This window comes from Rana temporaria, chromosome 3, assembly GCF_905171775.1.
Source record: "Rana temporaria chromosome 3, aRanTem1.1, whole genome shotgun sequence".
Classification (NCBI taxonomy): Eukaryota; Metazoa; Chordata; class Amphibia; order Anura; family Ranidae; genus Rana; species Rana temporaria.
In genome coordinates this window covers 446352748-446418101 of record NC_053491.1, presented here as the reverse complement: position 1 = coordinate 446418101, position 65354 = coordinate 446352748, and the positions used below count along the sequence as shown (strand labels likewise).

The window sequence follows — 65354 nt, the reverse complement described above, 5'->3', positions numbered from 1 at the left end:
GAAAGGGGAACAATTTTTTTCATTCTGCACTGACTGTCTTTAAAATTACCTCAGCCCCTGTTCAGATCCAGTCCGGGGACAGTGTCCTCAATCCGGGGACTGTCCCCTGAAAACGGGGATGTCTGGTCACCCTAAACTAAACACTACTTTCTGACAAGTCGCCTAATCCGATGAAACACCTGTGTTCTATCAGATAGCCACTACCCTGCTTACTGCACAGGCACAGCCGAAGTGAGGTTGCCTTGCAGCCATCTTGGTACACTATACAGTAGAAATATTTGCCAGCACACAATGGAACGTAAATAGCGTCCAAACGGAGGTTTTATTGCATGATCACAACACAAAGAGAGTGCAACGTTTCAGAGCCACAACCAGGCATTCCTGACGAAGGGGCCCCACGTGGCTCCGAAACGTTGCACTCTCTTTGTGTTGTAATCATGCAATAAAACATCCATTTAGACGCTATTTACGTTGTTCCATAGTGTGCTGGCAAATATTTCCACTGGTTGTTGCTACAAGCACCCAAACCCAAGAGCGTATCCAGGAAAGTGTGCGATGGGAATATGAAGGATGACGTCTTGGTACTCTCACACTCGTCTGCAGTAAGCCTGGAGTTAGAAGTATACAAGCGGACATTTTTATACACCCGCCGGAGTCTTGCTTTTCAGTTATTTTTAACAGTAAACTCAGCTCGGATTATATAGTGAAATGCAGTATTTAGAAGTCCGTAACACTGTTTTGATGTTGAATTTTAAAAGCAGCGGCAAGCCTGCTGATCTCACACGTTTGCTGGTGTGACAGAACACAGTTGATTGTATAATTCAACATCAAAACAGTGTTACGGACTTCTAAATACTGCATTTCACTATATAAGCAGTTTACTGTTAAAAATAACCGTGAAAAGCAAGACTCCGGTGGCTGCATAAAGATGTCCGCTTGCTGACTTCTAACTCCAGACGAGTGCGGGTGTACCAAGATGGACGCAAGGGAACGTCACTTCGGCTGCGCATCGCACATGCACAGTAGGCCGGGTAGCGGCTATCTGATAGAACACCTGTACAGATCAGAAAATGCAACTGAAGCCTACTGCACATGTGCAATACATTTCACAATGCGTTCCACACACTGTGTGTGATGGGTAGCTACGGCTTTCTGATTGAACATATTCACCAGTTTTTGAACACACAAGCGGGGCGGGCCGCAGCGGGATTACGATTGTAATACAGAACAGCAGATGACTATTAAAGCGGTTTATGGACGATTGCAATAGAGAACATCAGAATCCTGCTCCAATTATTTGTTACAGCACAGATGAGATTGCTCTCTATTGCAATCGTTCTGAAACATCTTTAATTGTCATCTGCTGTTCTGTATTACAATTGTAACCCCCACCGCAGTCCACGCGGCTTATGTGGTCAAAAGCTGCCGAATATGTTCAATCAGAAAGCCGATACCCATCACACATAATGTGTGGAATGCATCGCGCATGTGCAGTAGGCCACTACATCACTTTGGCTGCATTTCCTGATGGGTAGTGACTAAGGACGTGGATTACTGGAACCACGTCCTGTGGTCTGAGACCAAGATAAACTTATTTGGCTCAGATGGTGACAAGCGTGTGGCTGCAACCAGGTGAGGAGTACAAAGACAAGTGTGTCTTGTCTACAATCAAGCATGGTGGTGGGAGTGTCAATGTCTGGTGCTGCCGGCTCTGGGGAGCTACAGTTCATTGAGGGAACCATGAATGCCAACATGTACTGTGACATACTGAGGCAGAGCATAATCCCCTCCCTTCAGAGACTGGGCCGCAGGGCAGTATTCCAACATGATAACGACGCCAAACACACCTCCAAGACGACCACTGCCTTGCTAAAGAAGCTGAGGGTAAAGGTGATGGACTGGCCAAGCATGTCTCTAGACCTAAACCCTATTGAGCATCTCTAGGGCATCCTCAAATGGAAGGTGGAGGTGCGCAAGGTCTCTAACGTCCACCAGCTCTGTGATGTCATCATGGAGGAGGAGTCCAGTGACAACCTGTGAAGCTCTGGTGAACTCCATGCCCAAGAGGGTGAAAGTGGTTGTAAACCCTTACAGACCACTTTTACCTATAGGCAAGCCTAGATTAAAGCCCTGTACACACGATCAAATATCTGTTGGAATCTAATCCGATGGATTTTTTCGTCGGATTTCCGATAAAGCTGACTTTTATCAGTCTTGCCTACACACCATCAGTCAATATTTTTTACTTTTTGCTATAATAAATATCCCCAAAAATATATAAAAAAAAAAAAAAAATTCTCAGTTTAGGCCGATATGTATTCTACATTTTTTTTTAACAAAAAATATTGCAATAAGCGTTTATTGATTGGTTTGCGCAAAAAGTTATAGTGTCTACAAAATAGGGCATAGTTTTATGGCATTTTAACCACTTCCAGACCTTAGGTGTTTTTCAGATTCGGTGTTTGCAAGACTAAAACATTTTTTTCTGCTAGAAAATTACTTAAAACCCCCAAACATTATATATTTTTTTTTTTCTAACACCCTAGAGAATAAAATAGTGGTCATTCCAATACTTTTTGTCACACCGTATTTGCGCAGCGGTCTTACAAGCGCACTTTTTTTGGAAAAAATTCACTTTTTTGAATTAAAAAATAAGACAACAATAAATTTGGGCCAATTGTTTTATATATTTTGAAAGATAATGTTATGCCGAGTAAAATGATGCCCAACATGTCACGCTTAAAAATTGCACCCGCTCGTGGCATGGCGTCAAACTTTTACCCTTAAAAATCTTGATAGGCGACGTTTAAAAAATTCTACAGGTTGCATTTTTTGAGTTACAGAGTAGGCTCAAGGCTAAAATTATTGCTCTCGCTCTAACGATCGCGGCGATACCTCACTTGTGTGGTTTGAATACCGTTTTCATATGTCGGCGCTACTCGCGTATGCGTTCGCTTCTACGCGCGAGCTCGTCGGGACGGGGCGCTTTAAAAAATTTTTTTTTTGCTTTTCGCATTTATTTTTATTTATTTTAGAATTTTTAACACTGAAAAAAAAAAAAAAAAAAATTATCACTTTTATTCCTATTACAAGGAATGTAAACATCCCTTGTAATAGAAAAAAGCATGACAGGTCCTCTTAAATATGAGATCTGGGGTCAAAAAGACCTCAGATCTCATATTTGGGCTTAAATGCAAAAAATAGAAAAAAAATAAAAAGTCATTTTTTCAAATGACCAAAAAAAAAATTTGTCTCTTTAAGAGGCTGGGCGGGACTGACGTTTTGACGTCACTTCCGCCCAGCCGAGCTATGGGGACGGGCGAAGGAGATTTTTCCTTCAGTCCCGTCCCCGCTCACCAGCCGACAGCATCCGATCGCCTCCGCCGCTACCGACGGCTCCGGTAAGCGGCGGAGGGCACGGGAGAGCGGCGGGAGGGGGGGGGGGGCCCCTCTCCCGCCACCGATAACGGCGATCTCGCGGTGAATCCGCCGCGGAGACCGCCATTATCGGATTCCAGACCGCGCACACTAAAGATGGATACCTCGGTTGTGACAGCAGCTGCTGCCGTTACCGAGATATCCGTCTTTAAAAATAGGACGTACATCGTCGTGCGCAGGTCTGGAAGTGGTTAATTAATATTTTTTTTTTTACTAGTAATGGCGGCGATCAGCGATTTTTATCAGTACTGCAACCTTATGGCGGACACTTTTGACACATTTTTAGGACCATTGGCATTTTTATAGCGATCAGTGCTATAAAAATGCATTGGATTACTATAAAAATGGCAGGGAAGGGGTTAACACTAGGGAGCGGGAAGGGGTTAAGTATGTTCCCTGGGTGTGTTCTAACTGAAGGGAGGGGTGGGACTGACTTGGGGAAATGACTGATCGCTGTTCATACATTGTATGAACAGACAATCAGGCATTTCTCCCCCTGACAGGACCGGGAGCTTGCTCTGTAACGAGTGATCGCGGGTGCCCGGCGGTGATCGCGCACGCCGGACACACGCGTCAGGACCGGGAGCGAGCGCCCCTATTGGCCGATTCGCGAGATGACGTAATATGTGATCTCACGCAGCAGAGCCGACCTGCCGCCGTAAAACTGCGATTGCTGGTCAGCAAGCGGTTGAAAAAATAAAAAGCAAGTCCAACACCCTAATGTAACCTTGAACCCTGGCCAGGTTTGTGCTCAGCTCTCCATGAAGGCGGGGCCCCGAAATCTCCCCCAGTACTGGCAACACTGCACCACAAACCCCAATGACATACGATTGCGGTTTTCTCTATGAGCATTACACATCCTATAGTCCATCTTGAGAGCAAGCAGGAGAGGCCGATTACATTTCTACTGATCTACTTGGATTTTCACACACTACTATCTCTCGGGTTTACAGAGAATTGTCTGAAAAAATTGAAAATATCCAGCGAGGCAGTTGTGGGGAGGACAATGCCTTGTTGATGTCAGAGGAGAATGGGCAGACTAGTGGGAGATAATAGAAAGGGAACAGGAACTCAAATAACCACTCGTTACAGTCAAGGTACTTTAGAACACATCAAACCTGGAAGCGGATGGGCTAAAGCAGAAGACCACACCGGGTGCCGCTCCTGTCAGCCAAGAACAGGAAACAGACTATAATTCACACAGGCTCACCAAAATTGGACAATAGAAGATTGGAAAAAAAGTTGTCTGATGAGTCTGCATTTCAGCTGCAACATTCAGATGGCTGGATCAGAATTTGGTGTAACCAACATGAAAGCATGGATCAATCCTGCTTTGTATCACCGGTTTGGGCTTGTGGTGGTGTAAAGGTTGTGGGGGATATTTTCTTGGCACACTTTGGCCCCCTTAGTGCTAATTGAGCGTTGTTTAAATGCCACGGCCTACCTGAGTATTGTTGCTGGCCATGTACATCTCTTTATGACTACAGTATCCCCATCTTCTAATGACTCCTTCCAGCAGGATAATGCCCCATGTCACAAAGATCAAATCATCTCACCACTGAACAATGCGGTCACTGGATTCCAATGACCTCCACAGTCACCAGATCTCATCCAATAGAGCACCTTTGGGATGTGGTGGAATGGAAGATTCACATTATGGATGTGCAGCCAAAAAATCTGCAACTGCATGATGCCATCACATCACTATGGAACAAAATATCTGAGGAATGTTTCAAACACCTTGTTGAATTTATACCACCAGGAATTAAGGCAGTTCTAAAAGGCGAGAGAATGTGTGTGATATACAGATACATATTTCACACACACACACACACACACTCTTATTAAGGTAAACAAACATTTTAAAATGTATTAAACCATAGACAGCGTCAGTAGAGCAGGGGACAAGCAAGTCAGACCATGGATGTTCATGGTAGTCTCACAAAACGAGCAGGATTCAAGCCACATCGTTGTGCAGTACCACATTTGGCCAGACGTGTGGAGGCGCCAGAGTCAGTCAGAAATACACTGTCCCCAGTATTTCCAAAGCTGCTTAGGAACATCCCTAAGCAGTGTAAAAAAAAAAAACAAGGGGTGGGAAAACACAGCAAACAACTTCACCTCAAACAAACCAGAGCTCCTCAACGGAGGAACACAGCCGCCTGCAAAATCTTGCAACCGAAGGAAGCATCTGAAGATGCACTCACCTCCACCTTGTAAAACTCTGAGAAGGTGTGGACCAAGTCGCTGCCTTACACACCTGTAAAACAGACGCCTGATGGTGGAAAGCCCAAGAAGCACCAATTGCCCTGGTCGAATGAGCCGTAACCGGGAAGGGGGGCACCCGCCCCTTTAGAGCATAGGCCTGAAGCACGACCTGCCTGATCCACCTAGAAATGGTGGCCAACGAGACTGCCGGACCCTTCTTAGGACCAGTCACTGACACGAACAGTTAATTCCGACCTCCGAAACGGAGCCGTAGCAGACAGGTACACCCGTAGGACTCGAACCACGTCCAAGGAGTACAACACAGCCTCTTTTGGGTTCGCTGGCCAAGGACACAAGGATGGACGAACAATGTCCTCATTAATGTGAAAGACCGAAACAACCTTAGGAAGGAATGACGGCTGCGAACGCAGCAGGACCACCACCTTATGCCTGTGCATGACCAAGTAAGGAGCCTTGCAAGACAAGGCCGCTAATTCAGACACCCGTCTGACCGATGTAATTGCCACCAGAAAAAACACCTTCTGGGAAAAAAGTCAATAAAGGGATCTCCCTAATGCCCTCAAACGGAGGCTAGAGGACTAGATTCAAGTCCCACGGAGGCAGTGGAGGACGCACAGGAGGGGCCACATGCCAAACTTACGCACCAGCGAGTGCACCAAGGATCGCTGAAAGAAAGACGCCAATGCCAAAATCTGCCCCTCAATCGTACTTAGGGCGAGTGCCTGATCCACTCCACGCTGTAAGAACAACAAAATCCAGGACATCACATATGCACAGGGGTGCCAATTCATCTCCTTACACAGAGATGGAAGCATTACACGTACGATGGTAAATTTTTCAGGAAGTAGACTTCCACGCCCACAGCATGGTTGAGATCACAGAGTCCGACAGACCTCAGCACCTGGCTTTCAATAGCCACGCCATTAATGCCAACAACTGTAAAGCAGGATGAAAGATAGGACCCTGCGACAGAGGATCCTCTCGCAGTGGCAGGCACCACAGAACATCTGCCACCAGACGTACCAGGGACGGCGAGGCCAATCTGGAGCAATTAGGATTGTTAGTATCCCCACGGCTTCCACTCTGCGGAGCAGATGAGGAAGAAGCTTCAGAGGGAAGGCGTAGATTAGGCGATAGTGGCACCATCAACGCGTCCGCCCACGAGTCTTTTGACCCTGGCCACAAACCTCAACACCTTCCGATTGAGTCGTGATGCCAGGAAATCCACATCTGGAGTGCACAATTTTAGACAAACTCTGAAACACATCCGGGTGTAGCGACCATTCTCCTTGGTCTAGCGTCTTAGTCCGCCAGACAGTTCTGTATGCCCAGAATGTACACAGCCGGAACGTTCTGTTCAGCCCACCGGAGGATGTGAGCGACTTCCGCCGTTGCAGCCGAGCTCCTTGTGCCCCCTTGATGATTGACATACGCCACAGCCGTGGCGTTGTCCGACTGAATCCTGGACCAGGCGGCCCTGTAGTCTCAGGGAACACTTGGAGAGGCACAGCCTGATCACCCGGAGTTCCAGGACATTAAAATCATCAGGCGTAATTCTTCCCAATTCCAGCGCCCCTGGGATGACTGAACATCCCCACACTCCCCCACCAGCTGGTGAGACTGGCATCTGTCGTGACCACCGTCCAACGACACAGGAGGAACAACTTCCCGGCCCGAAGCACCGGAGACATCAGCCACCACACTAGGGAGAACCTGACCAGGCGACTCACCCAGATTTGGCAATCCAAGGACGCTTATCCAAACACAACAGAATTTCTCTCTGTAACACTTTTGTGAAATTGGGCACACGGAACCGCCTCGAAAGAGGCCACCTTGAGACCCAGAACTCGCATGCAAAAGCAAAGCGACGACCACTTTTGGGTCGCCGCCCGCAGTGTCTGTAGTTTCCCCGTGGGAAGAAAAACTCTCGCCTCCAAGGAATCCAGGACCAACCTCAGGTATTCCAGACGGTGCCAACACAGACTTCTGAACATTTAGCAGCCAACCAAATTCCCGGAGGGTCTGGCAGGTGATAAAACATATCTTCCTCTAACTCTGAGCTTGAAAAAGCTCTCAGAAGGTCGTCCAGGTATCATCCTACAATAGCGATCCCACGCTGCCTCAGCAGAGCCAGAATCGGAGCAAGCACCTTGGTGAAAACCCTTGGCGCCGAAGCCAGGCCGAAAGCGAGGGCCACAAATTGAAAATGGCCCTCCCCGACCGCAAAGCGCAGAAATCTCTGGTGCTTTGAGCATATGCAAGTACACGTCCTTGATCTCCCAAGGCCGCCAAGAAATCTCCTTGATACAGTGCGAACCGACTCAATCCTGAACTTTTGCAGGCCAGCTCACGGAACCCAAAAGGAACCGACCTCTGATGTCTCTGCCGAATCCTCTATTTTTTAAGTATCCCGCACCGCAGTGATAAGAGCTCCTACCAGCGCCCTATCGTGCGCCAACCCCCGATGCAGAGTCATTCTCACTCTCCGTGTGAACTGGGCCTGCATCCTCTGAACCAGGAACAGAAGCCGGGCCCGATTCTGTGTCGGAGGCATCCCCAGCAGAAGGCGAGGGGCGCTTTTTACCCCCCCCCCTCTGGCCACGCGCCGCTTCTATCCTGGCAACAAATGCCTCTAGGACTGCCATCACAGGATCCACAGAGGGTACAGGGGCGCTAAGGGTTAACTCCAGCATGTCTGGGGAGAAACATCCGGTTCGGACTCCATGCTAACCCACCCTTGGAATGCAAGGCAAGATCCACAGGCCACAGCAGAGAACAGGGGGACCCACAGAGGACTCACCACCCGGCCAGGCCAGGCCTGTACAGCCGCTGTCTGCCTCCCAGAGCCGTTCCTTCCATCAGGAAGTGTGCTGGAGCTGTTATTACAGCCACTAGAGGCAAAACACCTATCTAAAATGGCTGCTGACACCACAGACCATGCGGGCTACAAGAAAATGGCCAAACCCCATTAAAAGTGCCGGGCGCTGCCAAAATGGCAGCTACGAGTGATACCCAAAACAGCAAACACCTGGGACCCCCAGGCAGGCGGGCGCACACACACAGCAAACGACAGCCCCCAGCCCGACCCCCACCTCACGGCCGACCCAGAACACAGGAAGGGAGAGAGGCAAGCAGGACGGACCCTCAAATCGACCTCCCCAGGATTGCCCAGCCGTACCACCCAACTGCCCAAGCAAGGGGACTGCTACTTATCCGTCCTGCGATGACCGGCTGGAGGCATCCCAGACAGAACCACCGTCCGCGCGGCTACGGCATGGCTGTCGGCCTGACACTGACACGAACATTGAGCCTGGTCATATGTGTGCCCTGGAGCGTATAGCTCACCGGCCACCCCTGGAGCAACGGGGCATGTCGTGGACGGCCCAGCGAATAGCTAAAAGGCCGGCACACGCTCGACGGCCGAACTGGGGGGACTACAAGGATCCAGCCTGTCACCCAGTCGGCAGTCGATTGTAGATCTCAGGATCCAAAAATGCAGAAAAGGAAGAAAATTGAAAAAAAAAATCCCCAGGCCACATGGGCCCATAGGAGTCATGTCATTCTCCTGTGCTAGGCAGAAAAAACTGAGGATGCAGAGGGGGATGTACCCGGGGGAAGTGCGAACCCAGCCTAAAACCACACACACACACAACGATTGTTGGCAGGGGACTGTCTGTTGTCCTACAAATCTTACCGTTGGTACACTCCTTTTGACAATTGGTCAACAAATGTTGAATAACACGCTAGTAAATTTTCAGCGGACAACGGTTTGACGTCAGATTTTCTGATGGTCAGTACACAAATGTCAAAAGTACAAAACACGCATGCTCAGAATCAATGCTCACCAAACACAAAATTAGCAGAAGGGGCCTAAAAAGGTGGAAATTCCTTGTAGTACGTCGCTATGTTTTGTGGCACGATCAGCTTTTCATTGGACAATGTGTAGGAACTTGTATTGCATACAAACGGCAAAGAATTGTTGGCCAAAAAATAAAAAACGACATGGTTTTTCAGCTCTTTTGCACCACCCTTTGGGAAACGTCTGCTAATGTAGTGTTATGGTGAGTACCGTTCCTGAGCATGAGTGTTTATACTTTAGAGTTTTTGTCCGACGAACTTGTGTACACATAGAGGCACCTCCTGCCCCAGTGTGAAAGGGGCATTATCGCTTATCTCCACAATCTACAGGAGCAATGCTACAATTTTTGGGACCCTTGTATTCTCTTGTTGGGCATATCAGCAAACAAAAAACCCCCTCTTCTGTGATAAAAATAATGTCCAAGACTTTGAACCAAAAACCACAATAAAACATACTTCTCATCTGGACTGGCTGTATGACGTTACTTTAATTCCTTGAACAAACCGGAAGTGAAGGAAAATCTTAGACAGAAGTGAAAATATTTGTATTTTCTTAAAGCAGAGTTCCACCCTAAGGGCCGGTTTACACTACTGGGTCTCCAAAATGGGGCGATTGCTTGCAACCAAGTTCAGTGAAACTGAACTCAAGAGAATATTTTGAATTGCAAATTATTCATAAAGGGGTACTCTGAAAAAGTAAACCTTTTGTCTTTTTTTTTAAAATAGCAAACATTTTTATACTTGCCTGCTCTTTGCAGTGGTTTGTGCACAAAGTAGCCTCGACCCTCCTATTCCCGGGTCCCTCCCTGGCCCCACCCTCCTGCCGAGTGCCCCCAGAGCAAGCAGATTACTATAGTGGTAACCGAGCAGGCTCGCTTCCGAGCTTCTGCTCTGTATCCATACACACAGAGCGGAGGCTCTGCCCCACCCCCCTAATTGGCTGCAATTGACAACCAATGAGAAGGGAGAGTCCCCGGAGAGCCGAGGTTTTCATGCTCATCACTAGCTCGTGATGGGGCTCCTGCGCAGAAGTGTTTATTTTACCTTCATGCATAAAATGTATGAAGATAAAAAACCTTGAGCCTTTACAACCACTAAGTAAATGGATCACTAAAAGGAAGTCCATATGCACCCAACTTCAGGCTCAGATTAAAGGGGTTGTAGAAGGTAAAAAAAAATAAAAATTTCCTAATGAGCTTCCTTTACCTTAGTGCAGTCACCCTTTACTTGTCTCATCCTTCGATTTTGCTTTTAAATGTCCTTATTTCTTCTGAGAAATCCTCACTTCCTGTTCTTCTGTCTAACTCCACACAGTAATGCAAGGCTTTCTCCCTGGTGTGGAGTGTCGTGCTCGCCCCCTGCCTTGAGCAGGAGAGTCAGTACGCCCACTAACACGCAGCTCCTTTCTCTATCTGCAACTTAGAGAGCGTCCAGACTCTCCTGCTCGCCCCCCCTCAAGGGAGGGGGCGAGCACGACACTCCACACCAGGGAGAAAGCCTTGCATTACTGTGTGGAGTTACAGACAGAAGAACAGGAAGTGAGGATTTCTGAGAAGAAATAAGGACATTTAAAAGCAAAATGGAAGGATGAGGTAAGTGGATGAGGACTGCACTATGGTAAAGGAAGCTCTTTAGGAAAAAAAAAAAAAATTGACCACTACAACCCCTTTTAAGTTGTGGTGTATGTATGTATGTATGTATGTATGTATGTATGTATGTATGAATGTATGTATGTATGAATGTATGTATGTATTGTGACCTTTTAACTGTCACTACAGACCAATTTATTATAATCCCAAATAAAAACATGACACAGAACACAGACTCACAAAAAAACTGCATTTTAGTTAACAAAAAAAAAAAAATTGAAAAAAAAATATACATAAAATGAGAATATAATTCTCATCTGAGCAAAGGTGCAAGCAGACGGCTTTACACTAAATACACTGCAGTTTTACCATAGGAAACATTACATCACAAATACCAATATACAGTCCCAGAATTCAACTGGAGCCTAGTGGTGTGCCCTACTGTACAAAACAGGAAGTGAGGATGGTAATGAGTGGGCGCTATTGTCTTGGCCCAGGAGCTCACACTACACTGTCTGTAAACCATCTTATTTGCAAACCGTCATTATTTTCCCCCTTAAAACCAGTCCACATAAGCTCAAGGCCATGCCCATCCTAAACACATACTAAACCTAGAGCTGTTCCATGCTGCTGCCTCCTTCTGCTGAGTGCCCATACTATCCTAAGTCATCCAACATCATGCCTTCATCGTTACCTGTGCCCTGGAATTCTTACCAGTCCTAAAATATTTATAAATCGCTGCTAGGGGAACGAAAAGTGGAATGTTTTAGCATAGGCCTAGACCTCAAGATGGCAAAGTAGAACATGCCAAGTCCAACGGCTATTGTTAAATCAGAACTACATTTATATGTATTTTTATTTTTTTTCTTTGCAAACCTCATGAGTGATTTAATGGTTGCCGTGTTTATCAAAATTGACTCTGAGCAGGACCAAATGTTTCTAAAGTGACAGTGCTTAAGTGCAGCGCCTTAAAGCCTGCGCGTACCTGGGTCAAACCCCAATAACCGATAAATCTAGTGTAAAAAAAAAAAAAAAAAAAAATCCCCCCTCTAGCGTAGCTCCTTGCAGTTTTCTAGTAGGCCTGTGACCCTGTGGAGCCCCTTTTAATGGCAGGCTCACACTGTACATGGCAGCTTATTTGCCCCAGTGAAGATTAATCTCCACCCCTGTCATTCAACTGTTAAATGTCAGGGTCTCCACTGCCCACTGGAATTTAAAAGTAGTTAGCGTTAAAGTTTGTCATTGGAGGGAGGACTTCATTTTAACTTGGACAGAGATCAAAGCCCCATAAACCGCAGAGAATGCAGGTTGCTCCACGAGGATCAGTTTGGAGGCACGCAAAAGTTACAGAATTTCAGCACTGTTACCTTAGAAAGGTTATATGGTAGATCCGATACACTTCCAAGCAACTGTGCAGGACCTGGATGTAAAAACATACCCTATTTGGCTAAAAAGAAACCACAGGCATTTTTTTAAAGCTTAAACTAAATGTCTGTTTCAATTAGTTAACTAGAGTCCAGACGCATTCAAATCTGAAGTCTTTGTTTTGTTTAAAAATCAGCCACAGCTTGAGAAATAAAAGCCAGTCCCTTGCCAGCAAGCTGCAAAGTGTAACCCTGATCTTTGCAGAGGTTTGACATGCCTTCTGCTGAGTCAGAGACAAATCTTTGCAATCATTGGGAAACCTAAGCTTTGGCAATCGCAGAGTTAACAGGCCTGACTGAGTAGAGGCAATGTTTTTCTGCAAATGACTACCAAGCAAGGAAGAGTCCCATTTTACAGCTGCTGGAAGGGGATGGGCTTTTCTACTAAGGCTGTGGCAGCTTTAGAAAGAAACTGTAAGATACTGAACACCTATTTGGATGCACCACGAATGCATCTATTCTAGTATACCAGCATTGCAGTTGTACTTGCTGCTGTTCTGCTGAAAGGGGACAATGATTGCAGACAATTCTTGAACTGGACAGGCTGTCTGCTGAGATCGCAGGATCAGTCCCAGCGTGGTAATAAAGGAAAACAGATGGGAGGAGCAGGGGGCCAATTACATACAAATTCTGAAGACTGGCTGCATATAATCAGTGGCACACAATGCATTAAGCATTGCCACCGTCACAGAAAATTCATATTTTAAAGTTATGGAACAATCAGAGGACTGCATTTTAAAAACGATAAGATTTTTTAGCAAGAAGCACAAAAATGACTTGTGGTGCGGTTATATATTTATTTTTAACCATGCTTAAGGCTTTCCCTTTAAAGCATATATTTAGTAATCATCTCCAAAGTTCAGCCCAGAGCTTTTTAAAGGTTTGTTAAAAAACTACAGCCAGCTTTCCAATTAAGATCTGTAATCAGATCAACCAGGAAGGGAGCTGAAAAAGAGCTACCCATGTTCAGCAGGCATTTAATGAACATCTACAGGGCTCATCCCCAACTAAATGCCTGTTGAAATCTACAGCCAGTAGTAAAAAATAAAAAAAACAGCATTTACTACTCACAGATCTGAATTAAAGGCTGCACACAGAGAAGCTCAAGTTATTGTCTAAATGCTTTCCAACTGCATGCTGAATGTGATGCTTCAGCAACAGCCGTCTACACACCAAGGTTAGGGTGCTGGGGTGCACCTAGCCCTGGGGAGCCTTGAGGATCAGGCATGAATACAGCTTAACTATACCAACTAAACAGCAGCCATCTCTCCTGCTTTAAAGGAATGGGGTGTCACTGTTTCATAAAAAAAAAAAGTGCATAAAGCCATCAGAACAAAAAATGCTGTTTTTCTGCCTTGTCAATCTCCTAAAAGAGAGGATAATACCCTAAGGTCAATTGCTGCCGTGTCCGTCCATGAACGGAAGAGAAATGGCTGTTGCCTTTGGTAATCATAGTCTTGCAGGTGTGCCAATCCTCTGGACTTTTATACTTTTAGAGAGTTACTGGCCAGGAACATGTCAGTAACTACAAACTGCAGATGGGCACACTTGCTCAATGTCATAACGTATTAAAGCAGTCTCCATGACCGCCAGAAAACCAACCCTTTCAGCAAAAGGGATCAGCATTTACAGCCTGTGTAGATCAGCAAAGGTTTTAGTTTAATTGTACTTTAAGGAACATAAACCGCACACAGTTACTTCCCAGTGCAACATAGACCTGCTTTGTTTACACAGCAACCACTGCTCCCTCACGAGGTGAACCAAAGTATTACTGCCCTAAAAGCAAAAAATGGATGTGCTGTGGCGTCCAGCTCCATAGCCTTGAGGCCTTTGTACATGGAGCATTAACCATGCAGAAATATTACCCAACACAAATTCATTATTGATTTTCTCAAAATCGTCTAGTGCAATATGATTGCAATTTTCCAATGTGACCTCTACAGGATCCTTCACTAGCTCTGCTTTTCAGACCCCACTTACCTGGCGGCTGTTAGTAAAAGTGCAAGCAATAGCAATGGCTAAGCACAGCAGCAGCACAATTAAATTCTCACATTATTTTTTTATATTACTGACCCAATCTACTTGCGTATTGAAAACAAGGATGAAAAGTAGTCAGCTAATTAAACATTTGTGCAAACTGGCAAAGGAACGAGACTCTTCCTTTTTCACCCAAGCAGATCCGCCAAGTGTCTAGCACATAGCTTCACATTTCTTCCCTTTCCTCTGACTCTGGGCCTATAAAAGATGGCCGACCTTCTGTTCTGTGGCTGCAACCCTATTCTTCTGTGAATTTTTATTTTTTTATTTTTAAGGTTTGATTCTAACCTGCGCTGAATTGCAGGGGAACAATCAAATGTCTCTACCTGTAGATGCCCCTCCTCCCTCCCACTCTATTAGTCTAACCCTCCAACCCTCCTCTCCCTCTTACCCTCCCAATAACAGATCCTGACGTGGGACCAGCTCCGCCCCCCCGTACATCCCCTACCCCCACCCTACAAGGGTAACATTGTAAATCCTAAGACTCAACTCCCCTCCCATCATGCTCCACATATAAACTAAAAAGATCCCTGGGGGGGTGGGGGGGTGTGGCGGGAGGATGTTGATGATGTTCACGTCCTCCTGTGCTCCGCTGAGGTTCCTTGGAAGTCAGGTGGATGAAGTCTGGAGTGGAAGGATGTTATTGGCCCTGGATACTGATCCCTGAAACCCTGCTAAAGACTGATGTGTGGGGGCGTAGGACACCATTCTCTCCAATCACCTCATGGACCAAACAGGAACCTAAAAATCAAATCAATAAAAAAATTATATATAAACAGTTACAAGCAGACCTGCATCAATTTTAAAGTGTGGCAGACTAACATTATACATATAATATACATATTCGAACAAGCCATAATTCTTTACAAGCACACTGTCCTCTGTACTAGCTACAGCCATTGTGGAGTAGCACATCCTCCATTTACAGCCGCATGTACTTTGTTTCATTATAGCGGCTAAACCCCCCCCCCCCCCCCCCCCCCAAGTACAGCGGCTAAACTCCCCCCAAGTACAGCGGCTAAACTCTCCCCCCCCCCCCCCCAAGTACAGCGGCTAAACTCCTCCCCCCCCCCCCCCCCAAGTACAGCGGCTAAACTCCCCCCCCCCCCCCCCCCCCAAGTACAGCGGCTAAACTCCCCCCCTAGTACAGCGGCTAAACTCCCCCCCTAGTACAGCGGCTAAACTCCCCCCCTAGTACAGCGGCTAAACTCCCCCCCTAGTACAGCGGCTAAACTCCCCCCCCCCTAGTACAGCGGCTAAACTCCCCCCCTAGTACAGCGGCTAAACTCCCCCCTAGTACAGCGGCTAAACTCCCCCCCTAGTACAGCGGCTAAACTCCCCCCCTAGTACAGCGGCTAAACTCCCCCCCTAGTACAGCGGCTAAACTCCCCCCCTAGTACAGCGGCTAAACTCCCCCCCCTAGTACAGCGGCTAAACTCCCCCCCTAGTACAGCGGCTAAACTCCCCCCCCTAGTACAGCGGCTAAACTCCCCCCCCTAGTACAGCGGCTAAACTCCCCCCCCTAGTACAGCGGCTAAACTCCCCCCCTAGTACAGCAGCTAAACTCCCCCCCTAGTTCAGCAGCTAAACTCCCCATGTTCCCTCTCCTAGCAGTGATTTGGCATTGCAGCTCCCCTTCCTAAGTGACTGTGCATCTTAGCCCCACCCCCGGTTCTGCAGTTACTGTGCCTCTCAGCTCTCCTGTCCTGAAAACCGAGCATTCGCACAAAAGAGGAAAAAGGCAGAGAGAGAAGACCCGGCTTTAAGCCGGGTAACACACCATTCGTTTTTTATCCTCGTTCAACCTGGCGGGTTAGATCAGTGATCTCCTACGCTAAGCTTTTTTTGTTCTGTTTGTTGCCCCTCCGTCAGAACACTCCGAATCGCGCTGTGTCATTGGCTGAGAGTGCTGATCAGGAGACGGTCATGTTTTGATCGGACAGCCCGACATACACACGGGCCAAAGTTCTAACTTTTTTTTTATCTCTGTGGTCTTTTAACATTCTGCCCTTGTGTACAGATATGAAGTTTCTCTTTCATCAGAAGTCGAGGCCACATGTTCACATGCACCTAGGATCCAAGAGACTCCACAGAAGCTCAGGGAAGAATATGAACACTAATGCAAGTACACACTGCTATCACCTTAGAAACATTTTAGGCCAGGTCATGTTAACCAATCTGACTTCATCTTTACACAAAAAAACACTCTTACTGGCAGAACAAAGAACAACCACTCATATCCTCCTTCAAGGAACTGTTTTAGTATAATGGGTGCCGTTTAACCCCCTCTCATTCCATAACATTAGACATCTCACCTCCCACGCTGGGTGTGTGTAGATCTGCCCCAGTTAACATTACACGCCATAGAATGCAGCTAGACGTTCCTTCAGCAGAGGTGGAAATTGCTCAGAAAACTGGTTCCAATTTTCCTCTCCCACCTGCTCCTTAAAACCGTGCAAAATCTAAACAGGAAAAAAAAACAAGATTAAGTTGCAGGCTTGCATCACATAAAAGCGGCATTCAAAATTATTTTAGCTGGACAAGTTTCACTACACAATGCATGTCACCATGCATATTATAGGTTTAAGAACTGGCATCTGTTAACTAGCTTTACATGATTTCCCGGATTTTCTGGGTTTAGTTGTGGATTTGTATCATGCGACACTCTGTATATCCTGCTGACGGACTGTCCCTTTCACGACCCGCCTCACAAATAACAGCATTACTCAAGGAGGAAACACCTTCATACGCTAGCTGTGCTGCTAGGCAGGATTGAATGGATCACGATTAGTATTCAATCCTGCCCAATTAAATATGCCGATCAAACTGAACAGGGAGAGTCCCTGCCCTCTGAAGTGATTTACATATGAAGGAAACTCCTTCATAATAGCCTCCCATTGCAGTCGTGCAGTAAGCCATTATTCTTTGGCATGCTGCAAGACAGAAATGACACAGGAGGCAGTATGACACATTTAGACCTTTCACCATTTATATGAAGGTCCAAAAACACCAACAGTAACCCTAGGACCCACCAACACCAACTCCCAGTACTGGTACAAGAGACTCCCATGGCCCGCCCTTAGGCTACAGAGAGGCTCAAAGGATCATGGCACATCTAGTATGTAGGACTGTTAAACGAAGGAAACAGAAGTCATTGAACTTTGAGATTCAGCCAGGAGGAGTGACACAGAAACCTGCTGTATACAGCTAAAGGAGGCAAGTTACACACAAACTTACCATGGGGTTGTGATTCACTCCAATGCACAATGCATCCATTTTGGGGAGGAAAAGCTAGGAGTAGTTTAAGTATTAGAAGAAAAAAAATAGGATTGTTGTACTCCCTGTAAAATCCATTTCTCTGAGTTCATGGACGGACACAGCAGCATATTGACCTTAGGGTATTATCCTCCTTCTAAGAGATTGACTAGGCAGATAAACAGCATGTTAAGTGTTAAACACTCCACACAGTACAGTACCTCCCAGGGGGCGGTTCCCCCTGGGTACATCCCCCACTCTGTTCTGCAGCCTCAGTTCGTAAACAAGCAGTACAAAGGAGGGGTGGGTGCTGTGTCCGTCCATGAACTCGGAGAAATGGATTTTACGGTGAGTACAAAAATTCTATTTTCTCTTCCGTTCATGGACAGACACAGCAGCATATTGACCTTAGGGACGTCCCCAAGCAGTGTCAAAAAATCGAGGGGTGGGAAAACCCGGCAAACCAACTTCACCCCAAACAAACCAGAGCTTCTCAACGGAGGAACTTCAACCTTAAACAGCCGACTGTAAAACCTTGCGGCCGCAGGAGGCATCTGAAGATGCACTCACATCCACCTTGAAAAACTTTCAGACGGTGTGGACTGACGACCAGGTCGCTGCCTTACACACCTGTAAAACAGACGCCTAATGGCGGAAAGCCCAAGAGGCACCAATTGCCCTGGTCGAATGTGCAGTAACCGGGAAGGGGAGGCGCCCGCCCTTTTAGGGCATAGGCCTGAATCACGACTTGCCGGATCCACCTAGAAATGGTGGCTGACGAGACCGCCAGACCCTTCTTAGGACCAGTCACCGACACGAACCGTAAATCCGACCTCCGGAACGGAGCCCTGGAAGATAGGTACACCCGTAGAGCTCGAACCACGTCCAGGGAATGCAACGCAGCCTCTTTTGGGTTTGCCGGACGAGGACACGCAAGACAAGGCTGCCAATTCAGACACCCGTCTGACCGATGTAATTGCCACCAGAAAAAACACCCTGGGGAGGTACTGTGTCGAGTGTTTAACACTTAACATGCTGTTTTTCTGCCTAGTCAATCTCCTAGGAGGATAATACCCTAAAGGTCAATATGCTGCTGTGTCCGTCCATGAACGGAAGAGAAAAAAAAACGCACACACAAAATGTATTTTTTTATTATTAATTTCATTCCCTCAAAAGGCTAAGTGTATGTTGCACTTGGTCCCGTTTTTATAGGTTCTGAGACTGCTAAGCAGTGTGGTCAGATAGCGGGCCAACCCTCCCTTCATAATTTTTCGATCATTAAATGGTGTTGCACTAGGGGCTTGTGCACTCTGTCTCTCTCTTCATAGCTTTTCGATCACATTGGAGCAAGGAGGTGAATAGCCAACAGACAGCAATGCTCTCCACCTGGCATGTGCATGCTGGGGACCAGCAGAGGAAGGGGCCAGCACAAATCAAAACAGCTATGCAGATGAATGAATTAATGCCTTTAGTCATCTCTACAGGGACCTTTTTGTGCCTACACCCCAGAAAAAAAAGCTGAAATAAACAATGCTTGGCTGGTAGAGGAGCCCATGCTAGTGAGGGTAAAGAGCAGATACTCCCCTTGTAAGGGGGAGCTGAAGGGTGAGAGAAATCCTGTAAAATGTTAGCAGCTCAGCACATCTTGGCAGAAGCTGATGTGAAAAGGCTTTGTTGTCTGGGGGAGTCGATTTCCCAGCGGAAAGGGCAGCAAGAAAACAAAACAAATAAGCTGGGCATCTAGAAAAACATTAGATTGCCAGGACGGGCCTCCTGAAACTTCTGCCACAGTCAGCAAAGATTTACAAAGCGCTGTCTCTACACAGCTTCCCCAAGGAGGAAGTTATACAAACTGTTAGTGCTGTGTAAGGGGACAGCAGACTCGAACACTGCACATTGCTTTTAACAGGGAGAGGGCAAGGGTTTAGTGCAGTAAATTCCCCATGGGAACGCCCACAAACTGGGCTTTAGCCTGGGGATGAGCTACAGCTAGCAATAAACCAAAAAAAAAAAAACAAAAGTGTAATTTGAATGCACCCTAGGATAAGTAAACTTTTAGAACTACAGAAAACGTCCCCTCAATGTCTCCAAGACAAAGAGGGGTAAAGTATCCACAGAAAACAGGTCTCCTCACTTCCTACTCGCAACAGGAGACATTGAGATCAGCAGCAACCGTAGGGAGCAGAGCCTTGGCTTAGCGGTGCTGCGAGTGTCTATGGAGGCACAACAGACAGCCCACACTTCAAAACTAGCTACTTATTTATTAGCTCAATCCTTCCAAACAGAAGAAGCAGCTACTCTCAATAAGGACCCACAGGACTTGAAGCGGCAATACAGCCTCATCTCACCTTATAGAACATGTCTCTCAGATCATCTTTTGGACTGACCCAGGAGGCTACTGCATCACAGAAAAAGATGAAGTCCTGTCAAAAAGAGTAGAAAATCATTACTCCTAAATAATAAACATGTTAAAAAATAAATCTCTATAAATAAAAAAAATTTTTTTTTTATTAATGACAAAAAAGTCTACAAAAAAAAAATACTTGCCTGTACAACGCCACCAGGATTCACACCAATCATTATACAGATCCCTCTGAAAGCAGAGTCTTTTTCTTCATTGTCACGGATGTTCCGAAGCGAGGTACACCTGAAAAATAAAGATCATATGATGCAAAAAACGATTACAAAACAAAAAGAAAATGCAATTATAATACATCACAACAAAATTCCACTGACTCACCATGGCCTGATAAACTGCTGCAACATGGGAGCTACTTCTTGGGGACACACACAGCCAAGCCGTCCAATGGTAATTGCTACAATATTTACAGTATTACCCAGAAGAAGAAAAAAAAAAAAAAAGTGAAAAGTCAATGGAGGCACCAAAAAATTGCCAATACTTGAAAATGCAATACTAAAATTGACTAACCTGTGTTTTCAAGAAGCGTTTTGGGGGTGTTAGGCCGGTTAATAATTTCTACAAGATTATTCAAAACCATAGGGACATACGGTTGCATCTCTGCTCCTGTTTAGAAGAAAGACGCCATTGTTAGACTGAGCAGGTTACTGACGCACTAGAAATAAGATACCCCTGTATTTAAATGTCAATACCTTATACATATATATATATATAACCCATCATCAGGTACTTAGGAGGCGTGACCACATGTATGTTAACACATAAAATTCTGAATGAACCCTTTGCATACTGCTATACACTTTTTCTAGCAAAGTTGCACAAAAATCACAATGCATGTTTAAAGCGGTTGTATACCCAAGTCTCTACCTTTCCATGCAATTACGTCTCCTCATCTTCTCAATCTATTGCAATGTGTCCCCCCCCCCCCATTGCTTCCTTTCTCAGTTACCGCTATATTGCGGAGTGATGACATTGATACGCGCATGCGCCGTATCATCGTTAAATCCGGCAGCCCAAGACCCTGCCGGAACCATTCTTTGTTTGTCGGGGTATGCGTCATTTCCTGTTGTTGACGTCAGCTTTAACATCCCGCGATGGTTAGGCAGATATTTCCTCCCCAAGAACGAAGAGGCTTGACTAGTGAACTTGCTGCGCACGCGCGGGATAACACAGCAAAGAAGAAACTGTGGGCGGAAATAAAACTAACTGTGGAAGACCACAAGTATTGTGGCGCGGATATAACTCGAGAATTTATTTTAAACGATCATCTGTAAAACAGTAAACTAATGTAGTTAAAACAATAGTGCTCAATCGATTTACAACGATGTGTTCTTCAAAAACATATGCATTGTTACATTAGGACCGGAGGGTATACAACCGCTTTAAGTTGGCCAACTGGATCAAAATAATTCTCTGGCCAGTCCCTACTCTGCAAAATGCAAATACTCCAGTGGATATAGTGCCAAAAAAGACAAATTGAAGCAGAACTACAGGCTCATGTCTGATCCCCGACCTGCACGGCATTAACATTAAAGATATATCCCAAAAGCTTATACAGTATACAACTCAGGTGCCAGTGATTCCTGCTTTGTGACAGCAGCAGGGGCATCTTCTTCCAGCTGCCTCAATTTAGGGTCAGTTCACACCACATGCAGTCCAGTGCGTTTTTTCCATCAAAAACACATGGAAAGTACCGTATTTATCGGCGTAATGCACGCACCCCAACTTTAAAAGGGAAGTTTCAGTAAAAAAAATAAAAACTTTCCATAGCCCCCTGCGTATAACACGCTGGCACAGATTACCCTCTATTTTCAGGGTAAAAAAGTGAGTGTTATACACCAATAAATACAGTAGGTTATATGGTTTTCAATGGCATAGTTCACACCAGTGCGGTCATTTAAAGAGAAAAATAAAAATTTAGAACATGCTGCATAACACAAATGCACTTGGGGGGCAGGAAACCGACTCAGTGGGGTTGGGGGGACGAGAGCAGGGACCCAGCATGGGGGGGGGGGGGATGTGGGCAGGGGCCTGATATGGGCGAATACTTAAATCACGGAGTGCATCTCATGCAGCATCCTATTGGTGTAAGCGAAAGGTTTTCTTCCCAAATGTTCAACTGCGACAAACCCCAACCACATTTCCAATAGAAGATCCCCGCCCACTCTGATGTCACCACCTTATCCATTAGATTTCAGATAAAATTGGTGTCCTCTCTCCACCCTGCTACACAGAAAGGAAAAACACTGATGTCATCTTTTCTTTATCTCTCCACCATGTTCCTAGTCAGCATATTTGTAGATGGCACACCTGAACGACTTTTAACGCTGCCTTCCCTCTCAGTCTGAGCTCCGATTTACAGGGGATTGCAAGAGGCATAAATGTAGGTACTTACACCAATTACATTAAGGCCTCTTTCACACTAGCGGACCGTTTGTCTGTTTATTCCAAGTCCGTTTACGGACTTGTAATGCATCCCTATGGGATTGCGTCCGTTAGTGGATGGAGCATCCGCCAACGTCCGATCCGCGTCCGTCAGGATCCGCTTTTGCGGACGGAAGAAAACCCTATTTTTCTTCCGTCCGGCGGAACGGATCGGATGCAGACGGACAGACGGTCCGTCTACATCCGATTCCCCATAGGGGAGAGCGGAGGAGAGACAGGGCGGTCTCTGCACTGTGTGCGGGGACCGCCCTGTCTGCCGACAGCTCAGCGGGGATTCCCGCTGAGCCGACGGACACACACGGAGTGGACACAAAAACGGTCCGCTCTGTGTGAAAGAGGCCTAAATGTATCTTTTTTTGGGGGCTTTTAACCACTTAAAGTGGAGGTTCACCCAAAAACTCAATTTTTAACATTAGATTGATGCTCATTTTGTAAAGGGGAATCAGGTGTTTTTTTTTTTTTAATCGAAGCAGTACTTACCGTTTTAGAGAGCGATCTTCTCCGCCGCTTCCGGGTATGGGCTGCGGGACTGGGAGTTTCTATTTGATTGACAGGCTTCCGACGGTCGCATACAGCGCGTCCCGATTTTCCGAAAGTAGTCGAACGTCGGTGTGCAGGCGCCGTATAGAGCCGCACCGGCGTTCGGCTACTCGTGACGCGATGTATGCGACCGCCGGAAGCCTGTCAATCAAATAGGAACGCCCAGTCCCAAAGACCATACCCTGAAGCGGCGGAGAAAATCTCTCTAAAACGGTAAGTACTGCTTCGATTTAAAAAAAAAAAAAAAAAAAAAAAAAAAAAACACCCGATTCCCCTTCACAAAATGAGCCTCAATCTAATGTTAAAAATTGTTTTTCGGGTGAACTCCCGCTTTAAGCCCTGGACCCAAATGCAGCTAAAGGACCAGGCCCCTTCTTTGCAAAATCGGGACTGCGTCGCTTTGACAATTGCGTGGTCATGCGACGTTGCTCCCAAAAAAAATTGGCGTCCTTTTTTCCCCACAAATAGAGCTTTCTTTTGGTGGTATTTGATCACCTCTGCGGTTTTTATTTTTTGCGCTATAAACAAAAATAGAGCGACAATTTTGAAAAATGCAATATTTTTTACTTTTTGCTATAATATCCCCATATATATATAAGTTTTTTTTCCCCCTCAGTTTAGGGCGATACGTATTTTACCTATTTTTGGTAAAAAAAAAAAAAATGCAATAAGCGTTTATCAATTTGTTAAACGCTATAAATTTTGCGCAAATCAAATAGGGGATAGTTTTATTGCATTTTTATCATTTTTTTTTTTTTTGCCACTAATGGCGGCGATCAGCGATTTTTTTCGTGACTGCGACATTATGGCGGACACTTCGGACAATTTTGACACATTTTTGGGACCATTGTCATTTTCACAGCAAAAAATGCATTTAAAATTCATTGTTTATTGTGAAAATGACAGTTGCAGTTTGGGAGTTAACCACAAGGGGGCGCTGATGGGGTTATGTGTGACCTGAAGTGTGTTTACAACTGTAGGGGGATGTGGCTGTAGGTGTGACGTCATCGATTGTGTCCCCCTATAAAAAGGGATCACACGATCGATGCCGCCGCCACAGTGAAGAACGGGGAAGCCGTGTTTACATACAGCTCTCCCCCGTTCTTCAGCTCTAGGGACCGAACGCGGGACTCCAGCGGCGATCGGCTCCGCAGGTCCCGCGGTCACGGAGCTTCAGACCGGGTCGCGGGCGCCCCCACGGCTGGGCTTAAAGGGCAACGTACATAAACGTTGATGTGCCCAGCCGTGCCATTCTGCCGATGTATATCGTCGTGCAGCGGTCCTTAAGTGGTTAATAGCTACGAATCTGCATTAATTTGTGTCTGACCTGGCTGGAAATGAAGCAGATTTGCACATTTATAGGAGCCTAGCCATTTAGAAAAGAAGAATATAGCATGTGTGTGAATGAAGCTAAAGCAGATTACATCTATTGGAATGTGCAAAACACAAATATCCTGGCTGAGCGCAGCTAAAGGGAGCGTGAAATAACGGCTTTCTGTAGCTGCTCTCTATGGTTTTGTTAGTGAACAGATCCATTGTTAAAGCTGCACTCCAAGCAAGCAGCTAAATACACAGATTAAAGCACATAAATAGTGAACAATTTACCTTGCCTAAGGTTTTGCATCTGTCCATCCAGGTCAGTGATTTACACTGCTTAGCCCTGAGGGGAGGAGACAAGATTTTTCTCTGCCGCAGTTTAATAACACCTAAAGATCTTGTCCCTCCCCCCCAGGTTGGACAGCGAAAGCAGTACAAAGATCACTGTTGAATTAATCAGTATTTTACCTATCAGCGGATTGGCTCCTTGAGTTCTTTCTGCTTCTCCCAGTCTGAACTCTGCTGTAAAAATCAAGCAAGAGGCTGATACCAATTCAAGTTCAGGCACCTGCCGTGCTTGCACTTAAAAATTAACTTTTAAGGGTGCAATTATGAACACAGAGCTTTATCAATTTGTGCATTTTACATCTGACCAGTTGGGCTTTAGGCCCTTTTCGGCCGCTAGCGGGGCGCTTTTAACCAAGAAGGGGTTAAAAGCGCTTGTGTTGCGGCGCTTTCGAATTGCCTTTCATTCATTCTTTTTTCATGTAGGAAGGGGACTGGCATTGCAACTACAGCCAGTTGCACTGCTAATTAACCTTCACGTTTATCTGGCACACCAGAAATAGCGGCACTCAGCTGGGTACACCGAATGCGCCAATGAGATGTGCCTGCCTTTCATTCATTCCAATGGGCAGGGGCAGTGTAAAAGCGCAGTATACAGCACTCCCACACCGCCCCAAAGATGCTCCTTGCAGGACTTTTCCTGTCCAGCAATCGCACCGCCCCAGTGTGAAAGCACTCAGGCTTTCACACTGGGGAGGCATGAGGCGCAGTTTTCAGGGCTAAAACGCATGAAAACTGCCTCAGTGCGAAAGGGGTCTTAAACTAAACTGAAGGCAAATATACAGAAAAACTAAATTTTACAGCTGCTGGCATTGAAGTAACAAGGTGTGAAGAAGGCAACATTTAGCAAACTTGGAAATTGTGCTTGAAGTAGCACGATTTAAGGTGCGACTTGCCTGACATCTTTATGTACAGATGTCTGTGCAAGTTGCTCCTGAAATTACAAAAACATAAAAACAAACATACAAAAAAAAATTACAGGAATTTTCAAATCAGTGCAGCACCGCTAAGTCGGAGTCGCACCGATTTGAACGGTTACATTTCCAACAATAGGGTGCAAATTGTCATGCGATTTGGAACTGCGAAATGGCATGACAAGTCGCACCGGTGTATACAGGGGGGGGGCCTAGTTTCTAAAACAAAGGCACACTCATTTTTTTAAATCCAGTATATGGTAAAAATACTAAAGAAAAACAATGATTCTTACCCATCTGCATGCAGATCTCGCCAATGGCCCAGGTGGCATTGTTACAGACAGAGATAAACTCTGGATTCAGGTTGGTACCGAGTATAGGCATGAACTCCGCTGTTAAACAAGATCAGTAAGAATGCATTAGTTATACAAAAAAAAAAAAAAAAAAAAGGCATCTAGGGTACTTTTACAACCAGCCGTTGTTTCACTTATGATAAAATTAGAGGAGTTCTCTGAATGTAATTCGTAATTACCTAAAGATGCCAGACGGCACCCTGGTTTGAAAAAGGTTTTAAAATCTGACTGGTGAAATAAAGTGTTCTTTATTTCACCAGTCAGATTTTAAAACATCCTTTTCCAAACCCGTGTGCCATCTGGCTTCTTCAGGGGGTGCCTTGCTAAAATACCCACAAATTGTATACAAGTCAGTGGGTGGCATCGAGTCTGCCTTTTTGTTTATCATTGTGCACCATTACGACCTTAGGCACTGTGCAGCAAAGCCGCCGGCATCCTGACAATCAATGATGTCATCGGCTGATAAAGGAGATGTCAGGCTCCTGCACAGTATCCTTGTTTGCTTCTCTCTATTAGCACTGGGGTCACTTTAGCCAAGTGAGGGAGGAGAAATAGTGTAATCCTAGTCAGCACCAGTGTAATAAGTGTATTTGCTATGTACGAATAAATTACCTCTAGTGTTAGATGTTGCTGCATTATGTAAAACTACTAGTTTCATTATTTACAATTTAGAATGGGGTGCCTCAAAATCGTGCAGAATTTTTAAAGGGTTTTGCACTCCTGTGACCCGTTTTCAGCAGAGTGGTCTGAAGTCCGCTCTTCGCTGACGTCACTGCCATTTAGTCGGGGGGAACCACGTCATCCCAACTTCCAAGTCTGTATCTTCCAGCTGCCCTGATTGATGGCAGTCTCAGCAAGCACGGCTCAATGAGCACGGAGAAGTAGAGCAGAAGCGATGCAGACCAACAGTCAGCATCACTCTGCTCGGGGAGGAGTGAGAACCGAGCCATCAGCAGTGTTCGGTGGCTCGGTTCTCAGTGCAGAGACGCCAGGGGACAGATGCAGCATCAGTCAGATGCTCCATCCACCAAGGCAAGTATAACTAGGGGGGGGGAAAAACGTTACTTCTCTTTTTTTTTAAGACGTTGTTAGGGACTTCACTAGCCGATTAGAATCTAGGCGTTGGCAGCAATGTCAATCAAGGGCTGGTTCACACTGCTGGGATGCGGGACCCCTGCGAATCCACTGCAGGTTCCTGGCATCACGTCTCCCAGCAGCAGTTCACACTGCCCTATGAGAACCGCAGTTAAAAGTCAATGACACCCCCAGATCAGTTTGCATAGTGCAGTGCGATCAGCAAATTTGGATAGGAATTGGATCGCATGGGTGTGAACACCCATGCAATCCGATTCTGCTTGGGACCAAAAAAAGGTAATGTGCAAATTTGGCTCGTATGCGATGCAAATTCAGGGCCATAGTTTGGAGACCCCTGCAAGTAGACCCTCAATCCATCCAAACACCTCGTTAGGAAAAGCTAGCTGTATCGGATCGCTCAGACATCCAAGGAAGGTATTAAGCCATCATGAGCCTTTCGACTCAGGTCTGGAGGAAACTACGAATGGCGTGGAAACGTTCATCATTGCGACCTTACTTCTCTTTTAAAGACAAGTGAAAGCTAAAAATTATCAACTACATCTGCTTGTTGAATAAAACACACAGGCAGCATTTTTTTTTTTTTTTTTTTTAATCCTGACCATAAGAAAAAATAAAAAAATGATTCACTTTTGATACTTACATATGCAAGGTTTTACATGGAGGAAACACGCCTTGGTCAGATCACCCAGGAGAGCAAAGGAACTCTGTCGAACTTCTGGCATTATGTCCTGAAAAGGGGAGGGAAAGCAAGCTCTGAATTCTGTGTAAATTGAAACCTGTTGAGGGGCATTCTGGCCATCTCAATGAGTAAGACTCAGATAACCACGTGCCACAGAAAAAACAAACAAAACAGGTTCTCAAACTCCCTGTAGTAGAATCCTTTTATGCGTTTCTTGGAGTCCACCGATGAACACTGAAAGCCAAACCTTGGTTATACTGCCACATACAAAATGACTTGACACCTGTAGGCCAGCCTAGGGTAGCATCTCAAAACCCTTTGGACATCACTGCAGGCTGCAGATTTGGCCATCTCACCGAGATAGATGGAACCCAAGAGATTTAAGACTAGCATTTCTGTAGCCTGCCAAGCATTTTGCCCATCCAGTGGGGTCCAATTACAGAAAGAACATAAGTTTAGATTAAGGATAACTGTGCAGGTGAGCTCCAAGAAAACAAAGACTTTCTGTAACTATAGGGAGAGGAATCCTAATTGAAAAGAAGAAAAGTTGCTAGGAAGAAAGGGGGGGGGGGGGGGGGGGGAAGGACCAAATCCTAAATTGGCTGAGCAAAAAAGTAATTTCCATCTTCCTCGGTCACCAGCAACAAAACTAAAGCTTGGGAGCAAATAGCGATTGTATAACCCTGGGTTACTATACAGTTTGCCTGCTAGTGCCCAATCCTCCTGTAGGTGGCAGAATATCTTAAAGGTTGACAATTTCCCATGGCCATCGGAGAAAAGTTTTTTTTTTTTTATAAATTGTGTCCCCACCTTTGAAAGCCAAAAGGAGACCATTCTTACCTGCATGCACTGGAACAGAAGAGTCATGATGTTGCTTCTTGCCACCAGCTGCTCAACATTGTTACCGAGCCCCTCTGCCAGCCCACTCAGGAGGTCCAAGGCTACTATCATAAAATCCTTATCGGGAGCTTCATACTGATCTGGGTGCTGACTGTACATCTGTCAAGGACACAGCAGACAACAACCCATAAAGATGAGTGGGGCACAGGGTGGATAATTATGAAGAAAAGCAGCTTGTAGAATACTCACCATGGCTTGGGCCAGTGTCTTCTGCACCAGAGTCACACACCTCTGATAGACAGGCTCACAGTATGGTAGGAACCCACTTTGCAGTGCCGTCGCAATGGAGGACAAGCACTAAAATTAATAAAATTAAAGTTATAAAATGACAACCACAGATATTTGAGAAAAATAAAGTGCATAGCAACTCTGAGGTCAGACAGTATGAATATAAACTACCAACATGAGGAATTCAGACTTCTGGTTCTACATCAATCCCCAGGAAAAAGTTTGAATTGGTGACCACCCCTTGCCATCAAAATAAAAACTGAAATTTTACCTCCAAAAGTGGGAAGAGGTCTTTATCTTCATCTTTCAACTCATTCCATTTCTGGATTAGAGGGGGCATCAACTTTTGGATGTACTCCTGTATTAGAAGACAAATTATTGTTGTAAACATGAATTATTGATCTTGGTTCAGTACAGAAATTATAATTATATATATATATATATTATATATATATATATATATATATATATATATATATATATATATATATATATATATATATATATATATATATATATATATATATATATATATATATATATTTTTTAAATTTATTTAAAAAAAAAAAAAAAAAAAACAACAACAGTGGGACCCGTGTGTAACTGCTACGCACACAAAGCAGACATCTGGAGAGAGTATAGTCTATAGATGAACCTTTTTTTACTTGGTGTCCAACTATAGACAATGGCTTATACTACAAAGACACAGGAGACCTCCTCTTGTTTTTAAAGAAGTACTGAATAAAATGTTTTAATCATTGACAGATGTGTTTAATATTTGGAACATTATATATATATATATATATATATATATATATATATATATATATATATATATATATTCTCCTTCTCTTTATATACTACCTAGGGGTGTGGTGCTTCTGGCTCCCTCTCTTGCCCTAAACAGTTTTTTACAACCCAATTGGTTGGCTGAATAAAATTCTTGCTCATTAATATTAACATGACCTATGGAGCACTGCCATTTGGTCACTAGGAATGTAGAAAAAATAAAAATAAAAAAAAAAAACCTGGTAAATTTGTGTATGGGATTATGTGACTTCCTCCAATACAGCACTGGTATTCACGTATTTATGTTATAGACCATACCACCTTACCAAGCCCCTGAAGAAGTCTATAAATGAGTTGAAATACGTTGGCGTTTCTGTAAACTTTAACCACTTCAAGACTGCAATAAGTATATATAGAGGAAAGTAACTCAACAGGTATGGTCATTATTAAAGTGAACCCGTTTTGCCCTAGAGATAGATTTGTATTGTGGTCACAACCATTATGCAGCACTGAAAGCATGGAGGAAGAAACTCAAACTTTGGATCAAATAGCTCCACTTATGTCCATACAAAATAAAAACACTGCATAAAAAGTATTGCTTTTAAATATACAAGTCCAGCTCCAAACTTTTTTTTTTTAGGTAGGAGGTGACATTGGCCTTTAGCGAACGCCCCCATCTCTGGATCAGACAGTATGAATACGGAAACATCATCAGACAACTTCAATCTCATTATCTGCATCACCTCCAGAGACACATTCTGCTAAGGTATGGCTCCAAATGTCATTTACCAGCACATCCCAGCAACTGCCCCTCTTACAAGAGGAAAAAAAATAAAAAAAACTCACCGGCTGATTTAAATGGTGTCCAACAGAATCTGCTAGTGTCCCAATGGCATCATATAAGATTAGGAGGTTCTTATGTTGATACTTTCCAAAAGCGAAAACCAGTGTGTCCAAGATGAAGCTTAAATATGGTACAAGCTCTGTACACGCCTCTTCCTCCAGAGTGGCAAATGCGCTGTGGGAAGAAGAAAGGAGCGGTGACTTATCGAGCCATCCCCTAAAATACAACTGTGGCAGGGATATTGACATTCAAATATGTACACTTCACACGCTGTAAATATGCTTAAAGTGGGAGTAAACTCCTATGGTTGACATTCACCAATAGGAAAGCCTACTCATTCGGTATAGTAAATACAGGTACAGTAAAGATCTCCTAAACATGCACCAGCAATTCCCTCAGAGTTCTGTGCCCTGAATAGCAGCTCCTGCGTGGAAGTGACTTCATTGCAGCGTGGACAGGTGGCTGGAAGACCACTGGAGGGCTTTGTTTTTAAGGGAAGTGCCACAATGTGCTAGTATGCCATGAATATACTAGCACATAACTTTACCTTGCAGATTTAAAAAAATTAAATACATGCCAGTTTACTACTACTATAAAAACAAGCCCTCGCTGACCCCTAAAGAAACTACAAGAACTGTGGAGTAATTCTCAGTTTACAGTAGAAAGCCTTCCACTATCAGCATTGCTCATTCTCAATGGCCGAGCTCTCCACTCCCAGCAGTGTCTTCGCAGTTTCCCAGCCTTCTAAACGCCAAGGTAAAGCAGAGCAGTTTTAGACGAAAAAGGGAGAAAGCAGACATTCAACTCTTCTGCAACCATTATGAACACAGAATTTTCTCGGCCGCGCTTACACCCCCCCCCCCCCACAAGCTGCAATTGACAGCAACAGCTGCTGTGTTTGAGCCAATGAGAAGGGAGAGAGCCTCTGCTTTTGCGCACATCACTGGATGGAAATCAGGCTTCAGTAACTACAGGGGGAGTCCCTACAGCCACTTGAATGGCTGACCTGTGATGACGTAGCATACCAGCATCATTTACCCAGAGCTCTGTGCCGTGGCACCAGCGCGCATTTGCAGAAGTGATGTCATGCATGGGGGGGGGGGGGGTCACAGCCAAACACTTTTAAACAGCTATATCAACATTTTCTCTTCTAGGTTAAAGCCTTTACAAAAATAAATAAAAGTTGACCATTGTAAGCACAAATGTCAGTGGTAAATAACACACTTGTGGGACAGCGTAGTCTGTTGAGGTTAAAAAACGGATATACTGGCAAGATCAACAGGTGTAAAAGACAAAAAAAAAAAAAAAAAAAGCCTATAAAATAACTAATACAGAACAAGTAAAACTGTAATATAATGTGTTGGTTGTGGGTTTAAAAGCAGAGCCTCAGACTCCAAAAAAAAAAAAATTAAATAAAAAAAAAACCGAATGTTGCCGCGGTCAAGACCAGGTATCCGCATTAATCCCCCCCCCAAAAAGTGTCAAATGTGCCAATTGGAGGGGGGTGCGCAGAAAAGCAGAGTTTCCCTTTTTGGGTGGAGCTCTGCTTTAATACAACCAACTTATTTTCTCACAATTCAATAAAAAGCAAGTTGGGATGATAGATGTGACATATTGATCTAAAATCAGTTAACCCCGATAGCAATACCTGCATGCGGCTTCCTGCACCCGTTTGTTGCTGTCCAGGATGCGTTTAAGCAGCTCAGTCATGAGGGGTTTCAGGTATTGGTCGGGAGGCTGGCCGACTACCCAGTGGGCATAGCGACTCAGAGTCCAGCAAGCTATTGAGCGTACCAAAGCTTTCTTATCAGACAGGCACTGAATGAGGTGAGGGATGAGCTCTGGTAGGTAGGGAACCATTCCCTGCATGCAACCTGTACAGGACAAAAAAATAAAAAAAAAAAAAAAATTATAGGATGTTAACATTTCAAAGACACCCAGAACTTAAATACAGGATATCAACAAAAGCTATATATATATATATATATATATATATATATATATATATATATATATATATATATATATATATAATATATATATATATATATATATATATATATATATATATAAACACACACACACACACACACACACACATATACACACACACACACCTAGGATAAGGATTTAAAAAGAAGTTAAAGAATGTGTATTTGTTATAATGCATTTAGCGGTAAATCAATATAGATAGGTGGGCATAAACCTATGAACACACTGTAAACAACGTTGGCATTGCAAGATGTGTGAACAAATCTAAATAGATGCAAGCTCCTTCCACAGATGAGCTCCAAACCTCGCTTTGAATCTGGTCCCCATGAGCACTTGACATCACACCCGGGAGTCCCATGCTCACTGGTTCCTAGTGGGGGCTTGCTTTGACTGTCTACCGGCCCTTCTCCACTTACAGCTGGCTAGTTGTGCTGCCGCTCAGGGACACGGTAGAGGCTCCACATAGTCTTCTGGTCCTAACAGAAGTTGGGTTTTCCCTCCCCCTTCCCAGTTTGTGTGGATTTCATAGGGAATGCATGAGGATTCCATCACTGCAGCAAATTTATCGTCAAGCCGGTCCATTGGCTGCCGCCATAAGGTGTCATTGCAGCAGGTTGGCCAACCTCCCGCGGCATTTTTTTACTGACAAAAACATGGAAAATTGACTGGCGGAACACTTTTTTACTGGCAACCTGAGAAATTACAGAACTATTGAAAACTAACACATTGAATATTTGAACAAGTATAAACATGATATGGAAACACCGACAATACCTATAAAACAAAGTCATTTGCTCGATTTACACTTAAAAAGTCAACACAACACTGTCAGTTGTAAAAAAAAAAAAAAAAAAAAAAAGAAATCCCTGATGTCCACGTACGCAAAGAAGAATTTAATGATTTTTTTACAAAAAAATCTTTTGGCAACAATAAATCCATAAATGGTTCTTAATGATTTTTGCCTTTATATGTCCGCACAAGACTGTCTCGAATAGCGCTCTTCCTTATGGAAGCCATTGACTGTATGCACTTATCACATCTCTCCTGGTGTGTTCATCCATATAACCCCTTATTGGGCACAAGGAGGACATAAATAATTACTCCCATTGTTACAAATGTCCCAGTTTCCTGGCGCCAGACTTTTTTTGCCGTTTCCAAGAAAGTGAGTGCATCAGCATTCTCTTAAAATTTTAATTGTTTCAAGTCTATTTTACATTTTGGATAACTTGAGGAAATAGTGGAATGGACAAGCACATAACACGTGGATGGAAAGATTATCATAAGTGCAGGCTGACCTGAATAATGTAAGAGATTTAAACCTCTGGTGAGTTTGTCTATTGAGCACAAATGTGGAGCACAGCATGGCTTCAAGGTGATTTTCTCCTATGAAGGTTTTGAAAGATTCAAAGAATATCTGCCATATTTATGTACAGACAATATGCAGCAGTTTAGCATCTGCCAATCACAGACCAAATGGAGTTAAAAGCCAACATTTCACATGCCGTCATAGAAAGAACCAGGCAGACGGCCAATAACCCATTAGCGTACTTTTTTTTCACAAACACAAGGTGTCCTGAAAGCAAGAAAAGTCATCCCAGTACCAACCACAAAGCTGTTCTGAACACACATATAAAAACAGACCTTCAGCAATGGCGCCAAGAACAAGTATTCCCGACTCCTTTATGACCCATTCTGGATGGAAGAGGAGGTTCTTGAGAAGGGGGAGAAGGTGAGGAAGCAATTCATCTCGAAAAACATTAGCCAGGACATCCAAAGCTGCAGCGGAACATTTCCCTAAAGAAAAGCAGTAAGCTGTGATTACTTTGTAAGGCAAATCAATGTGCATTCACGATTTAGTACACAAGACTATCTGATCAGCCAGTATGAATACAAAGGACCCTCAGTATTAACTCAGGACAAGCATTCTGCATCATTTCAGGAAGACATTGGTTTGGCATTGTAACAACGGTACATACTCAGATTCCAGTCAGATAATGTATCATCGTCGTCGTCATCATCGTCTGCATCTTCCTCTCCTTCAGCCCTGTCTTCCTCGTGCTGCAGGGTCACAGTGCGTGACTTGTGGAAGCGAGGCTTGATGTCCTGCTCACTGTCTGGAACGGTTTCATCTTCCTCAACATCTCCCTGATCAAAGCAAGAAAATAAACCATTCTTAGTGGCTTTGTTGTGCCTCAGTTATGTTATAGCATATAGAGATGGTCAATAAATTACAAAACTCCTGGTAAAAAAAAAGCACAGGAAAATCCATTTTAAAAGCTTACTTGAAGGTATTTTAATTTTTCCATATAAAAAAAATTAATTTGTAATGTAAATTTGGAACCCTGTACAAAAACTTGACCACACCAGGACAATTCCCTAAAGCAGCCCCCTCCTCTCCTAGCATATTTCTCTTATCTGTGCTTGCCCTACCCCTTTTCCTCCATTTACCCCCCCACCCCTCTTATGTAGCAACTGGAGGAGCAACAGGGATTACTACAGAGCAGTGGTGGTCAACTGGAAAATTAGAGGGCCCCAAACGCTTCCAGAGGGTTTCACAAAGCAGCACAATTTTGCACCTCAGCAGCCAAAAAGGGTCGGTTCTGCTGAATTGTTTTGTAGATACCTACAAAAACCATGCTCCCCCCAGAAAGCAGCGTTTGAGGCTTTTGCGGGGGTTGCCACTAAGAGGAAAGTTACACAAATCATCCTCACCTTTAGAAGAATAATATCAATCTCATTGTATTTCATTCCATTAACCAGGATAGGAATCAGCCTACAAGAAAGAAGAAAAAAAATAAAAAAAAGTTTAACTTTACATAGCACTGGATTAAACAGGCAGCCAAATAAACTGAAGTTTTTATCCTGCTGGTTATTTTTAAATTCTGCAATTTAAGTGCCTTTGCCACAAAACATTTCAGTTCTGCCTGCTCACTGGGCACAGTGCTTTGTTACCGTCCAACAGAGACCGATGGCAGAGGAAACTGCAAAAGATAAAATAAGAGACTCCTTCTCATGGCAGATGTGTGAAAGTCACAAGATTTGCAGAATTTTAAAAGCCACCTTTTACAACAGAGTAAATGCAACAAAATCGATCTGATAATTAATGTGGATTTACTATTTTTTTGCATTGTAGACTGCAGAGCATTGCACCCACCATCAGCGAAACACGGGTGCAAAGCACAGGCAAACCCCCTGCACAGACCTTTTAATATGAATATGAGGCTGAAGGAAGAGTGGCTGGACTACGATTGCAGTGATGTCATGACCCTGTCTGCTTTACATGTGTTTCTGCCAAGTCCCTGCACAGCATTGGCAGATAGGACTTGTAGTCATTTTGATTCAGAGACCTTGATGTTGTGGGCAGAGCTACGAATAGGCACCAAAATTAAAAACAAGGAAGCCGCAAAGACTATGCACCCCTCATTAACCACTTCAGCTCCAGAAGAGATTTACCCACCTTTCTGACCAGACCATTGCTTTTTGGCACGGTGTTAACTTTAAAAAGGAGAAGTACGGGAATCAGTTTTTTCCCCATAAATCATACTTACCTGGGTGGTGTCTGCACTGAGAACCGAGCATCGCTGATGGCTCGGTTCTTTCAGCCCCGAGAGGAGAGCTGATGACTGAAAGTCAATCAGCAGCTCTGCTCCTCCACGCTTACTGCAGTGCTGAGCGGCCATCTCACCGAGAGGCCGAGACAGCCATCAGTCCAGGTACCTGGCAGGACCAGACTTCAGACGTCGGGATGACGCAGTGCCTGGACTGATCTTAGCGAGGTCAGAAGAGAGCAGACTTCAGGTCACAGGAGTGAAAACTGAGGCTGGACTTCTACTTTGACATTTGTGCGATCATGCCATGCTGGACCCAAAATTTAAATATACATTTTTTTTTCACACAGAGTTTTCCTTTGGTGGTATTTGATCACCTATATGGTTATTTTTTGCGCTATATGTTATGTCCTCCTGGGACTGTGTTTTATGAAAAAATGCACCTATATACCTGTTGACAGAGTGCAGATCGGAGCTCACCTGACCTGCTTGCTCTCCTGTCTCTTGCATGACAGCTGCAGCGGGTGGGGCCGCCTTCTCCTGACGTGAGAAGGGGATCCTTGGCCTTGTCTGTTGCAGATGTCAGGCCGAGAGAGGAGGTGGGTCACATAAGCGCCGATCTGCGTTTTAAACAGGTATATAGCTGTATTTTTTTCCCCCATAAACCAGTCATGGGGGGACATTACACAAATCAACTGAGTATAATGTAAATTTAACCCTGTGGGTTAACATGCACTTTAGTGTCTACAAACTCTCCGTCACCCGCTATTCGGCGTGTTCTGTGACTAATCACAGCATAGCCGGTATGCCACCTACCTGGAAGTGCTGGATCATGCACTGGATACATGCTCTGGCACAGGAGAATAGCTATGCCACCATACGCCAACGTAAGGTGGTCAGCAAACAAATTAAGGTAGGGTGGGGGGGTATATGCTTGTGGATAGCGTGTGTGACCATGTTTTATGAAACATGGTCCAAAAGGGAGGAATTTGCCTTTAAGCTCTAGTTAAGTGCACAATTTCAAATAAATGTAAGCACAGCTTCGGCTTATGCAAGGTTACAAAACAACAGTTTCAGTATTTCTGGGCATAACAAAACGAAAGAACTCACTGCAAGAGGTGATTGGACAGGGCATCCTTACAGATGGGCTGGTCAGCCAGTGTCAGCCAAAATTCACAGGCTTCCAGGGATACATTCTCATCACTGTCCTGCGTCCTTTGCAGCATATACTGGAGAAAAATAAAAAAAATTCACACTGTTCACTGCTGCTGCTCCCATACAAAGCAAAGCGATATAAAGAGACTCTTTCATACCTGGATGATGCTGTGCATGTGAGGAAGAAGGCGGTCTATCCGCACCTCCAACAACATAACAAGCGCCCGACACACATTCTTCCGAACCTCAGGGTCCTCGTCCACGGCTAGTGCAAAAAGATGCTGCAACAAGGGAGGAATATGACTTAGAATATCAAAAAATCATGAAGAGCTGAACTGATACGAAGAGGGAACTACACTGTGTCTTGCTTAACACCCCTCTGTCTCAACCTGAATCCCCCACCCCCTTATGAAGTATTGGGAGATGCACACTAAAGCCGAGTACACACTAGATCGGCTGACAGCTCGGAGTACTAAACCATGCAAGGTTAGTCCAGTGATCCCCCCCCCCCCCCCCCCCCCCCAAACAATAAAATAAAAAATGATACGGGTAGATCGCATCCCTTCCTTGCCAACCCCCCAGAGCCTGGAAAGGATGGGCAGCGGGGGCTGAATTTGCTGTAACTGACCCCTGAATTTTCCTCCTGCAGCAGCTGAAAGGCGACTTCTCAGGTGCTGCAGGAGCATTCAGAGGGATCAGTTCCAGTAGATGTCGCCCCTTATGTCCAGGGAGCCAATGGCACCTGCTGCCTCAGCAAAGCCTGTCAGAGCGGGGGGGGGGGGGGGGGGGTCACTACAGATGGGCACAGAACTAGATTAAGAGGATATTGAAAGGGCATCTAATGAGACCGTATCCCTTCATTAATTTCCTGAGAATGGAGCTAGCATATCTCACCTCTATGAAAGTGTCAATGTTGTCCATGAGGGCTTGCGCTCGGTCGGTGATAAACTGGTTGACACAGGCAATTGCATGGGACCTAGGACAAAGGAGTACACAAAACATTACGCATGGGGGAAGGTTTAGGAAAAGTTTTTCATAGTCACTTGAAGTAGTCTAGAGAATAACCTGATTTTGGGGCTGCAGTGCTTAAAGAACTGGAGGAACTTGGGGATCATTATGTTGAGCGGCCGGTTTAAAGCATCGCTGTCCAGAAGCTCAGAGGAATCCTCACAGATCTTCTGCAGAGCACCAAATGCACCCTTGAAATGCAAAAAAAACAAGACTTACAAAATAAGCACTTTAAAAGGAGATATGTCAATAAATACAAGCAAAATGAAAAAACTAATTATTATTCACGATTTATATAGCGCCAACTGTTTACGCAGCGCTTTACAATGTAGAGGGGTGGGGGGGGGGGACAGCAGAATTAGAGTACAGTTCAATACAGAAGGGCCCTGCTCGTAGAGCTTAGATTCTAAAGGGAGGGGGTGGTGGTACAAAAGGTAATAGCTGCAGAGAATGATTAGATAGGGGTGGCTCGGGGACAAATACCTTGGGGGCTTTAACAATTTTGCGGGCTCCATTTCTTGACTACTCTTCAAAGCTGGTGAAATAGAGGAGATCCTGTTCCTTATTAAGAAAGTGGCGAAAGCCCCTTTGAATCAGGACTGATCTGCTCCCTGCAGCTGAATCCAATCCCTTTGCCTGTCCTCTTTTCACCTGAGATGGTGAAGGAGGAGGCAGCATGTGCAGAATCTGCAAGTTCAGTGTAATTACTGCACAAACCAAAAGGTGCGAGCCATCTACAAACAGTTCACATTGTGTATGCCAGGTCAGACCAGGTGGGGGATTTGCAGCCATTTTCTATATTGCAAACTGCCGCAATCTCTTATCTACTTCAGCTCCAAATGGTTTACTTTCTGCTAGAAAACCTATCCATAAAAAGGAAAAAATCCCTATAAGCGTATATTGATTGATTTGCGTAAAAGTATAGCGTCTACAAACTATGGGATATTATTTTGGAATATTTATTTTTACTAGTAATGGCGGCGATCAGCGACTTCATATTGGGACCGAGATATTGCGGAGGAAAAAAATTGCATTGTCACTGTACTAATGACACTGGCAGGGAAGTTATCAGGGGCAATCAAAAAGTTAAATGTGTGCCTAGTGAGTGCTTGCCAACTATGTGGGGGTGCTTGTACTGTGGGAAGGCAGAGATCCACGTTAGTGTATAGCAGGAACACAGCCTTCCCTTGTCACAGATCGCCGCTCTACCGATCCTAGTGGACACTGCATTCACTGAAGCCACGTATTGGCTCACGTTGTGTCCAATCACAACGGCAGGAGGTTGCTGGCAGCGCACACCGCTCATAACCAGAAGTGCAGAAAATGGGTACGTATTTCTGCCCAGAGCAGCCGCCCTGTCGCAGTAAATGTACGTAGGGTGGTCATCTGGTTAATTAGGTGCAGAACCCACACCAGTTTCTATTTCACTCTGAAATAAAAATTGGTGAGGATGGTGCAGACAGACCGGAAACAGGTATCTTTTCTATTTTGGCATGCACCACTTTCCCAGAAAAACACAGATGAACCATATTGTGACTCAGAAATAGTTTTAAAAATTGCCAACAAATGATGGAACTGCTCAGGCTTGGCAGGGCAGAATTGAGAGGCCTCAGTGCCATACCTCACATGTGTTGTAATCTTCTGAATTCAGAAGGTTGCAGAGCTGAGGTAGAAGTTCTGGCCACATCTGCAGCTCCCCTTTGGATGCAATAGTGGTAATGAGAATACCTGGAGAGAAACAAGAGCACAATATCAAATCAGACATCAACTGGATTTATACATAAACCAGACAATGTTTAGTGGGAGGCATAAGAGGGAAAGAACAGAGTCCGATTAAACACTATTCCAATCAAGCTGTCGAGCATAGCTATACATTACGGACATGCCATCTAGACCAAGCTAAAAATGTACCTGTACCAACCCAATTACAGAAATGCCAATTCTGTTGGCCATGTAACCATGTAGAGATTAGAAAATAAGGCAAATAAAACAGGTTCACGTTATTGTCACCTCCCCAGCAACATAGTCTCCCCCTTATCACCACTCATTAACTGCCAAGTTGGAAAGTCCTGTGTAAGTTACAAGTATCTGAAAATGTAGAAAACATACATGTTATGTACCCTCCCATATGACAGCCCTGACTTGCCCAGTGCTGTCCCAGAGCGAGTCACCTCTACTCAAAAAGGTCCCAGGTATTTCCTTCAACAGCAGGTAAAAGAAAGCATGCATACTTACAAATCTATATTACTGACAAGGCAAAAATGTAATTGTGCCCCAATATGCTCTTATCAGAAGCACCAGACAGGTAGGCCTGGTTCCCTTTATGCTCCTCAACACTTTTTAATCAGAATGAAAATCGTATTAACGCGATTGGCACTGCGCTGACAAGCCATTCACCTCTGCAGCTAGGGGTTCGGATCCCAGTCTCGGCTACATGTGAATTGAGTTTGGTGGTCTCAGCCCGGCTCCCGGTGGGTGTGCTATGCGAGGTAAGCCTGTGCTTAGTACGCCCACCCCCCCCCCCCCCAAAAACCACCACACTTACACTCACTCGAAAATTGGGTTAACATGCACGCACTTTGACCACGCGGTCTCAAAAAAAAGAGAGGCGAAGGACTAACGAGGCTGGTTGAGCGGGCAAATCCTCTCACTCCCTTATAGGGAGTCCCTCTGCCCCGTTGGGCTTCAAAGCGGAGCAGGTAGGGCGGGCTGTGTGGGAGGACCCCCTCACACACCCGCCATTGCCACCCGGGGCATGGAGAAAGGTGGAAGATTGCCTCTGGGGGAGGCCTGCCTACTCCCAACTCCTGCAGTCCAGCTCCTCTCTCGAGTACACGCACAAAATAAAAAATAAAAATATAAGTGTTAACTCCGTAGATGCCCTTAAGTAACCATTAATGTCCTGGATCAGACAGTATGAATACGAAAACCATCAGTTCACATCAGGTTCTGAACATCTGCATCACTTCCAGAACAATTTAAACTCGTTCAAGCACTGTATTTCAAGGGGGTGGATTGTGGAATGAAGGAGGGGAAATCCAGGAGCACTGCCGGGGGGACCTGAGAAAAGGAGGATCGGCCGCTTTGTGCAATACCACTGAACAAAGCAGGTGAGTGCAAGATTTTTTTTTTTTTTTATAAAAAAAAAAATTGACATTAGTAAAGATATTTGATTTGTGTGGCTTGATCACCTTTATCACTGAAATAGATTAGGTTTATGAAATGTAGGTTTTTATATAGACAATATATGCACATAGCAGTTTTTTGGATTTGCAGTGTTTGGGAATGTACACTATGCCACTGTGAATTAGTTTGGCTTTATGTATTATGGCATTTTCAGGGTTTGTAGCGCGGGCACAAATATTGGTAAATAAACCAGTACTACATATCAGGTTATGAACATCTGAATTGCTTCCAGAACACAAAACTTAAGTTATTTACCAATTGTGGCTCTGATGAGCGATGATCCATCTCCGATGCTGTTCAAACACTCCTGCTTTATGAACTCTGAGACCGGCTGGGGGAAGTTCTGGTAATGGGCTTTTACGTTGTTTTTTAGGATCAAACCACTCAAAGATCTTGTGGGCTCATCTACAAAAGGACGACAGAACATCTTATCCATTAAAATTAAAAGATGAAGCAAGACAAAGAAGATTTAGCATCAACAATGGGAAGGACTACTAGAATTAAAAAAAGATCAGGGTAGGGGGGGATCTTATAAACCTCTTTTTTTTTTTTTTTAAGTGGCCTTTATACTTTCACAACCATTATATTCAGCATTCAAACAAAGGTTATGGTCCATGCATCCAACAAGATCAGGGGCCCCTGATGAGTGAGAATGGGGGTTCACAGCATACAATATACCTCATTGGAGATCAGTATACACACTGTTCTCCTGACCAGTCCACTAATGTTAAGGGTCTCTTTTCTCCTTCTCCCCTAATAGTGGCAGTCCTTACTGCTGCACTGAACATGGCTCACATAAATGGCACGCAAGCACAGTAGTGAGCTCAGAGGAACAACACAGGGCATCACTTACCTGGAAAACCGTCAACATTTAGAGGCAGAAAGAATTACTGCAGGAAAAAAACTCTTAATAGGCTTATTCGCTTTTTGTCGTCTTTAGCTGCTGTTCTGCTTTAATCTAGGAATACTAACCATTTACCATTTCTCAATCATAGATCACTAGAAACAGGGTTTTTTTTCCCATAGCCATTACGACTGGGCTATGTGGACACCTTCAGGGGAATAAAAACTGCCAAGCATTTAATCCTGGGAGACATGTCTCCTCCAATGAATGTGTGCCACCCCTAGTGCTCCATGGGGGGGTGACGGGGGAATGTTATCGGCCTTCGTGCTATTCTGACTCGGGACCTCAGAAAATTGCCCACAGTGCGGTGTCAAGGGATTACAAGCTGGAATTTCAAATCCCTCTTCTGTACTTTATGCATTTAAAGGTCTCCTTGGAACTTCCGAAAAGAGTTCTTTCCAACACTGGCAAGCCTGCCGTCTAGGGGTGCAACCGTACCAGACTGGAATGGGAGAAGTTTTGGCTTCTGTTCAAAGCTTTTTATGGTGCCATATTTTGGACCTCAAGGGTCACAAACTCCTGACATTATAGAATTTCACAATATATGTGCACATCCCAATCTTTCAGCCAACAGTTTGTAAGATTTGCTGTCAAGTATCACTACCATCAGCTTATGGCTTTGCCATTTGGCCTGTCAAATACTACCAGGAGTTTCCCGAGGTGGACACATAGTATTGCTGTTATGGAGTATCTGGATAACCTGCTTCTTCCAAGAGCAATTGGCTCAAACAGGTCAGTTGGTGTAGGTCTTCGAGCAGTTCAGTTCGGTACTTAACCTCCAAAAAAAAAAAAAAAATCAGCCATGGTCAACACGTCATCTGAGATATGTGGGCCTAATCCTAGACAACTCAGTCCAAGAGGCTCCGTCAAAGATCCTTTCCCTCCTATTTCAAATCGAGTCCCTGAGGTCTCTTGAAAATCTTTGAATTCACTTGTGCATGAGGATATTGGAAATATGGCCTCTGCTTTCAATGCAGTTCTGTATGCCCTGTACCATTCAAGAAGCTGCAACTCAATATTCTGTCAGCCTGGGACAAAAGTCCTCAGTCCCTAGATCCGACTATGCATTCGAATCTGTGCCAGGTCGGCTCTGGAGTGGTGGTACTCTTCCCGGATGCTGAAAACAGGAAACCCATTCCTTACAATAGCTTGGAAAGTTATGATGATGGATTCCAGCCTGTCAAGCTGGAATGGTTCTCTGGAAAACTGGTCAAGTTTTAGGAGTGGATTTTGCTGAACAACATTTTAGACCTTCATAAATCACCAACGTTGGTCTGGCTACCTTCAGGGGCACCCTGTGCAAGTGAAGTTGCACAATGCCAAAGCAATGGTGTATGTCAATCACCACGAAAGGACACAAAGCCATGCTGCTCAAGTAGAGGCAAATGTGATTGTCTTTGGCAGAGCTGCATGTTCCAGCTTTATCCACTGTGCATTTACCAAGGCAGACTTCCTTAGTTAGCAACTGAACCAGGGTCCTTCACCTGGGAGGTGTTGGAAGTTTTGTGAGAAATTCAAGACTTCGTAAGTGGATCTTCGGGCATCCAGGTTCATCAGCAAGCTGGACAGATTTGTCTCTTGAACGGACACTCAGATGTTTGTGGTAGATACCCTGGTGATTCCATGGGATCAGTTTTCCCCAATCTGCATTTTCCTTCAACTTTGGCTCCTGCCTCACCTTCAGAGCAGGATAAAGACAGGCGAGTTGGTGTTTTTCATCACTTTGATTGGCCTTGAATGTGGTACACAGACAACATTGGCATGGCATGGCAGACAAGTTGTGGGATTTCCAGATCAGCCATTTCAGGAACCAATATTTCATCCTGCCCACAGTTGCTGGATTTGACAGTATGGATATTTAGGCTCAAGTCCCGAGAGACAAGAGTGTTTCCAAAATTAGTTATTCCTACACTGCTCAGGGTAAGTTGACCTCAAAAGAATGTGCAACTATCCTACTAGGATGGTCTATTTTGCCTAGTGTAAGGCTTGAAAGTTCTTTTCTCGATAGTACGTTGCGGTGTGCATTTTGACTTTGGGAAGTTTAGTCTGGAGTTCAATATGACCATGCACACTTTCAAGGAGCAAATTTTGGCCTTGGCTTTTTTACTCCATGACCTTTTGCATCTCATTTGTTGGTAAATGACTTGGTGCAAGGGGTCACATGCATTGTTCTGCCTGTAATGTCTCAGTGGGACCTACATTCGGTATGGTCTGGTTTTACAACATATTTGGTTTAACCCACTCAGGATAATCTTTGTCGCTTTTTAAGGCAATCTTTTTTGGTGACCATTACCTCGGCTCATAAAATCTCAGAGCTGGCTTTTCTTTTTCTTATAACAAAGATAAAGTAGTGTTGAGATCTTAGTCCTCTTTTTAGCGTAAAAGTGTTATATTCACAATGGGTGAAGGATATTGTGTTATCATAGGTTTGTCCTGATCGGAAACTCTAAGGCGTTTTGCTCTTTAGATCTGGTCTACAGCTTAATTTTAGGCAGTTAGATTTTTTTTGTCTGTTCTGCCAGAGGGGCAAAAAGCCGCTTTTCAATCCACCATTTCTTGGATTTTTTTTTTTTTACCATTCAGGTCGATGGTATAAAAGATAAGGTTCCTTCTTTTCCAGTTCTACCAGGAGTGTTGATGTCTCATTAGCGATTCAGCATCGAGCTTCAGTGGCTCCAGTTTGTGAGGCTGCTACCCATCTTCTGTTCATACATTTACCAAGTTTACCCAGGTAGATGTTTTTGCCTCTACGGATGCCATTTTGTGCAGTCCTGCAAACGACTCTTTGGTATGGTTAACCGATTCGATTTTAGGCTTGTTGCCGCTGTACCGTTGCCTAACCCTTCATATACTTCGTGCTTTGGGATATCCCAATCATAGTAGGAATGTAAAAACTTTGTGTCCTGCGATATAGGATTAAAAAATAAAAATTTGTATGGGGGCTTAGGTAGGAGTGGGATTTCCTGTCCCACTTCCTCCTTCCGCCCAGGGACTGCCTAGGCGACGACTCCGCTCGCCTTTGTCGGCCCCTACCTTTAGGCGATCTCCTGGGACCTGTCACTTGTCCCAGGAGATCGCCTAAAGGTAGGGGCCGCCAAAGGCGAGAGGAGTCGTCGCCTAGGCAGTCCCTGGGTGGAAGGAGGAAGTGGGACAGGAAATCCCACTCCTACCCAAGTGACAGGGACAAGTGACAGGACCCAGGAGATCGCCTGTCCACTCAGAGTGCACAGCCGGTTTGCCCACAATGAGAATGGAGGCGCCGGCGGCGAAGGGGGGGCGGGGGAAAGGAGTGACGCTCCAGGCGGCCGCATCGCTGGACCGTGTAGCAGGTAAGTCTTTGTTTATTAAAAGTCAGCAGTTTCACTTTTTATAAACATAAAAAGGCTGGAACTCCACTTTAACCTCAAGGTGGCAGCATAAGCCAATCGTTACAGATATGAAGGAACTGTGTTGAGTCCTGTCATGTAATCCAAGGAGGGGAGGGGGGTATGGGGATTTATGGTTTACCTGTCAAATCATTTCGTGGAGTACGTCACAAGACAAAGGGATCCTAACACTTTTCTTTGTGATTCATGGTAGGCTACAAGAAACTAAGCCTTGCTGGAAGGTTTTATTATGCTTAGAAGCCTTTTTGCCCACTGACCTGAAGGTGGCAGCATAACCCTATTGTAATAGATTTGAAGATACACAGTGTCATTAATGTACAACTAAAAAAAAATACAATTTTTTTTTTTTTTAATAGTGAACAAAATACCTATAGCAGAATAAACAGCCTCCATCTGTTTCCTGTAGCAGCTTAAAAACACTAGTCCCCCTCCTTATAGATGTTTGTTTTATGAACTATCGAAATTTTTAAAATTATGGGTACTGAAAAAAGCATGCAAAAAATTAAATAATCCGAAAAGCTCACCTTCAGATTTAAGCCGCGTCAGCACAAAGATCAAGTAATTGTTAAAATCCGGAAATTGGTTCAGCTGCTTCAGTTTCTGGGAACAAGTTCAGGACCATATTGCTTACAGTTACATAAACAGGAAAAAGATACAGATGGAAGAACACAAAGCTTTATTCAGTAACAGAGCAAAGATCAATGAAGCTAGTGGCACAGCAATGTTTTCTAGGCTCGAACTGTGCCAAGGGTACTGGAGAGATTATTAAGGAGGCACCAAGCCAGCAAGAATATTAATCTCAAAGCCTAAAAGAGCCCTTCAGCAGATAAATTAAGCCAGGACTATCCACTGTTTAGATTTGGATTTGGCTTCTGTGGAGCTGCTTGAAGGCTGAGGTGCTTACACAAAATTTGTACTACCAGCCAGGCTGGTAACCTAGCTATTTGCATGTATATAAAAGTTTCCAGAAGCAGAGTAGCTGAACTATAGAAAACTATTAAAGTCATATTAAAGCCTAATTTTTTTATTAAAGAAAAGTGTTAAACTAACCTGCTCTGTGCAAGGAGCGGTGGCTGCCTCCTCATTCAGTTCTCTGCATTCCTGAACTGAGCTGTGTGTCCATAGACTCACAGCGTGGCTCAGCCACAACCCCTGTACACCCACCAATGGCTCCCACTGTTCTCAGTCTCCTGTGAGAAAGGGAAGAGAAGGAGCGTGGAGGTACAGCCGGGCACACCGCTGGATAGGGAGAGGGGCTCGGAATGTTTTTTACCCTTATGCCAAAAATGCATGAAGGTAAAAAAACTTGGAACCACTCTAAAGTCTAGCTCCAGATTTTATCTTACTTTAATTACCAAGTTTGCCCAAACAAAAACCACTTCAAATAAAGAATTGTGCCCACTATTAGGCTGAATTCACACCTATGCAGTTTTAATGCATTTTGCAGATTTGCACTACAGAACGTGTTCCATAGGAAACCATGTTAAATGAACTGTAGTGCAAATCTGCAAAAAGCACAAAAAATGCATAGGTGTGAACCCAGCCTTAACGCTGTATAAACTATAAGGAGCATCATAAACACAAAGTATAGAGTGTTCCAGCAGCGGTATACGGACTTCCAGTCCCCAAAACTAAATCAAGTTGGGCCAATTGCTGCTCGGGCATTCACAAGAAGCTTTGTCTTTTATGAAGGAGTATGAGGTTTCCTCTGATAGGTACCTAGTTTTGACAGGTACCCAGCTCCCACTTTTGCTCAGGCCGCCTAAGCGGCTCAAGCGGAAGTTCTCCTCTCCCCCTGCAATCTTCTGGGACAGTAACAGAAGATTGGCTGGCCATTCACGAAACTGAGCGTGACTCGGGCATAGGCAGTGCGACCAGCTGTGAAGCGGCAAGCTGTCACAGCCGGGTGCCCACACTTTCAATGGCAGTGCCCTGGAGAGGCACGGGAGATGAGCGAGGCTGTGGGAAGCCACATCACTGGACTGAGAGACAGGGGAGTGTTTGTTTATAAAAAGTCAGCAGCTACGCTTTTTGTAGCTGCTGACTCAAACACAAGACCGGCTGGAAAAGAGGGGCAGAAATGTTCTCCTTTGAAAAATTGCATCTCCAAACTTCTTCCAGCAATGTTTGAGTAAATACGAGCTTGAATCAGTTAAATTCTTTTGAAAGGGAGACTCAGCCAGTCTGAACTCTGACCTCACCTCAGGTCTTGTCACTTAAAAAGTACTGAACAAAGCATGACAGGTTTGCCTTCAATGCCATACTGAGGACAGGTAGGTTTAGTACACCTTTAAAGGGGTAAGCCACACATTACTATCAATATCCTGGATCAGACAGTATGAATACAGAAACCATCACTGCAAATCAGGTTCTGAACATTTGCATCACTTCCAGATATACAATACAGTCCATGAACTTGTAGGCTGGCTGCTTCCATAGGGAACACCTCACCAAGGGGATTTCTTCATGAATTGAAGATTACATTTATATACCAAAATGGTCAGTGATACAGTCAGGGTCCACCCAAGATCTGCATGTCCTAACTGTAAACAGTATTGCAAGTACACCGTGTGCATAATTATTAGGCGAGTATTTTGGCCAAATCATAATTTGTATGCATATTGTCCAATTACAAACTAATGCTTATTAGATTGAAGCATATCAGGTGATGTGCAATTGTGTAATGAGGGAGGGTGGGGCCTAAAGAGAACAACACCCTATATCTAGGTGTGCATAATTATTAGGCAGCTTATTTTCCTCAGGCAAAATGGACTCTGAAAAGTCAAAAAAAAAAAAAAAAAAAAAAAGTCTTTCAAAGGGATGCAGCACTCTTAAAATTGCTAAGAATTTGGGGCGTGGTCATAGAACCAAAAGGTGTTTTTTTTGCAAATAGTCAACAAGGTCACAAAAATAAAAAACACACACATCAAGCACAACGTAAATAAACTGCCAAAGATTTAAGAATCAAAAATGTGAAGCTACCAGGAACCCATTATCCTCCAGTGCCGTCATATTCTAGAACTACAACCTACCTGGAGTGCCCAGAAGTACACAAGGTGTTCAGGGATCAGAGACATGGCCAGGGTAAAGAAGGCTGAAACCCGACCACCGCTGAACAAGATACATACTTTGAAATGTCAAGACTGGACCAAGAAATATCTGAAGATAGATTTTTTTTTTTTTTAAAAGGTTTTATTGACTCATGAGATGAGAGCGACTCTTGACAGACCAGATAGATGCGCCTGCGACTGAATCAGTAATAGGAAGAGAGCTCCACTTTGACTCAGACGCCAACAAGGTGGAGTACTTGTATGGGTTGGTATTATTCAAAATGAGCCAATGGAAACGTTTTGGGTTGAAGGTGGACTCAAAATTTACTCCCAAACCTACTGCCAGTTTTCAGAAGACACTTTCTTCAAGCACTGTTAAAAAAATAAAAAAAAGTCTACATCTTTCAATAAGATCATCATATAATTGCAGGACAAGGCTCCATTGCTCTAAAAGTACTCCACTGTGTGGCTAGCCAGAGTAAAGGCCCTCAAGATGAAAGAATAAGGACATAGCCCTCTTCCTCGCCTGACCTAAACCTTCTTAAAAACTTGTGGGCTCTTAAATATTTATTGTGAAGGAAAACCATACACCCATCTGGAACAGTGTCTGGGAGGCTGTGGTTGCTGCTGCACAAAAAGTTGATTGTCAACAGATCAAGCAACTGGCACACTTCATGAATGGAAGGCCTATGACAGTTATTGAAAAGGGTGACTATATTGGTGACTGAATATTTTTTATTTTTTGGAAATGTCAGAAATGTTTATTTGTAAATTTGAGTCGTTTGTTTATTATTCTCACTTTAACAGATGAAAAAAAACAAAAAAAACAAAGTGAGATGGAAGGTTTTGTTTTTCATTTTGTTGCACAACAATTATAGTTGCCCAATAATTGTACACAAAGATATTCTAAGAAAGCCAAAACCTCACTTTTACTTTCCTAAATATTCAGGTTCAAGGTTTGTTAAAGCGGAGGTTCACCCTACAAACATGTATTTAACATTCCATTCTGCATAATTCCAACATTTACACTATGCCGTTTTTTTTTTTGCTGTACAATACCGTCTTATTGTTATTTTCCACCCAGCTTCCGGGTTCTCACTCCCGCGGGAGTAGGCGTTCCTATGCAGAGGCTAGATCAGGGATATGCAATTAGCGGACCTCCAGCTGTTGCCAAACTACAAGTCCCATCATGCCACTGCCTCTGGGTGTCATGCTTGATGCTGTCAGAGTCTTGCTATGCCTCATGGGACTTGTAGTTTGGCAACAGCTGGAGGTCCGCTAATTGCATATCCCTGGGCTAGATGATTGACGCCTTGTGAAAAACTTGCCCCCGGCGAGTCACCAGTTTTCCGAAAGTACCCGGCTCTATACGGCGCCTGCGCAGTCAGCTCTACACGGCAGGCGCCGTATAAAGCCGACAGGAGGCACAGGAGGAGATATTGAACTCCATCCCTACCTGTGGTCTCGCACAGTTGAACAGGCTCCTCTCCTGTACTAAAATTGATCAGCTCCCTGTGGATTGGACCTACCGTAAGTAACGTGTGCATTAGAAGTTGCAGCAAATCAGATAGACCCACATCTTTTCCTGGGTGGAGGATGACCAGTGTCCTCTAATCCTCTCCTCACAAGTCCTTCTGTTCCTAGCCTGCCCCTTTCTATCACTGGATTTCTGTTATTTCAATCATGGGGGCTCAGCATCACATGAGGCCATTACCATGGGCGGGCTTGCATGCAAACACAATCTGCCTATGAATGCCCACTCCATGTCCACACCTGCTCATAAGAGCATTTTGATATTTGAATAACTCATCCCACTGCTTTTATCATAGTAAATGGCACAAGAGAATTATTAAAGCAAGATGCTTTGATGTTTTCAAAAAGCTATGTGCAACACCTAGCCAACCCGTTACCAGACATGATCTAGCTACATTGCCTAAAGGTGGTGGCTGCATTTGTGTCCTTTATTAGGCTTTTCTTTTCACCTTGTGAATTCCCCCAACTCTTTACAGACCAGGATGTGCAGCAAAAGCTAGGGACAAACCATTTAAAACTGACAGGGGTGCTTATGGTGGTCGCTTTGTTCATTTATTTATTTAAACCCCCCCCCCCCCCCCATCTCAAAAAAGAAATATAAAAAAACCTGTTGCTGCATCTGCTTAAAAAGTGTTAGCTGGAATGCGGCTTTATTAATCAAATCCATATAAATCTGCTAGTGCATCTAATGCTACCCTTACTCCATATTGAAAATGCTGCTGTGCAAGGGTGGCTCCGGTTCTCCCTCATGCAGAATAGAGACACCCTAAGGTCCATTTTACACAGACAGTGAATGGGTCCACCTGTCCGTTTTTCAGGCGGACCCACTCTGAACCTCCATTGCTCATGTGTCTGCTGACACCCAATACAGTCCACTAAAAACTGGGGATCCTTTTCCCCATCTGTCTAGTCTTGGATCGGATGAGTCGGACAGGCAATTCGTTTTCATCCAACCACCCCATAGAGAACAGCGGGCTGTCTGTCCACTCTGCATAGCGGAGCGAACACAGACCGGTCATCCGCCTGCTCAGTGGGGACCAGCAGACAGAGCCTCTGTTGAGCAGGTGGATCCGCTTGACAGAGTCCATCCCGTGTGAAAGGGACCCAAGACAAAGGGGAAGATTTACTAAAACTGGTGCACACAGAATCTGGAAACTCAAATAAAAAAAAAACTAAAGCAAACACCACATTTAAGAAACAGTAAGCTGCAGTATATTAAAAATCATTTTTTGAGCTTTAAACTGCTTTTTATACATTTCAGAAGGAGAAAAAATAAAATATAAATTGTGCACACACATAATTGAAATACAACCCCATTAAGTTGGCTACATATAATTTAAAAATTAAACCCTTAATCCATGAACTAACCTGATACCACACCTAAATTAAGCCCTTGTCCTGTATTGGTGCCATCTCTACACTGACTGAAAGATACCAGCACCAAACCATCGGTGTGGAGATTGAATAGTCTGGTGTGACAGCGACTATCTAGCCCACAATTACTATTCAACTGGGTCTTCTGCAGACTGCACACATGCGGAATGAGAAGGATACATCCTGGACGACTCTCTGGGTGGCCGTGTCTGGTGACTGAGAATCTTTCAGGAGCTGCAGAACCTGCTGTAATCCTTCTTCATCAGGGCGCCAGTCCATCTTTACAGCCACTGAAACAGAGAAAAATGAATACATGTTAATACCAGGGCAAAACCAGGCCAATAACTTCTTCTGCCTATGCAGCACCGGAGCAGACCCTTAGTACAACATCCCCTGTAGGTAGCCACAAATGAATACTAAAAATGTCCAGGTATAAAAAAGGAGCATGCAACACACTCCATTCTCCTATATGACAGTGGGTTTACCAACTGGCTTCTCAGGTACGCAGCACTGTCACATAGGGGGTAGCGGTATTTTAGTAAATCTAAACTGCCAATAACCTTATATCAGCAGTATATAGCAGTCCTGTTACTTCTATAGCTTCTCTATCAAAATGAGATTAAACTGTTGTACAGTGTTCTAACAAAGTGGTTAAACGTTGTGTGCTCCTGATGGGGACGTGCTCCAGATCAGACAGTATGAATACGGAAAACCCTCATGATGATACTCAGGGAATCCTTGCTGCATCATCTCTGGAGCCCCCAATGTGACCATATTTGTAGATCTATACAAAGAACAGCTTTCAGTGATCAATGTACCCAACTGGAAATTTGTTTTTTTTCCCCCTGATACACGGGTTGTCATCAGTGTATTTCGTAGGCTTTCAACTGCTAATAATACCAAGAAAGCACTTCAATGACGCCACGCTCCAAATGTTCACTCAAATTAACTTAATCCGAGCTTTACCTAATCCGCAGACCCCCTCGCAGCTCACACATCCTCACATATGCTCTTGTGAGGGTCCTATTCTTTAACCCTTTTGCTGCCCCCCATGACCAGATGTGAACCTCCTCTGCCATTTTTCCCAACATGCAAATCACACACTTGAAATATTTTCACTATGGACTTGTCCATCTAGTCGATAACGTTGTGAATACTTAAAATGCAAAAGTAATACATACAGTACATTGTTTTGTGGGGGACAAACAAAGCTTTGGTTTGGCAATACGGTCTTGCAAATTATTTTTTTTTTATGTAATCCATAGAAAATATGACAAGAAATTTAAAATAAAATTGCTTCCGATTTTCAACAGTGGTTGTTAAAAAAATAGCATATGCAATGATATGAACACATGGTAATCGCCGGCAATAGTGGAGGAGGGAATAGAGCTGGGCGTGTTTTTTTTTTTTTTTTTGTAAAGTAGCATCTCTTTCACACTGTCGACGCCGCTATTTTATCGTCGGATTTGCGGCACATTTCGGCTGCTAGCGGGGCACTTTTAACCCCCGCTAGTGGACGAGAAAGGGTTAATACCGCCCACAATGTGCCGCTGCGTATTGCCGGTGGCACTGCCCATTGATTGCAATGGGCAGGAGCGCATTAGCAGCGGTGAGTTTACCACTGCTAATGCGCTCCAAAGAAGCTGCTGGCAGGACTTTTTCTGACGCCCTGCCAGCACACCGCTCCAGTGTGAAATCCCTTGGGCTTTCACACTGGAGTGAATAGAGTAGCAGTTTAAGGGCAGATTGCAAGTGCTATTTTTAACGCTATAGCGCCTGCAAAACGCCCTAAGTGTGAAAGGGGGTCTATAAGTGGAACTAAACCCATTGATTTAAAGAGGTTATAAACCTCAGTCGTAAAATATCAACAAAAGCATATTCCTCTATAGTAGGGCTGGGGAAAAAATAAAAATCTGAATCTAGAAATGAGTTGAGAGGTCAAATCGATTCAGCAAATCGATTTTTTTTTTTTCCCACCAGGACCGGCGCTTGAGCAAGTATGACTAGCATACTAGCTCATTATGAATTACTTGCCTTAGTTCGAAGCCCCCAAAGCTGTCCTCGTCTCCCCCTCCGGCCGCAGACATCTCTCCGGAAGGTTACTTCCGGGTATCGCCACTCCGGCGCCGTGATTGGCCGGAGCGGCAAAGACGTCACTCTGCACATGCGTGTGGGAGCCGTCAAAGCCAGCATTAGACATTCACAAAACAGGCATTCCTAGTGTGCCTGCGCCGTAGACATCAGTGCATTTTTTTTTGGGAAATATCTCCTAAACCGTGTAGGTTTAGGAGATATAGCAAACACCTACAGGTAAGGCTTAATCTAGGCTTACCTGTAGGTGCAAATTTCCCCAGAGGGTTTACTTCCTATTTAGGACTTTAAAACAGTTGGTTGTGCCGTCAACAGAACTGTCAAGCTATCAAATGGATGGAGCCAATCTACAGCCCTCCAGCTTTGGACGTCATGCTTGTAGCCGTCAGCCTTGCAATGTTCCATGGGGCTTGTAGTTTGGCAACAGCTGGAGGGCCACAGGTTGATACCTGTGTCACAGACAACTGATCAAAATGTGCAGCACCATGGCAACTGCAGATCAAACTGCAGTGGCAGCTACCTTGGCTGAAAAGGGATAGGAGGATCGTGTTCCACTTCAAAATCCTTTAGTGGTTAGGGAATTGCACGTAAAAGTTACAACCTTATTTTGATTCTCCCTTTCTAGGGCAGTTGCATTCCTCCCCTTTATTACAGAAACTGAAAAAATGTTCCTGTCAGTTTCATTCAACTGAAAACCTCTTTTGCACACAATACAAGATACTGGCTCATGCCCTAATCCTATCCCTCCTTTTTATCCTCAGACCCCTCCCCCCACCCCTGGGTCATCTCAGAATCCTTTGCTCCTGACTACTCCTGCTCCATAATCCTCAGGATGCAGTTCAAACATCTGCTCCTTACCTGCTAGTAGTCCTCATTGGTCTGGCACCTTCCTGTAACTTCTCTCGCCTAAGTGAGCAGAAGTGTGCAGCCCAGCCCCCCCCCCCCTATCTGCAACCACCTGGGACATGTCATACGTCCCAGGGGACTACGGGTTCATTTAGGAAGCGGAGCACAAGGCCCGCATGCGCAGAGGGGATCTGCTATGATCACATCCAGCTTCCAGCTTCCCACAAGCAAGATGGTGGTGCCCCAAAGACCAGTGAAGAACCGGCCCAGGTGGTTACAGCGCTTTTGTAGCAGCTGACTTCATTTTTAATACAAATGATCATTGGTTGTAAACCCTTACAGACCACTTTTCACTACATGTCAGCCTATAATAAGGCTTACCTGTAGCTACCCCGATATCTCCTAAACCTGTACCGTTTAGGAGATATCCCCTGTATCAGCATGTGCTGACGGCATTGGCACATGCGCACTGAAACAACAGCTCATTTGTGTTGTTGCTTCAGCTGACGTGCCGTTAGTGGCGGCTCCCGAGCAAATGTGCGGGAGCGACGTCATCGCGGCTCTGGCCAATCACAGCGCTGGAGCCTGCAATACCCGGAAATAACTCCGGGAGAAATGTCACTGGGTGGAGCAGTGTGCCAGGACCACTGCGGGGGCTTCAATCTAAAGTGAGTGAGTATTTCAAAATGAGCTAGTATACTATGCATTCTAGCTCATTATGCCTTTGTCTTGCAAGGGTTTTTTTTTTTTTTTTGGGGGGGGGGGGTTTATATCCACTTTTAAGGATTATTACGTCAATGTACCCAACTGATGCATCAACCTTAATATATTGACTCCTTTTCCGCCGAGCATCCTTTTTTTTTGCCCACTAATTTGTCTTCACTTCCACTGAAAACTTTATTGGATGGGAAGGGGGGCTGCAACACAAGCAGACCTTATGTTTATATGCATGGCCCCACTGGAAAATATCTAGTGCAGGGGTCTCAAACTGGCGGCCCTCCAGCTGTTGCGAAACTACAAGTCATGCTTGCAACTGTCAGCCTTGCAATGCCTCATGGGACTTGTAGTTTTGCAACAGCTTGAGGGCCACCACTTTGAGACCCCTGATCTAGTGGCTCACAAAAGGGGCTGGGCAAAGGGCCGTCTACACCAGCCTCTCACCCTGGCTCACCAGGTGCAGAGGCTGGGAGCCTGCTCAATCGTGAACCTACAGCACAGAGACCGACCTGTCACCAACTGTTCGATATTAAAGGAAGGATTCAGTCAGACCGGAGCTATGGTCCACCTGAAATTGCATGCAGGTAGGCATAGTGTCTGCATTAGGCGTGCATGGGTGTGTGGTGCGGGAAACCAGTCAAATCAGGAAAATGCTGCTGTGTTTGCACACAGGCTGCCTGTTCGCAGCTCCAGCCACGACGCGCGGGCCACAGTGCCCATGTCAAGCCTGCCAAAGATAGATCAATTCTCAGCTGAATCAGCAGGGACCAAGCAAGATTCGATCCATGCATGGGCAGGCTGGTTCTACTGAAGTTGATTTTTTTGAAAGATTTCAGTACAAGCAGCCTGTCGGATTATTTACACGTGATCACTGGTGGCAGCTATAGTTGCCGGCAGTGAAGGCTCCCCGTGGGCAGAACACAATAGCGCTGTGGACATTTAACACGGTCATTCATGGCATGCCTTGAATCTGTTTAACCAATGTGATTAGTTCCACTTTAAACTAGAACTAAACCCACCGATTTAATGGTTTAACACAGTTCAATTCCTAGCATACCAGGAATGATAACTCACATTTCTTGTGCTCTCAACCAAACAGAGAAACCATCAAATGTCTGGTGTCATACCTGATCACATGCAGATCAGAGGCCAAGATGGCAGCTTTCTTTGTTGTAGATAGTAGGGTTTAGTTCTGCTTTAAAGCAGAATTCTGGAAATGTACCTCCTTTCCAAAAAAAAGCGAGGGCACACAGTGAGTAAAGTCCAAGGAGATTCATGACATCTCCTGCGCTTATCTTTATTAAATAAAACTGACCGTTTTATTACATTTCTGGTAGATGGCCATCACACTGTATTGCTGGGAGCCCAATGCTGATGCTACAGGTCTCAGCATCTTCAACATTACAGTCTATGCAGCTGCTATGCCCGCCCCTCTCCTCCTCCATCACAGAAGCCTTTGTATTATGTGAATTAGAAAAGAACAAAGGAAGGAAATACCCTTACAATATGACAAAAACGTACCTACAATGAGATGAAAATTTGACAGTACAAATACCCCCCCCCCCCCCAAAATAACCCCTTTTTGGAAAGTAGGCAGTCCAATGTATTTACTAAGACGCATTGCAGGTTTTTTTCAGGTTGTACTTTGTCACAAAAACCTAAAGCACCTATATATACACACACACATACATACATACATACATACATACATACATACATACATACATACATACATACATACATACATACATACATACATACATATATATATACACACACACACACACACACACACACACACTTTAATAAAGAAAAAAAAAGGGAGAAGCAGCTGTATAAAAACAGTGTGCCAATTGGTACAATCACCATTTTATTTCTGTAGAAAAGTGATGGCAGACCTTGGCACCCCAGATGTTTTGAAACTACATTTCCCATGATGCAGTGTAGTTGAGCATCATGGGAAATATAGTTCCAAAACATCTGGGGTGCCAAGGCACACCATCACGCTTTAGGGCAGTGGTTCTCAACCTCGGTCCTCAAGTACCCCCAACAGGCTATGTTTTAGGAACTTCCCTTAGATAAATTAGCTCTTAATACCATGTCATTGATATTGATTTAAAGCACCTGTGCAAAGTAAAGAAAAACCTGAAAACATGGCCCGTTGGGGGTACTTGAGGACTGAGGTTGAGAACCACTGCTCTAGGGCATCTGCTAAAAAAAAAAAAAACATAGGTTTGGTGGGGGGTGTCCAAGTAATTTTCTAGCAAAAAAATAAAAATGTACATGTAGAAGAGAAGTGTCAGAATTGGCCTGGGTGTGAACTGTTTAAGTGGATGTGAACCCAATTCATGCAATTTGAGCTGGGCACATATATCTGCAGTGTTTTCTTATCTCTCTTGAAAGCCCTGTGCCCCTTAGCGGTCTCCTGCTCTGTTCTTCAGCCTGATAACTCCTGACAAGCTCTGTCAGATATGATAAAAGCAGCTGGAGCTTTGTGCTGGGGGAGATAGAGATAGAGATATATATATATCTCTCTATGTGCTGTCAAGCGATTATAATTTCTAAATCGCGATTAATTGCATTAATGTCATAGTTCACTCACGATTAATCGCGCGATTAAGTAGGTTCACCCTTTAAAAAAAAAAATATTTTTTTTTTATAATATTAAATTGTGTTTTTTTATTTTTTTACATTTTGATCACTTTTATTGCTGTCACAAGGAATGTAAACATTCCTTGTGACAGCAATAGGTGGTGACAGGTACTCTTTATGGAGGGATCGGGGACTAAAAGACCTCCGAGCCCTCCTTTGCACTTCAAAGTAATCAGATCGCCGAAAACGGCGATTATGAATACTGTGTACTTTTTTAAATCCGGCGCCATTGGCAGCCGAGAAACCAGGAAGTGACGTCATGGCGCCGCTTCCGTGGTTTCAATGCGGAGACTGAATCAAAGCCGTTTACGGCTTAGTGTCAGTCTCCGCCTGAACACAGACCGCGGCGGATGGAGGATCGGGTCTCCCAGTGGGACGGGAGGCCCGGTCAGAGCGGCGAAAGGCGGCGGGAGGGGGGGGGATGTCCCCTCCCGCTCCTCCGGCATAACAACTGAGCGGCTTTTAGCCGCATCGGTTGTTATGTTTGGATAGCCGATCGCCCGCTCTAAACAACGGTACCGGGATGATGCCTGCGGCTGCAGGCATCATCCCGGTATAACCCCCGAACGCATATATGCGTCCCGTCGGCGTGAAAGGGTTAAGAGGTACGTGCCGACAAAAAAAAAATGTTTTAAAGGGTGAACCTAGTTAATCGCGCGATAAAAAAAATGACGGCGTTAAAATGGGTTTGTGTTAACGCCGTTAACGCATTTAACTGACAGCACACTATATATATATATATATATATATATATATATATATATATATATATATATATATATATATATATATAAATAAATAAATAAAAGGATTAGCAGAAAACTGAATTATTCAAGGAACAAGTCTCTAAAGTCTCTACCTATGAGAAGAGGGGTTGTGTGCCTTTCCTCCAATCAGCTGTCTTGGCTGTATGCCCAGGCTTCACTGCATTGCTGGAACAGGAAAATAAATTCTCGGAACACAATCTGAACTTTCTAAACAGTATATAAAGATGAAGACAACAGATATGAATGAGATTTGTGTATTATCTGAGGCTGTTCAATTGACTGGGTGTACGGAGGGTTTACATCAACTAAAAACAGGAACTAAACCCTCCTATCCCTTTTAGCCAAGGAAGCTGCCATCTTGATTTGCAGTTGCCACGGTGCTGCACATGTGATCAGTTACGACACCAGACATTTGATGGTTTGACAGTTTGGTTGAACACACAAGCAATATGACAGCTCGCAATCCCCAAGACCTAGAGCTGCATGATTTATCGTTCAATTGTGATCTCCATTCAACCCCCCTCACAATCTCTATGCAGAATTTCCAGATTCATTCATGTAACAAGTCTAGAGAGTTCTCTGCTCACTCAGCTGTCAAAAAAAAAAAAAAAAAAAAAGTAGGCAGGCAGCCTGACAAGTTTTTCACAGCATTGTGGGATCTGGAAGAGGACTATAAACATTGTAACTTTTCCTTCTTCGATCAAAGGAATGAACTTCAGCCTGTAAATGAGGGAAGTTAACCACTTAAAGACTGAACCTTATCCTAACACTTGTTTCACAAATTTAAAAATCCGTATTTTTTGCTAGAAAATTGCATGGAACCCCTAAACATATACATTTTTATTTATTTTTTAGCAGAGACCCTAGGGAATAAAATGGTGATTGTTGCAATATTTTATGTCATACTGTACAGTATTAGCGCACCGGTCTTTCAAACACATTTTTTTGGAAAAAGACACTTCCTGTATACCACCCTTTTCATCAATAAAAACGTTTTTGTTGGATTAAAAAAAAGAAAAAGACACTTTAATGAATAATAAAAAAAAAAAAAAAACAGTAAAGTTAACCCTTTTTTTGTATAATGTTTAAGATGTTGCGCCACGAGAATTGTGATCTTTATTCTAAGCGAAAAAATATAATAAAAACTTGTGAGCCAGAATCGTGCAGCTCTACCAAGACCCCTTTCACACTGAGGTGCTTTTACGCCAAATTAGCACCCGAAAACTGCATCCCATTCATTTCATTGGATGCTTTCACACTGGGGTGGGTGCACTGGCGAGGCGGTGCAAAAAGTCTTGCAAGCAGCATCTTTGGATCGCTTAGAAAAAAAATGTGTCTAAAAAACACCCCTCTCCATGGAAATGAATGGAAAGTGCCTGAAAAGCACGCTAAGAAGGCGCCGCAAAATAGTTTGAGACACGTGACAAAAGAAAGGCGCACCAGTAACTCCGCAAAAGTGTGGCAGAAGCACTGCAAAAACGCCAAACATCTTAAAGCGGAGGTCCACCCAAAAATGGAACTTCCACATTTCAGAACCCTCCCCCCGTGTCACATTTGGCACCTTTCAGGGGGAGGGGGGTGCAGATACCTGTAGAATACAAGTACCCACTTCCGGGCATTGGCCCCCGCGGAGGTCACGCCGCTTCCTGCCGCCCCCGCTGTCTTCTGGGAAACACACTGGTCCCAAAAGACAGTGGGGACCAGTGAGGAGGCGCAGCGCGACTTGCACATGCGCAGTAGAGAACCGGGAAATGAAGCCGCAAACCCGTTACTTACTGACTCCCTCTCCGAGGATGGCGGTGGGGGCAGCTGAGCAATTGATCGGCTTCGGCTGATGACATCGCAGCCACCATGGACAGATAAGTGTCCATTTTTTTTTTTTAAAGTCAGGAGCTGCAGAATTTGTAGCTTCTGGCTATATTTATTTTTTTGACAGACCTCCGCTTTAAGGGCAGTTTGAGCGCCTCAGCGTGAAATGGGGTCTAGGGGTTTTCTGAAACTTAAAAGCGATAGGTTTAGCTTCAGGGCTAGTTTGCGCCACAAAAATGCACTCCAGATCCCTACCAGATGCATTTCTGAATGCGCATTTAACCACTTAAAGGAGTTCTCTGACCTAAAACTTTTAACCCCCGCTGTGCCCGGGCTGTAAAAATATACAAAATAAACTGTCACTTACCTGCCTACGATCCCCCGTTGTTCCGATATCGCCGTCCCGTTCTCCGGTCCCGGTCTCTTCCGCTTCCTGTGTGTCGGTGACTCATAGTGCGCTCAGCCTATCAGCGGCCGCGACGGGACATTGCTGAGGCCGCTGATAGGCTGAGCGCACTATGAGTCACCGACACACAGGAAGCGGAAGGGGCCCGGAGAACGGGACGGCGATATTGGAACAACGGGGGATCGTAGGCAGGTAAGTGAAAGTTTATTTTGTATATTTTTACAGCCCGGGCACAGCGGGGGTGTAAAGTTTTAGGTCAGAGAACTCCTTTAAGGACCGCCTCCTGCACATTTACGTTGGCAGAATGGCACGGCAGGTACGTGCTGTGCTAGTGTCCAGCCGTGGGTCGCGGACCCGATCGTCGCTGGAGTCCCGCGATCGGTCCCCGGAGCTGAAGAACGGGGAGAGCTGTGTGTAAACACGGCTTCCCCGTTCTTCACTGTGGCGTTGTCATCGATCATGTGATCCCTTTTATAGGGGGACACAATCGATGATGTCACCCCTACAGCCACACCCCCCCTACAGTTAGAAACACAGATGAGGTCACACATAACCCCTTCAGCGCCCCCTTGTGGTTAATTCCCAAACTGCAATTGTCATTTTCACAGTAAACAATGCATTTTATTTCTTGTGAAAAAAAAACAATGCATTTTAAGCTGTAAAAAAGGACAATGGTCCCAAAAATGTGTCAAAATTGTCCGAAGTCTCCGCCATAATGTCGCAGTCACAAAAAAAAATTAAAAATCACCGATCGCCGCCATTGGTAGTATAGAAAAAAAAAAAAAATAATAAAAATGCAATAAAACTATCCCCTATTTTGTAAACACTATAAATTTTGCGCAAACCAACCGATAAACGCTTATTGTGATTTTTTTTTTTAACCAAAAATAGGAAGAATACGTATTAGCCTAAACTGAGGAGCAAAAAAATGTTTTTGATATATTTTTGGGGGATATTTATTATAGCAAAAAATATTGAATTATCAAAATTGTCGCTCTATGTTTATAGCGCAAAAAATAATGCAGAGGTGATCAAATACCACCAAAAGAAAGCGCTATTTCTGGAAAAAAAAAAAAACAACGTCAATTTTGTTTGGGAGCCACGTCGCACGACCGCGCAATTGTCTGTTAAAGCGACGCAGAGCCGAATCGCAAAACCTGGCCTTGTCCTTTAGCTGCCTACAGGTCCGGGTCTTAAGTGGTTAATACAAAAAATAAATTTATGCATTTCCGTGTTTTTAATGCAGTTCCAAATGCCTTTTTTTAACTATACTAGTGTCCATTGTGCTTTTGATGCATTCCAGTGCATTTTTGATGCGTTTTACTGCATTCCAGTATGGTCTATGAAAAACGCAGCATAATCTAATTTTTTTTCCCGGAACTGGAAAGCCCTGGGACTGACCACACTGGCGTGAACAAGGCCGTTGGAAGCCATATAACCCACTTTCCATGCATTTTTTATACAGAAAAAAAAAATGCACTGGACTGCATATGGCGTGAACTGGCCCTCAATACCCGCTCACTATCACAGCAGAACTTTAATTGGCCGCCTGCGTGTAGGGAGGATGGGCAGTAACTGGGCTTTTCAGATACGTTACAAAAAAACAAAAAAACAAAACACAAAATAAAAATCTACACAATGCACACCCGTTTCTGGGCCCTACTAGGAGTATAAAACAAAAAACACATGTAGCATCCCCATGCAAGTTAGACTTTATTTTTTTAAGTTTATTTTTTTTGGTGGTGGGGCATAGTTGGTATACAAATATACAGGTAAAGTTTAAAAAAAAAAAAATTTTTTTTTTTTACTTTGTTGGCCTAAAAATATTTTTAATTTAATTTTTTTTTTTTTTTACAAAAAACAACCCAGGCACTTGGTATCAGCATGAAGGGCCATGCTGTTCTGTACAGTGGGGTATAGGCGAGAGGGGGGGGGGTGCACTTCCCATTCCTGCCTGGGTGAGAAGCTTCTGCCGTACACCGCCCTCTCCTCCTCCGTACAGAAGAAAGGCGCGGATGATGGGAGTTAGAAGTCTCTATAGGTAAACAGGCCTCTTTGTAACCCTCCCCCCCCCCCATAGGGACCTCCGGCAGCACCGCACGGCTCAGTGTGCGATAAGCCGGCAGAGCAGTTGGCGGCACCAACGTACGCATATCACATTTACCGGGCCTGCCGGGGGCTGCCCGCCACCCCAGGGCCTCCACCCGCCCCCCGTTTCCCCTCCCCCCCGGTACCGGCAGGCCCCGGGCTCTCACCTCTCAGGACGGAGCAGACTCGCGGGCGGCGGAGATACAGAAAAAGAGAGCGAGCGCGGGCTGATGACGTCAAACTCACCCTTCCGACCAATAGGATGACGAGCTGGGGGGCGTGGCCGGAGCCCGTCCGAGCTGGGGGATTTTAAACTTGGCTACGCCCATTTCCTGCCGCGCCAGGGCTGTGGAGACCGCGAGCGCCATCTTGGTTGGGGCAGAACAAAAAAAAAAAAAAACCCTTTATGAATAATTGATGTGTAAACAATGATGGGGGGGAAAGTCATGGCTGGGCACGTTTTATTTGCTGGGAAGAGGTGCTTCCTGTCAGAACTTTTGTTGAATGGGAAAGTCCGGTTTTGGCAGTGGAATTTTAAATGTATGACACACAATACAAAGATGGGGACCTTGAACCGCACGGCTGCATTCACGCTTCAACGTAACGTCTTTGAGTGTTTTTTACGGCGTTTTATCACATGACTTTGGCGTGTTTTCCTGCGCGTTTTGGGCGTTTTCTTTTCTTCTTAGGCAATAGAAACTACCATCTGTTGCATCATTTGTCGCTATTTTTTTTTTACTTTTCCATCAGCTTTTATTTATTTTTTAATTATTATTATTCACTTATTATTATTTTTTTGTTAGGGTAAGGGGTTAGAGTTAAGGCCTGTATACACGATCGGATATTCCGACAACAATTGTCTGTACGCTCCATCGGACAATTGTTGTCGGAATTTCCGACAATAAATGTTGGATGGTCATGCTCTCAAATTGTCCGACAACAAATGTGTTTCATCGAATTATCCGATCGTGTGTACACAAATCCATAGGACTAAAATCAAAAGTACAAATACGCATGCACCGAACCAATGCTAAACATCAGACAACAAAAGCAGAAGTTGCCCAAAGGGTGGCGGTAAAGAGCTGAAAAACCATGTGGTTTGGTGTATGTTGGCTGAAAAAGTCCTGCCGTGTGTATGCAGAACAAGCTCACGGCCAGCGCCCTTCGGACCTTCTAAGTCCGATCGTGTGTATAAGGCTTTAGTCCCGTTTCACACTGGGGCAGCCCCCGTGCGTTAGCAGTAAAGCACCGCTCAATTTAGCGACGCTTTACCGCTGTTTAAGGCCCGGTTCACACTTATGCGAGTTCATAACGAAAAACACTTTGCATTCGCATGTCATCCCTATTTTTTTCAATGACGGTCGTTCACATACATGCGTTGCGATTCCTCTACAAATGCGGTGCGATGAAAAAAAAAGGGTCTTGTCTGACTTTACTGCGTTGCGAATTTAGTCTCCATAGACATCAGTGTAAATCGTTCTGGAATCGCAATGATGGTTCCCATATGTGCAAATTCCACCACGCGATTCTCCACAAAAACCAGGAAGTACGCAGTACACCTTTTTTTTTTTTTACACTATGATTTCATTGGCTAGAACATTAATCGCAGCTATGTCCCACTCCTGAAATTCGCGGTAAAACCGCAATTAATTTGCGGTAAAATTCGCACCTCAGAATAAACAAAGAACGGACCAAATTCACAGCGCATCAGTGTGAACCGGGCCTAAGAGGCGCCTTTTGGCCACTAGTGGGGTGCTTTTAACTGCCACTAGCGGAAAACAAGGGGTTAAAAATGCCCGTGTTGGGGCTCTTCCAAAGTGATTTTCAGGCACTTCAGAAGCGCTGCCCATTTATTGCAGGGGGCAGGGGCGTTTTTTTTTTTCAATTCTTTATTTTAATATGTTTTCCCTTTTTTTTCCTTTTCACAGAGGTAGTCATAATACATCTTTACAGATACAGGGGCAGATTCACAAAGAATTGCATGGGCGCAGCGTATGTGAGATACGCTACGCCGCTGTAACTTACTTTTTTTAGCTTTGAATCCACAAAGAATTTGCGCCGTAAGTTACGGCGGCGTAGTGTATCTCTCGCGGCGCAATGGCGCCTAATTCAACTCGGCGAGTAGGGGGGCGTGTTTCATTTAA

At 44.5% G+C, this 65354-nt stretch overlaps 1 protein-coding gene and 5 non-coding genes across 7 annotated transcripts; all 6 read right to left on the bottom strand.

Moving 5' to 3' along the window:
- Nucleotides 1-11350: 11350 nt before the first annotated feature.
- TNPO2 (transportin 2) lies at nt 11351-63460 on the bottom strand. Of its 2 annotated transcripts, XM_040346558.1 has the most exons (26): nt 63378-63460; nt 52015-52124; nt 46402-46477; nt 41843-41992; nt 40023-40129; nt 38459-38592; nt 38288-38369; nt 37552-37674; nt 37349-37467; nt 35403-35463; nt 34667-34835; nt 34332-34484; nt 32347-32572; nt 30701-30872; nt 29337-29423; nt 29027-29134; nt 28778-28936; nt 27899-27986; nt 26104-26202; nt 25020-25073; nt 20760-20855; nt 20571-20646; nt 20378-20477; nt 20179-20253; nt 16891-17037; nt 11351-15316 (listed from the first exon to the last, which is right to left on the bottom strand). In XM_040346558.1, exons 2-25 carry the CDS (start codon nt 52111-52113, stop codon nt 16930-16932), a joined length of 2721 nt encoding a protein of 906 aa, XP_040202492.1. In that variant the 5' UTR covers nt 52114-52124; nt 63378-63460; the 3' UTR covers nt 11351-15316; nt 16891-16929. The 2 variants fall into 2 exon arrangements, with proteins under 2 accessions (XP_040202492.1, XP_040202493.1); XM_040346559.1 differs by lacking the exon at nt 25020-25073.
- Nucleotides 25315-25443, bottom strand: LOC120934192. Its single transcript, XR_005748338.1, has one exon. It is a non-coding gene; the product is annotated as a small nucleolar RNA SNORA19 (small nucleolar RNA).
- LOC120934011 lies at nt 27652-27748 on the bottom strand. The gene has a single exon (XR_005748171.1). It is a non-coding gene; the product is annotated as a small nucleolar RNA SNORD14 (small nucleolar RNA).
- LOC120934205 lies at nt 30534-30603 on the bottom strand. The gene has a single exon (XR_005748350.1). It is a non-coding gene; the product is annotated as a small nucleolar RNA SNORD41 (small nucleolar RNA).
- Nucleotides 41304-41373, bottom strand: LOC120934203. Its single transcript, XR_005748348.1, has one exon. It is a non-coding gene; the product is annotated as a small nucleolar RNA SNORD41 (small nucleolar RNA).
- On the bottom strand, nt 48202-48271 carry LOC120934204. The gene has a single exon (XR_005748349.1). It is a non-coding gene; the product is annotated as a small nucleolar RNA SNORD41 (small nucleolar RNA).
- Nucleotides 63461-65354: the final 1894 nt, after the last annotated feature.

Coding starts and splice junctions, on each gene's coding strand:
- TNPO2 (XM_040346558.1), bottom strand. CDS start 52,113: ATGGACTGGCGCCCTGATGAAGAAGGATTACAGCAGGTTCTGCAGCTC. Junction 35,464..37,348: donor CTGTCCAATCACCTCTTGCA/GTGAGTTCTTTC, acceptor TCTTTCTTGTAG/GCTGATTCCTATCCTGGTTA. Junction 29,135..29,336: donor ACCTCTTCCCACTTTTGGAG/GTAAAATTTCAG, acceptor TATTAATTTTAG/TGCTTGTCCTCCATTGCGAC.